Source organism: Vulpes vulpes, chromosome 7 (genome assembly GCF_048418805.1).
Source record: "Vulpes vulpes isolate BD-2025 chromosome 7, VulVul3, whole genome shotgun sequence".
NCBI lineage: Eukaryota > Metazoa > Chordata > Mammalia > Carnivora > Canidae > Vulpes > Vulpes vulpes.
This window is the reverse complement of record NC_132786.1, coordinates 120,510,695-120,571,642: the sequence shown is the minus strand read 5'-3', so window position 1 is coordinate 120,571,642 and position 60,948 is coordinate 120,510,695. Positions and strand designations below refer to the sequence as shown.

General features: G+C 42.0%; 2 protein-coding genes across 4 annotated transcripts; both read right to left on the bottom strand.

The window, feature by feature from the left end:
* Positions 1-2,820: 2,820 nt before the first annotated feature.
* CAV1 (caveolin 1) lies at positions 2,821-39,121 on the bottom strand. 2 transcript variants are annotated; one of them, XM_072764848.1, is made up of 3 exons: positions 38,781-39,121; positions 35,403-35,567; positions 2,821-5,044 (listed from the first exon to the last, which is right to left on the bottom strand). In XM_072764848.1, the coding sequence occupies exons 1-3, from the start codon at positions 38,808-38,810 to the stop codon at positions 4,703-4,705; spliced, it is 537 nt and encodes a 178-aa protein (XP_072620949.1). In that variant the 5' UTR covers positions 38,811-39,121; the 3' UTR covers positions 2,821-4,702. The 2 variants fall into 2 exon arrangements, with proteins under 2 accessions (XP_072620949.1, XP_072620948.1); XM_072764847.1 differs by lacking the exon at positions 38,781-39,121 and adding an exon at positions 36,774-37,021.
* Positions 39,122-52,184: 13,063 nt separating this feature from the next.
* Positions 52,185-60,126, bottom strand: CAV2 (caveolin 2). Of its 2 annotated transcripts, XM_072764849.1 has the most exons (3): positions 59,870-60,126; positions 59,263-59,450; positions 52,185-54,483 (listed from the first exon to the last, which is right to left on the bottom strand). In XM_072764849.1, the coding sequence occupies exons 1-3, from the start codon at positions 60,017-60,019 to the stop codon at positions 54,333-54,335; spliced, it is 489 nt and encodes a 162-aa protein (XP_072620950.1). In that variant the 5' UTR covers positions 60,020-60,126; the 3' UTR covers positions 52,185-54,332. The 2 variants fall into 2 exon arrangements, with proteins under 2 accessions (XP_072620950.1, XP_072620951.1); XM_072764850.1 differs by lacking the exon at positions 59,263-59,450 and having other exon boundaries at positions 52,191-54,483; positions 59,870-60,106.
* Positions 60,127-60,948: the final 822 nt, after the last annotated feature.

Genomic DNA, 60,948 nt, shown 5'->3' with positions numbered 1-60,948 from the left:
AGTTTCCTATTTCTGAATATTTATGTTGTTTCCAATATTCTCTAATATTGGCGATCAAATAATGAATGTTTATGGTGATGAACCTTGGTATATCTGTTATTTGTTTTTAAAATTTTATTTATTTGAGAAAGTGAAATTAAATAAATAAATAAAATTAAAATATAAAATTTATTTATTTATTTGAGAGAGAGAGAGAAGGAGAGAGAGAGCACAAGTGGGAGTAGGGTGGGGCAGGAGGGGCAGAGGGAGAGGGAGAAGCAGACTTCTTGCTGAGCAGGGAGCCTGCTGCAGGGCTTGACCCCAGGACCCTGGGATCATGACCTGAGCCAAAGGCAGACGCTTAACCAACTGAGCCACCCAGGTGCCTCCCCCGTATTTGTATTTAATAAGTGAAATTGTAGGATCAATCAAATATACATTTAATTGTTCTCCAAAAGGCTTGTATCAAAAAAAAAAAAAAAAAAAGGCTTGTATCAGTTGCATTCAACCACGCAGTGGATGACTGTGCTTGCTTCCCTGCATCCTCATCAACTTGGATATTATTTTTTTTATTCACATCAAACTCCCACAAAAATAGTATCTCATTGCTTTGATTTGTATTGTATCATTATTAATGAGTGTGTTTTCATATGATTGTTGAGCACTTCTTTTTGTGAATTATCTTTTCATTTCTTTGCCTATTTTTCTACCACTAGGTTCCTCTTTTTCTTGATTTATGAGGGTTCTCTATATTTCAGTGAACTATAATGCTTTACTATATTATATATATATATATAATTTGTGTTATATTACAGTATTTTTCTCTGCCTCTCCCCTTTCCTCTCAGTTTTATAAATATGGATTTTAATTTAGAACTAGAATATCAGTACCTAGATCAGAGATGGTATGAGTCAATTATTCAGGTGGACTTCTACTCTTAAGTTAGTGTGTATTATTATTTAAATAACACCTACTGAAAGTGTGAAGTATGAAGCTGCTTATTCCCAATATGGAATAAAAGTTGTCTGAAGCCATGTAGTTATTTGTATGTTCAGAAATGGAACTGTTTCATGTGTGTGGCTGAACCAAAATATAGATAAGTAAAGTCTTGATTTTGTTAATATCTATTCATTTAGAAATTCAAACAATAAAATCAAAAGAAAGATAATCCTTCTTTAAAGTCACTTCATGAGTTTTGTTTGAATTGGGTGTGTAACTTTGGCCAGGATTTCATATGCTGCCATAGTTAAGACGTGTTTCTACTCCATGTACTGGAAATGGCTTTATTGGGCAAATACAAATGTCAGGTTGGGTTACTAAATATGTTGTCTCAGTGCTTTCTTGAGAGCCCAACAGAGAAAGAGAGAGAGAGAGAGAGAGAGAGAGAGAGAGAGAGAGACTCTGTAAACTTCGTGAAAGAAATTTCAGAGAGATATTAGAAGAGGATCCCCTTTACAAAATTTCGTTTGGAAGCTGTGATAGTTAGTCTTTTGTGTCCACTTAATTAGGCTACGAGGTGCCCAGATATTTGGTCAAATATTATTTTGGGCATTCTTGTGCGGGTGTTTTTTGATGAATCTCACTTATATTGGTAGACCAAGTAAAGCAGACTGCGCTCCCCAATGTAGGTGTGCCTTATCCAATCAGTTGAAGAGGCTGAATGAACTGATCCTTCTTTGCATAAGAGAGAATTCCTCCTGTTTGACTGCCTTCAAACTGAGACATTGTTTTTTTTTGTTTTGTTTTTTTTTGTTTTTTTTTTTTTTAGTACCTTTGGACTGGAACTAAAACATCAAGCTTTTCCTGGGTCTTGAGCTTGCCAGCTTTCAGGCAGGATTTACACCATTGTCTCTCTTGGGTCTCCATTTTGTTGACTCACCTTGCATATCTTGAGAATTGTTAGACTCCATAAATCATGTGAACCACTTTTTTTTCACTTTCTTAAAATAAATCTCTTTATCTATATGCATATGTCTTTATACATCTATGTATAGATAGGTGTATTTATATGTATTTATACACATATAAATACATAAATACATATGTATTTATACATCTATGTATATTTATATATATATACCAATATGTTTGTGAATATGGAGAATCAATTTATTTCTGATTGGTTTTGCTTCTCTGAAGAACTCTAATACAGAAGCTCTGAATGTAAACTTAGTCAAGGCCAAAAATAAACTGTGACTGAAATATGCCTCTTAAAAAAAAAATCCCAGTTAAGGCATGGCAAATTTCAAGGCACTAGCCCCTCAATTTGTCATTTACCAAATGAGAATATTAATATCTATCACACAAAGTCATTGGGGCTCAAATTAGATGACATATTGGGTGATTGAGGAGATGGGTTAAATAGATGATGAGGAGTGCCCTTGTGATGAGCACCGTGTGTTGCATGGAAGTGTTGAATCACTGTATCATGCACCTGAAACTAATATTATACTGTATATTAACTAACTGGAATTTAAATAAAAATTTTACAAAAATAAAGCATTTGGTAAACTGCTAAACGAATCATTCTTACTAATTATCTTTTTAAAATTTTATTTAAATTCAGTTTGCCAACACATAGTATAACACCCAGTGCTCATCTCCTCAGGTGCCCTCCTTTAATACCCGTCACCCTAATTATAACTTTTATCTGAAGTAACTCATGCATGATGATGGACTTAGAATAAAGATCCCACCTAAGTGACTTTGCAATAATTGACATACCTCCCACACACATACTATAAACATGTACACACACTACGTACATGCTCACCACACATAGACACAGACACTAACACATACATAACCGGTTTGGGGGGAAAACAATAAAGCTGACTGTTGAACTGTTAAACATTTTTATTGTGCAGGCTTGTAACCTTTACAGGACATGCAAGATAAAAAAGTGTAAAATATATCAGTAAGCATATAAAATTTCAGCAGTCTTTTGGACCAGCAATTGATTCGCATGAGGGACTAGAACAGACATGTCTTGGGATACACAGTTTACAGATTGAATCACAAAGCAATTTCCCAAGTGATTTTCCTCATATAAAGATAAAAATATCTTTACACTTAAAAAGTATGCAATATACTATATTTTCAGTTATGTACACTGTTTAAAAGTAAAACTATGTCCATGCCAGTGTCTGTTTTTAAATGCAAACTTAAACATAGGTAACAGGTTGATAATTAAAGTGTCAGAAAACTAGAAGAGATGAAAAATGAAATGAAGCAGAATTCCAAAAGGTGTATGAAAATAAAAATAAAAGCGTATAACTGAAGGTTAAAAATAATATCCCCAAGGTCAGACTCTTAATATGAGCAAGAGGAATAAAACGCTTTTAGATGTACCAGGCAGCTTTCTGTATGACTCAGGTTTACAGGTGAAATTCCTCAGCTTGAGTTCAGAAGAATTTGAATTTATTCCAGCAAAATTACCTCAATCTCTTATTACTGCCTCCTCCCCCATCTTCTTTCTGAGCAAAGTGATGCTTGGATTAGGCCCAAAGCTCCTGGCAGGGGGAGGGGCTGTGTGTCACAGCATAACAGACGGTTACAAGTGCTTTACTTTGAAGGGGGTCACATTTGCAACAACTCTGACAGTCTCACACAATGGCCTCCGTTTTCTGAGCCCTTCCCCGGAGGCCCACTGATCAGCTGAAAAGGGAACACAATGTTCAGCCACTAAACCACCCCAGTGATGGATTAGTTTGGAGTCAGGAAAGCGTGATTATTCTTGAAAATAAACGAAGCTGAATAGACATGCTGACCTCATTCAGCTGATGAGAGGCAGGGAAAGTTGGCTTCCACTCCTGCCAGCCCACAGAGGGCTCGGTCTCATTCGTCCACCTTAATTCGTTTCATGGGGTTGATGCAGACCATACTCGATATGGATAAAGATGCTGCGTGGCCAAGTGCAGACATGAACTTCATCCAGCTCGGTTTCTGAGAGTCAGAAACAAGCGTGGGGAATGGATGTTCTAATTTTGGTCATCATGGAGGCTGCTGACCTAATGAGAGTTGATGAGTTGGACCCTATTTGAAAAGGAAAATGTGAAGAACAGGAAGGCACTTAGGGCTCATTATCTATATAACAAATAATTCAGGCACGGAAAGAATCACGGGTTAAAGTTTCAAGAAGTGTAAGGCATTAGTTAGGTTGGAACATGTGAATGCAGATTACATTTTCGAACTTGATAAACATCATTAGATCCAATTGGATCGTTAAAGTGAATGGCAACAATCTACTAACGCTTTAGACGGTTGGGGGGAAGAGTTTGCTCAAAATCTGCCCACATACCTCTACACTTAATGGCCATGGCCCGGAGTTCTTTCCTTCCCATAAAATGATCAACGTTTTAGAAAAGGCACTTCAGGTTGTTTGTTCTTTTTTTTTTTTTTTTCCTCCTCAGTTCTTCATATTTCTCTCAAATTACCTTTCAACATTAGGTCTATATGTCAGCCAATAAGACAGTGGTCCACATGCAAATAAGAATGTAAGGAAAAATTCTTAAATGGGTTTAAATAGATGAAAAATAGGTGAAATAGCTCAGAAGAGACAAATGATAGTTATGAAAACTGAGTGATTTCTTTGTTCTGAACCATGAAAATTCATTCATATACTGTTGCTGTACCAGCAACTTGAAACTTGAAATTGGCACCAGGAAAATTAAAAGGAAAAAAAAAAAAAGAATCAGGTATACTGCTATCCTTAAAATGTCATTTATGTTTCTTTCTGCATGTTGATGCGGATATTGCTGAATATTTTGCCAACAGCCTCAAAGAACGGGTCACAGAAGGTGTGGACGTAGATGGAATAGACACGGCTGATGCACTGAATCTCAATCAGGAAACTCTTAATGCACGGCACAACTGCCCAGATGTGCAGGAAAGAGAGAATGGCAAAGTAAATGCCCCATATGAGTGCCATTGGGATGCCAAAGAGGGCAGACAGCAAGCGGTAAAACCAGTATTTTGTCACAGTGAAGGTGGTGAAGCTGGCCTTCCAGATGCCATCGAAACTGTGTGTTCCTTCTGGTTCTGCAATCACGTCTTCAAAATCAATCTGCAAGGAAGAAATGACAGAATGTGAGCTTACAATCGAAGAAAAGAGGAAAAAAGCACTACCAAGTGTTCATAAATATATATTATCTATCATGTAGACATTCTGCGTGGGCTGCTCAAAGGTACCCAGCAGCACCGGCATCATTGGAACTTGTTGGAAACAGGTTATCTGGGCCCCACTTGGGCCTTATTGCATCTCTGGGAGTGAAATCCAGGAGGATTTTTAGCATGTTCTCCAGATGTTTCTTTTAAAGTTCCTGCCTTGAAGCAAAACCTGGCGACATGGATAAGTATACAAGGTGCTCAGTCAAATGTAAGTGACCTGTCCTAAGCTAATTGAACTCCAATACATCAACACACACAGTGCTGAGGGGTAGTTAGTGTGTAGTTGATTGCCGGACACTCAATTGGTAGAATTTCTCTTGCAAATTAGATAACTATGAGCCGTGAGGACTCAAGAAGTCGTCGTGGGGTTGTGGGACTTCGGTAGAGCTTGGGGTATGATTTGGAGGGGAAGGGAGAAGGGCCCTTGGGAAGCTCCCAGAAACAAGGAAGGGTGACGCAATGAGTGTCACAGGCCGACAGACCTGTGCGGGCACAGCTGGAAAGATGGGCGGAGGCCGGTCTCAACTTTATTTTACACACAGTGGAGGGTCTACTGAGGATACTGGAGTGGGGCAATGCAGCCACAAGCAAGCAGTCATTTATCAAGATGAATTCGACAGCAGCCTATGGGCCAGGGAGAAGACTCGAGGCAGAGAGACTGTTCCTGTGTCCCATGTTTAAAATGGTAGGGCCCAAACTGGAATTGTGGCCAGGAAATGAACAATAAAAGAATGAATTTCAGGGATGTTAAGGAAGACTCCTCAGGATCTGGTTACTTCAAGGTTAGAGAGAGGGAAAACCTCAGATGAGCTTGGGGACTCTGATTTGCCAGCTAAGGAAAACCACGGTGACCTTACCGGCAAGAACAGTTAGAAGGGAAGCCGGTTAAAAACATGTCAAGGGAGAGCTTCACTTTTGAATTAAACAGAGCAAAGTCTTGAATAAAGACAGATGCAGATATCGGTGGTCCACGCCAGTGACTCCTGTAGCAGGCCCTTTTGGCGGCCACCGGGAAGTAATCAAATGAGTTTGGAATCATCGAGCACTTGACAGGAGCCAAGTGCTTCTACATGCATCGTCTCCCTGTGGTCTGGGGTTTCAAACCAACCTAGAAGGGGAGTTGTTATCCCTTTACAAAAGAAGATGCAGAGGTTCAGGGAGGTGAAGGGGACTTGCTAGTGGGAGGCAAACAGCGATGGTGGGACCAGGATGCAGACGTGACACCTTTCCCAGTAGCATTCTCTCCCACGGTACCTGTTACCCAAACCATGAATTCCTAGGCGCTTTTCTCTCTCTGGAAGGAACTATATGAACTCAACTGAAGCACAGGATTAAAGAAATTACTGCTGGAACGGTAGGACAGAGCCAGCTCGACTGCTTGGCAAAGGCAGCTATATGAAGGGATCTAATATAGTTTGAAATCCAAACAAGTTGATGACTGCCAGCAACATTAGCAAACCAGGTAAGCTCAGGATTAGGGAATGAGGACTTGGGGGACACTGTGGAGCTTCTCAGTTCCAAGATGCCACCTTTGATTCAACACAATAAAACTTCTTTTGGAAAAAGTACATGATGCTTATCAATAGTTAAAGTTTATTTTCTAGAACATTCTGTTTCTTGATCTGCTGTTCAATGCCTTAATAATGCAATATGTGAAAAATGGTATGTCTGCAATTATGCAAATGAAGTTAAACAGATTTATTGTCATTCCATTTTTTTTTTTTGCCTGTTTAGATCTAGACTCAGAGGTAAACATTTACTTGTGTATTTTAAAAGGTTGCGTGAAATATGTGGCAAGTCAGATCAATCCTTTAATGACATTTCTGTGCACTTTACTTAATTGTCTACTTCGGCGTTTTGTCCTGACACTATATTTTCCCAAAGCGATTAAGAATAAAAGCCTGTGGTTTTTCTTCATCCAATTGCAAGATCCCCAGTAGTTTTATTTTTTTCCAAAGATTTGGTGAGGTCAAAATTAATTTTGTAAAAAGATTTGGTGAAGCTGAATTTAATACACTAGAACAGACATCCTTAATATGGAGTCAAAAGATGAGCAGTTGTGGCCCATGAATGCCCTGAAATGGGAACATGTTTGGAGTGTACAATGTACTTATTAAAAAAAGGAAAGATAGTCTACTCTCAAAGGAGAGCAGAGAGCACCTTATTGGAGTAGGGTATTCCCCTGCGTGCCTTGAGATTCTTTTCTTAGGGAACGGATAGTTACTAACATTTGTTGACTGGCTATTAGGATCAGACACTGTTCTCCTTTAAGTCACATCAACTCTTAACATATTATTCCCAATTTGTAGGGGAAAATGCAAGGTTCAGAAATGTTAATAAATAGTCCAGGTAGCGGGATCCCTGGGTGGCTCAGCGGTTTGGTGCCTGCCTTCGGCCCAGGGCGTGATCCTGGAGACCCGGGATCGAGCCCCATGTTGGGCTCCTGGCATGGAGCCTGCTTCTCCCTCTGCCTGTGTCTCTGCCTCTGTGTGTGTGTGTCTTTCATGAGTAATAAAAAAAAAATCTAGATAGATAAGAGGTGGATTTGAAGTTTGAATCTGATCTGAAAGATACTCTTCAATCCTACATCACTTTAGAAAAATATTTTTCCTATTTTCTTCAAGATAGTTAGTTATACTATATCATAGATAAAAAGCACATTAACAAAAAAAGAGTTTGCTGAATTTTACTCTGCTGGTAACTGCAAGAATTCTCACATGGTCTCTGGGGACAATATTGTGATGAGGTTATACACATTGTACGTACAATTAGTCCTTAGTGAAGATCTATAGACAAATGAATGTGGGTAAGATTTCTTGATAATGACTTTTTTTTCCCTCAGCGTAACTATAAATGCATTATTTTGGGACATTTTTGGAAATTCTTAACTGCCAGTGAGCATGATTTATCTTCAGGTAAATTTAGAGTAGGTCTCCAGGGGCAGACAGCAACATGACAAAATTAACATGTTATGTAAATATATTTAGTTCATTAGTTGCTATTTTAGTCCTGAAAATTAAGGATGGCTAAAGATTACTAGAAGTATAGCCAAGCCAACTAGATACAGCTGAGAAAAAGAAAGTAAGGCAGGTTAAGGAAACAGATTGGAATCAGAAATAAAGCTTAGTTTCTCTCTCCTTCCATTTCTGCAACAGTAATAGTAATAGGTTATTGAGAGGAGTACATGAGATATTTCATGTAAAGTGCTTAACATGGGTATAGAGCATTACAATATAGTAAATGCTCAATAAATACATTAAAAAATTCTTTGCTGCTGGTGACTAAGCTTTTTAATTGACCATCATAATAGAAACTATCAACCACAAAGCCCCAATGGCTCAAAAGAACTAATTTCCATCTATAATGGTCTTCACCACAGCTCTCTGAGAAGCATGCCATTATTTCCATTTTTTTTAGATGAGGGTGGTGTGGGAGGTTAAGAAATTGCTCAAGGTCACATAAATGTTAAGTGGCAAGGCTGAAACTTGCTCAATTTCAAGTGCGAGCTCTTTTTTGCTTTGTATACCTGGGATTATAAGCCCCTATAATAGTCTTACTTGCTTAGTTCTGACCCAGATAGATATGCTTCCTAAAACGTTCACTTTTTGATTATTAAAGGAGTTACTGTTGAAAGTGTTTCCATTTCAAGTTAGGACATCTAGTAACTAGGATGTTTCGCATTTTTGGTACCGATTGTATTTTCTTGGCCCTGTACGGTATGTTCTTACAATCCTGGGCACCCAGCCAAGAACTCTCATTCTAACTGGCAGTTAAGGAAACTGAGGCACAGAAGGATTAAAATGGGCCAGACATTCTCAAGGTCCCAAGTGAATCAGTGGAAAAGCTGAAATTAGAACTCTAACTTCCTGATTCCCAGGCCTAGGCCTAGCCCTGTGCTCCACACTGTATCTCTAGAACTGACATCTTTCTCACCATATCCTTTTCTATCTACTCCATTCATATCTGTAGGTCTCCTATAAGTCTCTCATTACCTCCTCAGGTGTTGACTTAAAAACTATCTCTGTGTGAAGTTAGAAGACATGTCCTTTTTGCAGCATGAACATGAACATTTCTGTACATCTACTTAGGGTGAAGAAAACAGGAGGGAATATTATAAAAAAAAAAAACTTCAGTGCACATTTTGGTATGTATTCATAAAGCATTAGACCCAATAAAGTTCTGGTAGATTATCAGTCATTCCAAAAAGAGTCAGTTCAAAATTCCCCATCACCCAAAGTGCACTTTGGGTGCAGAGGTGCTTCCAAATTTTCAGAGATATTTAAAGCTAAAAGAATCCTTGAAGAAATGGAGCCCCATTTGAGAAGTCAATGGCCAAAGCTGTCAAATGACTAGATGAGGGATAGCTTCCCCCTAATGGCAGACACTGGATTGGAATTCAGGTTTAGGAACTCTCCTGGGCTCTTCTGCTACTGTGTGCTACACCTCCCCTGTCAGTCTAGCTGCTCCATTCCCATAGCCAGTGCAAAAGACAGAGAGGCTTGCATCAGGACTTGAACATCATCTTGCTCTCAAGAGGTCCCACAGGTCCACTGTTGAATGAATGATGGTGCCTCTCTCTGATGACTCCCAAGGTGCTCATTGTTCCCATCCATCATTCGTTGATTGATCCCTCATTAAAACTATCACTCTGCATCCTGTTTCTTCAGGGACTTATTCCTCTTACTCCTTACATGAGGGTGGATCTTGCCAGACTGGAACTTCATCTGCTCACTTAAATTTGGATCAGAAGAGGAATTAGAGGGAGACAGAACATAAAGACTCCTAACTCTGGGAAACGAACTAGGGGTGGTGGAAGGGGAGGAGGGCGGGGGGTGGGGGTGAATGGGTGACGGGTACTGAGGGGGGCACTTGACAGGATGAGCACTGGGTGTTATTCTGTATGTTGGTAAATTGAACACCAATAAAAAATAAATTTATTTAAAAAAAAGACAAAGACAAAAACGAAAACCAAGAGACGCAGGTGCCATTTATTTTCTTAAAATGAGATGCCTCAGATGAGGCTGACCCGCACCTCCAAGAACTGATTTTCTGTTCTGTAATCTATGGAATAAGTTGCCCTTCTGGCAAGAATCATTGTGCAGACCTCAAGATCAAAGGCATAAATGTGTTTCGGTGATATTTCTATGTCTTAATAGATGCTTTATAAGGAACCAACAGTTTATATTACTAGATTTTTATAAATGACATTAAATTCCTTTGTGCAGCATTGACTAATGATGCTATAATTTTGGAAAAAGAAGTCAACGGAAATCTAGCAGCGGATGTCAAGAGGAGCAATCTATCTTGTGTTTCGATAATACTTTGCTAATGTAATAAATCTAAGAAGGTTTCATCTTGTTAAAAGTATGTCACAGCAATATTTAAAATTTCTTTATCTGTACACAGGATTCATAAAATACAGGGTCATTTTTTGTCCTAAAATCTGGGCATTTTATTTCCGAGTAAGGAATTTTCAAGAAGGAAACTTTAAGTACTTTTAGGATTCCATAAGCACTGAAGCTTGCATATTCTGTTTCTGTGCAGAGATATCTTTTTAGACTGCTAGCGGAAATTGTGAATGTATTGGGTATATAGAATACATAATTAACAATGCACAAGATGTTTACTGGAGACTTGTATGTTGTCTGCCCAACATCCACAGAATCCTAATGTATTCAAGTAATAGCAGTAATCCTTTGATTGCACAGATAAGTTAGGGTAGTTTAGACCTGCTGTGGTAGGGTTAGTCTCCTCGGTGAGCGATTGATTTAAGGGAGACATTGTGGCCCAGTTCTGGATAAATGAAAGTCTGCTGGGCGAGACTTCCAGGAAACCTTTATCTTCCTTGTGAAAAGAGACAGAGGTGCTTGATGTGGCCCCTTTGCCCTTTTATCCTGCTTAGAATATGATGCGTTGCCTTGATGTAGGGAAGTCATCTTGTGACCATGAGGTGACATATATGTTTTAAAGATCAAGGGTATAAAAGATGCTGCTTTTGCCATTATCAACCTATAAAAACAATGGCAGTAGCTGTCCATCTCTAGACTTCTTACGTAACACATATATACACTTATTTTTAAGCCACAGCTATTCAGATTTGCAGTTACCTATAGCAGAAAGCATTCCTGTGCTATAGTTACTAATAGCTTTTTCTGTCGGTTGACATAGCAGAGTCAAATGTGTATCTTCACATTTAGAGATCTGAGTTCGATTTCTTTTTTCTTTTTTTAAGATTTTATTTATTTATTTATGAGAGACACAGAGAAAGGGAGGCAGAGACATAGGCAGAGGAAGAAGCAGGCTCCCTGCAGGGAGCCTGACGTGGGACTCGATCCCGGGACTCCAGGATCATGCCCTGGGCCAAAGGCAGGCGCTCGACCACTGAGCCACCCAGACGTCCCAGTGAGTTCAATTTCTACCTCAATGTATCTTTCTAGCACTACTAGACTCTATTCCCAGAATATGTTCCTAACTTGTATCAGAAAATGTTTGCTTTACACTAACTTTTAGTTTTAGTAAAGCATAAATAGGATGATAAATTAACCTATGAAAGAGACAGATTAACATGCTATTTTGTGATAAATATCATGGAAGATGGCTCTCAATGATTCCTTCTCTCCTACTTTCTGGTGCTCATGCCCCATGTAATACCCTCCCCTTGAGTGTGGGCTGGAGTTAGAGATTTGGTTGTAAATAATAAAACCTGGCAAGAGTGATGGGGTGTCACTTCCAAGATTATGTTACAAAAGAGTGTGGCATCTGTCTTGCTTCATTTCTGACTCTCTTGATTGCTGCCCTGCTAGAAGCCAGATGATGCCATGTTATGAGTTGCCCTATGGAGAGGTCTGTGTGGAAGGAACTGAGGGAAGACTCTGGCCAATAATCCATGAGAAACTGAGGTCTATAGTCCAACAGCTCAGGAGGAACTGAATCCTGCTAGCAGACGTGTCAATGAGCTTGGAAGGAGGTCCTTTCACAGTTGAGCCTTGAAGTGACTCCAGACCTGATACCAGGGCTGCAGCCTTGAGGGCCTTGAGCCAGAACCACTAAGCTAAGCCACAGTTGGATTCCTGACATGATCCAAGATAATAAATGTTTGTTGTTTTAGGCCACTGAATTTTGGGGTAATTTGTTATGCCACCCATGGGTAATTAAAACAATCCCAAAACAAACCACCTTTATTTTGATTATCATTTCTTTTTTTTTTCATTTCTTTCCATTTCATTTCTCTTTTCTATTAAATGCTAATAGAAATTGCAATTTCTAATCGCAATTAGAATTCTAATGCTTAAAGAAAATGATAATGCTTTCATTCTAATTCTTATACAATTCTAATGCTTATAGAAAATGCTTCATTCTAATGCTTATAGAAAATGATACATAGTGAATATACATAAATATCCTGGAATTTGGCCTTTGGGGCAAAATTCAGAAATGTATGAAGAGGAAAGAGTATTTTCAACTTTCTTCAATTTACACCAAACAGAATGTTTAAAAAGTTAGGCTATTTACGGTGCTATCATTCATTTACTTAAAGTGGCTTGGATTTATAACCAGATATGAACCAAAGACTAAGAGCCAGCTCCATATAGAAGGCTCATCACCAAATCTGAACTCTTACACTTAATACTTGTTGCGTGAACTAGCACAGGGGCCCCAATTCCTAGGGGTTCTCAGCAGGGTCCACGTGGCAAAGGAATCCACGGGGAGGCTGCTTGTTGAAATGCAAATACTCAGATCCCATTTCATTCTCAGATCAGATTCTTTGGGGCAGAGCCTGGGGGATCTGTATTTTTAACAAGATTTCTTCTCTTTTCTCCTACAAAAGACTAACCCAGAGTTCTGTTCACTTCTTTGGATCTAGTAACAGTTCCTTTTTGTCCAGGCTACTCTTTCCCCTCCACGCCTTGAAGCCCTTGTTTGCCTCTTTCTTCTCTCTGGAAGCTCCCCATATGCTGGATGGAATCTGGAAGTTGGTAGATAATGAATGGAAATTCTCTTTGAAATGCTTTTCCTAATTTAAACCTATAAATATGTATTATTGGACAAGGATGAATGACTTATTTATTATGAAAAACACACTAACTGGCCGTAGAAAACCTGATTTATTTTCATCATTCTAAACCCAGTAGAAACAGAAGTATATTTAAAAATACCAAATATATACTTCTGAAATCCTAATGTATGTATCAAACTCAATCATCCAGAAAGAAGATTTAGACTAATTGCAAGCTCCCTCCACTATTCTTACATATATTTCCAACATGATGAGCAGCCTTTGAAGTCAACAGAATACATGTGCATGAATGTGTGGGCATAGAGAGGGTTGAGAGCCAGTGCAATTAAATGTTACCAGAACACAGGAACTTTGCCTTAATGCCCACGAGATTTTTCAGGGACAAGGCAAATACTCATGTGTTTACTGGGCCAAAGTGGCACCACTGAGGGAAAGGGCTGCAGTGTTCTTGCAGCCCCAACTAAAAACAGGAGGCTTGGGTTGTGTTAATGCCTGGAATTACTTGGATTTCCAAATAATGTATGTCAATACACAGCCCTAAGGAAAATGTAAAACACTGATGTGATTTGGGCTGCCTTGGGGTGGCAGGGACGAGGCAATCTCACCTTGCACAAGAACCTAGGGTTGCCTCCTGGAGAGGAAGGGAGATGGCTGCATTACTAATCAGAGTTTCAAGCTGAAAGAGGGTAAAATGGGGGTATTTCCCTACATCTCTGAGAGGAGAGGGTTGGGGGGCAGGGGGAGGAATTCGTAGGAAATCTGTCCTTGATCTGGGCCTGTAGCTGGGACCCTTGAGTCTCTTTCTTTGGACTAACATTCCTCTTGTTGCTTTCCAGACTTCACAGAAGCCTCAGAATAATACTTCACACTAAGAGTGCCCTACTTCACTCATCTGCTTCTCTTTACAAACTTGTGAAATTATAGGTTATCTTCATAATAAGAATGGAAAATAGTCTTATTTTCCCACTAAAAACAGGTTACTTAACTAATAAATGACTGGACCAAACTAGGACTTAACAGAAATCTGGGTCTGTTGCACCCATCTTGGTAGCTTCCATAATACTTAGTAGTACTATGCACAAGTTAATTAGCAAATAAATAATTCTTCAATAAATATACTCTTTTAAAGGAGCTATACATGTCCATCGAAAAGATGTAGGCATATATATATAACATTTCACTAACGATTACATTATTTCCTATCAATTCATTGCCTGCTATCCTAAGTGCATTTTTAAAAAAAGATTTTATTTATTTATTCATGAGACACACACACATACACACACACACAGAGGCGGAGACACAGGCAGAGGGAGAAGCAGGCTCCACGCAGGGAGCCTGATGTAGGACTTGATCCTGGGTCTCCAGGATCAAGACCTGGGCTGAAGGCAGCGCTAAAATGCTGAGCCACCCGGGCTGCCCCTTAAATGCACTTTTATTTGTCACGTTTTTTTTTGTTGTTGTTGTTGTTTTGTTTTTTTTGGTGTGTCCCATTTTATTCAAAATGATGTTCTTATTCACCCTAGCCCTATAATGCCATGACCATTCTGATCAAAAGAAAGTGGAAGGTTGATTATCATTTAGGTGACTTGGGCACCACAGAAAGGGACAGTTCAAGCTCAGAAGTCTTTACCTTTAAGAAAAGATGGTTTAGAAAATATTAATTAAAAGGTGTTTTTGCTTGGTGGGGTTTTGCCCCAATGATCTGTATAACTACCATTGTTGTAAACCTGGCCTGAAAACAGTGGGAATGGGTGACGGGCACTGAGGGGGACACTTGACGGGATGAGTTGGTAAACTGAACACCAATAAAAATTAATTTATTAAAAAAATTTTAAAAAGTAATAAAAAAAAAGAAATCAGTGGGCATGCATGGTGAGGTGGGGTCTCAGAAAGGAAGCGGGGGTAGAAACAGAAGTGGTAACAGCTGGGAGCAGCCCTGCAGGGGGTCAGCAGTGCAGAATGGATAGGGTGAGGGAGTGACCTTGGTTTTTTGCCCCCCTGTGTTCCTGTCCTGTGTGTGTGTGTGTGTTTCCTCGGTGCAGGAAAGGGGGCCTACGAGCAATTTGTACTTTCGAATGCATTTAGGGGACTGTATTGACTTCCTTGGCAGGAGTGTAGGGAGATGTACAGAGAATGGCAGAGAGTTAGGGTAGTGGATACAGTTGGCCCTGAGCAACATGGCTTTGAACTGTGTGGGTTCAATTATACATGGATTTTTTTAATATATAAATACAGTACAGTACTGTAAATGTGTTTTCTGTTCCTCATGATTTTCTTAATAACATTGTCTTTTCTATAGCTTGCTTTGAGACTATAGTACATAATACATATAACAATCAAAATGTGTGTTAATCAACTATTCATGTTGTCAGGAAAGCTTCTGGTCAGCAGTAGGCTATTAGCAGTTAAGTTTTGGGGAAGTCACAATTAGACATGGACTTTTGACTGCGCAGGAGGTTGGGGCCATTAGTTCAAGGGTCAACCGTATATTCCGAGGCAGCAGACTTTTACAGAGGCCTTGGAACGCAATAATTTACGTTATGGAGCACTGTGGGCCTCCCTGGGTTCCCATCACAGGCTATATTTGAGGAGCTGCAAGGCAGGGATTATCTTCCCTGTTTTACAGGCCAGGAGGGCCTCGGGGAGGTTGTAACCACTGACTGACCAAATGCAGGACTTAGTCTCTCAGATCCTCATGGAGCTCCCCCTCTATCATACCATTCTCTTGGACTCCACATCAAAATGCTCGTTCTGTTTATGCAACCCTGCTCATTCAAATGGAGTCGCATAGATATTTCTGAATCCACATGCTCTGGTTGCTCTCCCTTGCCTGCACCGATGCTTCCCATCCGAACCAATGGAAAATGCCTCCCTGACTCAGCAAATAATGATCTTCACCAGGTCAAGCATGTGATCCAAGCCACAGGATGCGGCTGTCCCCCTGCTGTCAAACCTTCATGCTTAGCATTACCCTCACTCCCCAGCAACCAAGCTCCTCTATAGCCAGGACCCCTGGGTCATTTGATTGACCATTGGTTACCATGGTCCCCATTACCTTGTCATCCCACTCTGGTTTTTCCAGATTTACCATAACTTTATTTTGATTTGAGGGTAGGGTCCAGGTGGCTGTAGCCCTCCCCCACATTTTGATGCAAGTGGTCTGGAAACAAAAGCAGCCTTAGGCTTCATTCTCTGCTGGGGAAGAGACTGAAAATTCTGACACTTATTTCTAAGTGGGCATGAGAGTAGGTGAGTTACTGTGTTCTCGTTACTACTTTCGAGAGGCTGTGTTGTCCCCCGGTTGATGGCACAAGGGCTGGATTTGAATGTCAACCCCGCTATGTTACCTTCCATAAGCTACTAAGCTTCTCTGTCTTACTTTCTCATCTGTAAATTGGTGGTAAAATTTACACATAGTAAATTTACATAGTACTTATGCGTAGGATCATTCTGTGGACTAAATGACCTAACTCAAGCAAAATGTCAGGGACAGTGCCTGAGCAACGGCCACTGCTACGTGAGGAGCTTCTGGCCCAGGCGCCCCAACCAGGAGAAGAGGGGAACTATCTGGGATTTCAGGAACAGCGTTGGGAGATCGGAGGGCATACCCCGGAAAAGGAGAACCCCTTGGCATTCCTGAAATGTTTCAGGCAGGTGAATGCCTATTTTGCACGCTACCGTTGTGCAAACAAGAAGGATTATGTCATTTCTACCAAGTACATCAGCCTTCCGGAGTTTATTATAAACCTGAGGCACACAGCCCAACAAAATATGCCCTGGAGAAGAAGCTGCCCCAGCTGACTGGGCTCCTGGATTTGTCAGCAAGTGGCACCAACATGAAGTAATGGGACTCTCTTTGCTTCAGATGAATCCCTTTTTGCCTTCTTTTTCTTTTTTCATTCATTTGAAAGTAACCGGCAGGTTTCTCCATCTTTTGCTCTTCTTAGGAAAGAGTGGGAATTACCCTGGGGTTTGCATTACATTTTGAAAATTTAAATTTCCCTGTTTTGATGACAAAGATGCACATTCCTAGCTTACCTCCTGTTATGCATTGAATTGTGTCTGCCTCAAAAAGGTTAAAATCCGAATTCCCAGTACTTCCGAATGTGACCATATTTGGAGACAGGGGTCTTGCAGCTGTAATGAGGTTGAGGTCATACGGGAGTAGGCTGGGTCCCTCACCCAATATGGCTAGCATCCTTGTGAGGAGATGGTGATGAGAAGACACACAGGGAGAAGGCCGTGTGATTGACTGGGGTTATGCAGCTGCCAGTCAAGGAATGCCTACAGTTGCCAGCAAAGCACCAGAAACCAAGAAGAGACCAGAAGGGCTCCCATACAGGTTTCAGAGGGAGTGTGGCCCTGGAGACATCTTGATTCTGAGCATCTAGGCTCCAGAACCATGAGACTATAAAGTTGTATTGCTTGAAGCCACCCAGTTTGGGATACTTGTTGAGGTAGCCCTAGGAAATGACTACATGCCTCTTGGAAAAATAGCTAAAAACTGTTCTCCATGATGAGACGACTTTTGGGTTCCAGAGTGTTTTCATATTTCCTCAAGTAGGCTGTCCACCCTTTCTTTCGGGGGGATCCCAGGTGGAAATCTATAACCGCATTTGGTGTACCTGCAACCTGCTGGTTCTGAACCTTCTTCAGGAACCCAGGACCATCTCTTCAGTTCACATGGCCTCACATTTTTAGGATCACAAACAGTGTCTAGTTGCAGATGGCTCAGTACAAAGCAAGCTGCATATCTTTTGATTCCTTATTTAAATCTTCCGGCTTCTGGTATCGATTTGGTGGCACTTGTTAATGTTGAGTGTCACCAAATGAATGACACGGAGCAGTGAACAGTGGTAAAAATAGGCCATGCAAGGGCTCATGATAGGAGCCCTGAGACTGAAGCATTGAACTTGAACAGGAAGGAGTGACACGTTGGGGGCACTTAAGTGTGCCATCCTTGAGGAGAAGTAACTCCAGCCCTTGGAAGTGTTGGAAGTTCTCTTTCTTAATGGAGAAGTCCTGCCTTGTTTAATGCAAGGGAATCTTACTCCATCCAAATAGGCAATTACAAGGATTCATCCGGAGGCCTCACTTGCTCACAAAATTCTGTGTTTACACTTGGGAGTTTGTTATTCTTTTAAACTTCTGGGTGTGTCACGGGGCAAACATGAGTGATTACCACAGTAAAGAAAATAAAAGCTCTTTCCATTCTAACAGAGACACAAGAAGCGGAAATGTCTTCACCGTTTTCAAAGTACCCATTGGTCTGCACAGACATTTGTCTGAACCGGAGCTTTTTAAACGATCTTAACTGCTTTTCAGCTTCTACACTTCACTTCCTGATGGCAGAGGTTGTTTCCTACCATTCAGTCAAGTCAAACTAGGGTTACGAATAGCTTTCGTCTTACCTCACTGCTGGAATATTTTTCCCTCCAGTGCTGGGAGTTTGTTTATTAAACACATAGAAAGTGAACGAAATAAATCTCTGCAGGTCTGAACATTGCTAGGCCGGCGAGGAAAAGGATATAAACTAGAGTTCTTGTCAGGTCTAAGCAAGGATAATCACAGCCCATTATGTGGCTCCCAAGACACAGCCCCCAACCTCTACCATGGGGTTTCTCTATCTCAGCACCATTGGCGTTTGGGGCTGGATAATACTTTGCTTTTGGGGTGAGGATAAGGGTGCTGTCCTGTGCACTGTAAAGCAATTATCAGTATCCCTGTCCTCGACCCGTTAGATGCCAGTAGTACCCCCCAAATTGTGACAACTGAAGATAACTGCAGACGTTGCCAAATGTCCCCTGGGGTAGGGGAAAGGGGGCATAATTGAAAACCACTGCTCCAGAAAATCAGAATTTTGATGTGATGAGATAGGACCTGAACTTTAGAAATATTTATAGCCTAGAATGCTTGTATATTTATTCCGGGAACTTTTGGTTTATAGTACGGTGGCCTCGTGAGCTCATTCATTCACTTATTCATTCAATATGTATGAAGCACCTACTTTTTGAGGATGGAGGAAGCCAAACAAGGAAATAGAGCCAGAATAGAGTTGATGAGCTGGTTATGGGTCATTGAAAAGGGAGTGGTGCAAATGAAATAGAGATGGCCTCTGGCTGTTCAAGCTCACTCAGGAATCCTTACCAAGGAGAGGTGGCGTCCCTCTGTGGTGCACTACCTTAACTTTTAAGGAAAAGGAATTCATTTTCTTGCTCTTCCTCAAATCAATAATCATTTGAATGGACACTGGAATTATGAGTAATTTCATTCAGGACAAAGGCCCAAGCCCTTCCCGGCTTTAGGGCCTACCCGCCTGCTCTTGGTTTTTCTTGGAACACTCTTTCCATCACTGTTCACCTGGCTATATTGGCATTATTGGTCATGTGTTAACCTAAATGTTCTTTCTTCAAAGACTTCTGGTCTTTGAAGTCTTTTCTCACTTTGATGTTTTTATCAGCCTCTCCGACATTTATTTAATGGTGTGAGCTAGTGAGTGAGTGTTTGTGAGAGAGAGAAAGAGACACACACAGAGAGAAATATTTCTGCTACTAAACTATAAGCTCCCTGAAGTATACTAAGTTAATACTTGCTGAATTAATGAACGAATTGATGAATGCTGCCATTTGCGACGTTATATTTCTCTCTTTCTTCTATTTACAAGAGCACCAACCTGATAAAATCTCCTTTAGGAAAGAAGTTCTGAACGTCTTATTATCCTGTCCAAGGGTTATTAATTGCATTTATTGATTGCATTAATTTCTTCTAACCCAGCCACGGTAATTTTGGTAAATTAGTGATCAACGGTGACTAAATGACAGAGAAGTCAGATCAATTCAGTTTTTGCTTCTCATGAAATTTAGGTTCAGACCGACAGATGTAGACATAGCTCTGCTTAGGTTGCTGAGGAGTTCCTGAAGAACGTTCAGGTGGTCTGGAATACAAACAACTTCATGTTTACCTTCAGAATCATACAGCCTGGGTGCTAAGTGGTGGGATTAAAATCATACGAGGCCCTAAATTTGAAACTTTTTATGGGTCAGAGAGAAATAAACTGTAGCTTGGCTAATGGGAAAATCTGACTCAAAGTAACAGTGCTTCTGCTCTGTAGTTCTTAGTCATCTGATCTTATTGCTCACAGATGGGCTGTTAAAGGAGCTTCAGAAATGTGGCCACACGAACTTGGTGAATTTGACAACTGTCAGCACTCAGAAAGTCTGAGCAATTTTTATTTAGCTAGACCTTTTTAAGACCATTACTCTAACTGAAGTTGCAAGGAATGATGCCCTCTGTTGTGTGAACTAAGAGGAATGAGCCGGTTACAAAAAAAAAAAAAAAAAAGATTACTGAAAGTTTGTAACCTACTTTGGAACCCATTTTCTGATCTAAGAACAGTAACAGCCCAATTTTGAGGCAAGGGCAATAAAAGGGAAGACCACAGAGTTCTGAGAACAAATGAGAAGGGGAAATGAACTCCAGCTCTTGGTCTCTTTATTCTCAAATATTTATTTGTGGTATATTTGCTTTCAACATGCCCTCTGTCGATAGCTCAGTATTTCTTTTTCTTTCTTTTTTTTTTTTGTTTTTGTTTTTTGTTTTTTGATAGCTCAGTATTTCAAAGATGATTTAGCTAAACCCCACAGCCTGAATATTAAGACTGAGGATGACAGTTGGTAAAATCTACAAAGGTAATGAAAGTAGTATGGATGAGAAGTCTTCCACCAATTCTCTCTGAACGGACTTCAGGCACCTTACAGGCTCCCACTCTTTTGTGAATACTGGTCAACTAGATCACAGGATTTTAGAATGAGAGCAATTTAGGGACCATCTAGCCTCTTCTTCATTGCTATAGGTGAAGAAACTGCTGTCCATAGGGTCCAAGTGACATTTCCAAGGCCCAAGGTAACACTTGTGGTCAGGGTCCAAGAGAGGGCTAGAATTCAGATTTCTTCTGAGGCTCAGTTTCCCCATCTGCTCTGAAGAGTGATTGGCATCACTAAAGCACTTCTTAGTGACTTGAAATCTCTTCTCTGTGTCAGGCACTGGAGAAATGAAGGAGAGCTGCCTGTCCCTAGGTCCACTGAAGCCTCCTGTGGCCTCTGCACCATTAGAAAAACCAGTGCATGTTGTTAGCTCCATTGTTAGTATGCCTGAGCCATGAACCCAGGTAGAAAAAGGGACATAGGGATGACACTCTAACCGGATGATCTTCTTCTTGAGGAGAATAGAAAAACCAAGCCAAAGAAAGGGGAAAGAACAGGCCTGGATTATGTAAGTGCCATGAGATTTATTCCACATACAATGTCTGTCTTTTGCAATTGCTACAATAGAGTTCCAAAAGGTTTTTTTTTTTTTTGTAATTTGAGAGACAATATCATATTCCAATAACAATGCGAAGGATTCCCCAAAAATGAGGACCTAAAGAAGTAATAGTTTCCCCCACTGTGGTCCTATGGTCCTGAAAGTTTTCTCTTGGCATATGTTTTTAAGAAATTCTAACTGAGAGTCTGAAACAGATTCAGTTCCAGCTTTACATTAGCCTCACCTGGGGAACTTTCAAAAACAAAACAAAACAAAACAAAACAAAACAACAAAACAAAACAGTACGTAGGCCTGGACCCCATCATAGATCAGTTCAACTAGAATTTCTAGGGACGGGATAGACACAACAGTATTTTTAAAATGTTCCCCGGGTGATCTATAGCTTGGTAAGGGTTAAAGTCACAAAACAGCCACCCTTTGCAGGAGCCATACTCTCTCTCATGAGTTTAAATCACAATAGGGGTTTATACAAGCTGAGAAACTGTATGAATATGCAACGTGTAGGAGGGAGTGGATGGGCAGGCTTGCCATAAAGATAATGTTTCATACTGACCTTTTGGTACATACAATGCATGCATTTTGCAGTGTTCTACTTTCAGCTGTTTACCACTTGCATTCTCAACCACTGTTTAAAACCACGCCGTCAAAAATAAATAAATAAATAAATAAATAAATAAATAAATAAATAAATAAATAAATAATAAATAAAATAAAACCATGCTGTCCTAACTCCTCTTTGCCCCCAAACAAACCAGGTATCCTGCTGCAGTAGAGGAAAGTGTTCCTACGTATGCCAGTGCTTAATTGTGAGGCGGTACGCCCATGTTGTTATACACCTAACTGTAATCGTAGAGGTGGAGGGATTTGAGAATTAACATAGACAGGTAAGGGATTTTGCACACAATTATCGTAGACACATTCCTGGGGTTAACCACTCTTATTACGTGGATTTTCTTCTTCTAGGATACATTTAAAAAAAAAAAAGTGTAAAACCCTTCCTTCTTTCTCTTTTCCCAAATGGTGACTGTGTTTGAGCGGGATTTTTCCTGTAAGTCTCTTAATAACCTGGCATACCTGAAGGCAACTCTCATCCCAGGTTTCCTTCCAGCTCTTCTAACGAACTGTCCAGACAAAGCAGTCCCTCCTCAGCCATACCTGGGGGCTTCTCTTCATCCCTTATGTCTTTACTTTTGCTCTTCCTTAGGATCTTTCTAGCATCTCTACTTCCCTCATAAGGTCAACATAGGAACCCATTCTTAATAAGTGTGACAAAGAGCAAATGAGGTAGAGAATCTTGTAGGTGACATTTCTTCTGATTGCAGTGTCCTTTTGATTCCATCCATTACACTTCCTTTAAACTATCGTTACCTTATTGGGGTGGTTATTATTTATGAACAACTGGTGGACTTAGTTTGCATCCCCTATTGCTCGAGGGAAATGGAGCACGGTGGATTCATTTAAGGGCACACTTATAATAGTGATTATCACTGTGGAGATCTTGGTCCCTTGGGAACTGTGGAATTACGAGCATATCCGTTATACTCACCAAGCGTCTTGGTTTTCCACACCCCAAGCTCCCAGAAATGACAACCCTTTTCTGATATTTTCTTATTTTCCATAAATTTACCTATTTGTTTTCTTCTTAATATCTATGTTTGTTATTTCTAGTCATTTAACATTATCTCACTTTGTATATAGGTCTTTATTTTTATGGGTTATTGGTATTGTCAAAGTCACTTTGATGTTATTTTTATCACAGATGTTAACAAAGTCATTGTAAATGGTGTCATTTATAGGTTGTGGGTCCTTTTAACTTGTTTATTCCTGTCACTGGTAAAATATTAAATGTGCTAGGCCTGTGGTCCTGGCTGTGTGGTAGATACTAGTCACATCTAAAATTCTCATTACACATCATCATCCTTTTTTAGTGGTTATTTCCTAGTCTTTAACTGAATAATGATCCTGATCTCCTATACTTAGCTTGTTGATAGGGAAACTATTTGCAGTCAAATTGAGAAGTCTTACTTATATACATGTTACAGTAAATCCACAAGAGTTGAGAGAGAGAATCATATCTGGAGAAGAAGCTAACATTTGTTTCACTTGGTACAGACATCAACAATGAAATGAATGATGTCTATTTTTTTTTTCTAGAGACATCTATGTCTTTTATCTGTTTTTTTTTTTTTTCTTCTGAGAAGGGATCTGAGATCTATGAAAGACCACTTCTGAGGTACAAAGAAACTTCTATGCTGTTGGGATAGTAGATATTAATGGTCACCATTTCCCAGCTAGTAACATCTCAAAGCTCTGGGTACTTAACATCTAGAAATAATAAAGCCAAAGAGAAGGAAAAAGAAGCTTGGGTTTCTCAAAGCTGTTGTCTCCTTCAGGTGTGCAAAGTTTGGATTTTTCTTCAAGGCTGTCTCCTGACCTAGTCATACCTCTGATGTTTGCCATTGTCCAGAGGCATATAGGTAGTCTGACAGGGAGTCCTTCCACCTCTCTCTTTGCAAGGAATTTCTCATGTGGCCTGAGATCCACCTGTCAGTCTTCACATTTCTGCCCCAGTGGGCAATGCCAAGCAGCAGTGATGGGATCTCTTGGCATTCTGGGAATTTGCTTGCCCTGCCTGCCAGATACTTAGGAGATGAGCCTTATCCTCCAGGCCCCAGACGGCCATCCAGGTGCCATAGCCTGCTTACTGAAGGCTCAGAAGAGAAGCATCTATGTTCTCCTCAAACAAGAGATAAATATAAAACTCTTCATAGTAAATAGATGCACAGAACATGTTTTCTCTTTACCTTGGTAAATAGAGTATTTCTGGATTTCTTTTTATTTGGATATGCTTTTTCTTAGAAGGTTTAAAATGTGGTTGCTAGGGACACCTGGGTGGCTCAGTGGTTGAGCATCTGCCTTTGGCTCAGGGTGTCCTGGGATCGAATCTACATCAGGCTCTTCACGGGAAGCCTGCTTCTCCCTCTGCCTAAGTCTCTGCCTTTCTCTCTCTGTGTGTCTCTTGAATAAATAAACAAAATCTTAAAAAAAAAATGTGGCTGCCATAAGGAAAATGGGCAAAGAAAGACATTCAATGATGTAATCCTATTGTCTTTTCATTCACAGGAGACATTCAGTTACTTAAAGAAGAATTTCAGATTTTTCAGCAGATTCAATTTGACATCCATTTCTTTTCTTTTCTTTCTTTTTCTTTCTTTCTTTCTTTCTTTCTTTCTTTCTTTCTTTCTTTCTTTCTTTCTTTTTCTTTTTTTCTTCTTTTTTTTTTTGACATCCATTTCTAATGGCAGACTTAGTGAGGCACCCTGAGATAGGTACTGGGCAGCCACGGTTCTGGGGCCATCAGGGTGACACTGTCCTACTCTGAAGGACTCAGGCATGCAATGGGAAGGAAAAGTGGGGAGGGGCCTGGGGACAGAGAAGTGGAAGACTTAGATGGCTGTGATATATGCCAAAATAGAGATTAAAAAATGAGGTGGGAGTGAAAAGAAGAGACGGCCAGTTCCTGTGAGGGTGGTCAGCAAGGGCTAACAGAAGCCCCCATGTCTCAGGTGAGCCCTGGCGGATGGCTGCAGTTCTGAGAGGCAGGCAGTAGGACTCATGACGTGCTCTGCGCCTGGTATGGGGCAGGTGCTTCCTAAGTATGTGTTGAATGGCCTTCCTAAGGGAGCACATTATTAGAGAATGATTCTCATTCTCACCTCTATAGCAAGAGTAATGTGGGGGTTTGCTCAAAATAGTTTGGGGAATTGGTGGTTATTAACTATTTTAAACAAAAAACTTTCTCTCCTTACTAAAAAGCATGATGCTCAGGATCAAGTGAGGGATAGATCTGTGGGCCTAACCAAAATAATTGGTGGTGAGAGCCAATGGATGCAATTCCATTTCCTTGACATATTTTGGTAGACTCATTTCCAGCTATATATTATTACTGCTAATCATATAGAAAAGGCCAACAGTGAGTCATGATTGACGGAACATTTCAATTGTTCTTCTGAGAGATTAATGGTGCCTTGTAAAATGCCCTATTAAGTCTGTTCCTTACTTCTGGCATTTGTTTTTGAGAACAAATACATAATTACTGGGGAGGAAGTCTCAGAGAAACTACTTGCAGGATTAAAGAGGCATTTCTCCCACTAGCACAAAACCAAGGTTTTTCTCAATTGTTTTCTGTTTTCACAATGAATTACTGTAATGGCACAAATGTCTGGAAATCTAACAGGTAAAAGGAAAGCCTTAAATGAAGCTGTTAAATTCAAAGTGCCTGTCAGGACCTGCTTCCTTCTCTCACACTTGCTCCTCCCCACATACCCAGGCAGGGTTCGCCACACCCTAGACTCTTCCCTGGACCATCAGAGGGCTTTAAAGACTCATGTGACTCAGCACAAGCCAGCGTTGCAGTTTGTCTGGTTCTGGGCATGCGATGTACTTCTAATCACTGAGACCACTCCCCCACTTTGTACCCCGATTCTGGTCTTTGAGATTTGATCCTCCCTGGCTTATTGGGAACTCAGCCAGCATCCAGATCTCTTGAGGTCTGAGATTTTACATTAGTCTTCACGTTGGTCCTTCCCTCTCCCTCCCCAGCCTACCTGCCAGGATCTAGAGTCTGTCCTTAGAGCTATAAGCCTGTCATTCCCAACTCAGGGGACGTCTGGAATCCCCCTTGCTAAATGCTGCCCACCCACTCTAAGGACACAGCCATCTCTTTCTGCACGATGGTGACACCACTGTCTACTTGGATTATGATCTACTGCTGCAGAGAGAGAGAGGCGCTGGAGTGCAGTGGTTAAAAACCTGGGCTCTAGGGTCTCACTGTCTAGATTCAAACTGACTTAGCTATTTTTTACCTCCGTAGTTCCGAGTAAATGGCTAAGCCTGAGTTTCCTTATCTACAAAGTGAATGTGATGGTGATAATAATAGTTTCCACCTCAAAGGGTCAACAGAGGAGGACTCTGCCTCCGAGTGAGCCTGTAGGAATGTTGGAGGAAGCATCCCATCTTCTGTTTCACTCTCTCCTGCCCACCTGGCATTCTTTGGTTGGCCCCATTGCTTACAGTTAGCCCTCTCTATTAGCAATGGCCTCATGAGTTGGCTTCCTGGCCTAATAATGCCTCAGTGCATTGCTGTGGCCTATAAGGGGACAAATGCCTTGGCAGGGCACCAAAGCCTCTGCTGATCTGGGTCCTGCTTGTGTCCCTTGCTCTGGCCACACTGTCCTCAGACACGGTAGCATTGTGCAAAGAAATAGACGGGGGGATTCCGAAGTTGGCATGTGCAAAATGCTCAGTCCAGCCCAGAGGGGGTGGCAGGATAGGGAGAAGGGGCCTTGTGGTTTTTTCTTTCTTTGTGTTTCTTTTTTCTCTCAGACTTCCACTTTCTCTCTACTTGGGTCTAGATATCAGCATCTTTTCTGGTTACTCATTGTAAGTAAGAAAATGTAATTGTGTTTGAAATCCGCAACAAAAAGGACATGATCCAGTGCAGTCTCTAAACACAATTTGTCTTTTTATGTAGACTCTATCAATGCCCGTTTGTACTGTAGTGTCTTTGCTGGGCTCAGGAATTGAAAATTGAAATGCAATTCTTAAAAAATTCACTTTTAAATTGCTCTAAGTGCTATTAAGCACATACACATAGCATCAAAATTTAAGCCTCCTCCAAATTAAAAATGTCTGGCTCTTAATTACCTACACAGCTGACAATGACTAAAGGGGAAGCTTGGTTATGCCTTTAGGAATATGTATTTCCCCTGCCATGAAATAATGACAAGAAGACATCTTCTCAAGGTTCAATAAAGAAAACAAGATGTATTTTATATCTGAAACATCAACATAGTTCCCATGAGAGGCAGGAAATATGTATTCCTTGCAGGTGTAAATCTGTTCCACCAATTAATTCCCCTGGTAGTTGCACAGTACATGGATCATGCAGATTTCCTTTAAGACAAAATTAAAAACACTTCCCCCACCCTAAACAATGGTTCGTGTGAAAGCATGCCATTTTATGTTTCCTGGACTAACTGAAAAATAGTTAAAACTATTTTAAACATTTTAATCTTTGATGGAGGAGCTGACAACATATGTGATGGAAGGATGTCACTTTCATTAACCCTATGTTGTAAGGAAAGAAACCAAGATTTGAGGGTAGAGTAGGTTGGCCTGTGAGAGCGCCTCCTTCAAGTTATAGTGCGGCTTGATGGCTGTGATGAAGGGCAAGAGAGGGGTCATGCTGGAGAGTAGCGAGGAAACAAAGGCATGCCATGACTGGCGCGTGGAAATTATGCCCATTCTGCTAAAAATTAGTGTGTGTAGGGATTTCTCATGTATTTCCAGGTTACAGGAATCAGCTACAGACCATTGCCAATCCATCTGTGACCATATAATTTTTCTTCCATGCTAGGACACTTTTGAATATGGAAAGGGCACTATCGATAGTGCCCCTCATAGTTACTCAGGGCTGATCAGTATTACCTTGTCTGTATGGGACAACCTACTCCCGGTGGCCCTGCAAGGCTAAGCTTATGCTTGGCTCTAAGCCCAAGTGGCCTCACAGGGTGGAGAACCATTGAACAAAGTTGGTTTGGGAGCCCTTCATGGTGTTTCGGAACTCTCTGACCGAGTTCAAACTGGCCTGACCTTCAAATATTCTTCTGACAAGGACAATGTCTAGAGTTATGTAGTGTTACTCTACAGTCCTCTATTTTCTTAGGATAGAACTACCCAGAGTGTATGTCTGTAAGCCACCCTTTCTAAATCTGACTTCACAATGTAATTATATAGGGAACTTTGAAAAATATAGATCCTTAGGCTCCAGCCCTACATATTCTAATTTAATAGATCTGTGTAGTAAGCTCAAGCACCTGTGTTTTCAAAAATTCCTCGGTGATTCAGATGCCTAGCCACACTTGAAAGCCCTCTTGGGTTTGTAAAGAGTCTGTGGGGTTTTTAAAGAGCTGCAAATTTCAAGTTTTCAATACAAATGTTGGAAGTTGAGAGCCAATACAGGAAGAGAGAATATGAAAGAAGAACAGAAATATTTCCCACAATTTAATCATATTTCGTGTAGGACCAGAACAGAGGCAAATTGCTTAAAAATATATATATGTTTCTTATTTTGCCCATGCCTTGATTACTGGCTCAGGAACAATTAGAGACATTATAGATGAGTCATTTTTTGAACTAAGCCCTGATGGTTATAAAGTTTTAGCAGACAGTGGAATTTGGTAAAAGAATTCCAACAAAAGTTTGCAAAGGAAACTGTATAAAGAGAAGCAAGGAAATAGCTATAAACTCCGCGTGAGTAGTGCTCATATCTAGTTACATACGGTAGCCACCAGCACGGTGCATAATAATTATTTATTGAAAGGTGGATGACTTTCAGAGGGAGTGCTATCATGTGAGAATGACTCTCATTCTTTTCTTTATAGTTAGATAAATTGAAGCATAGAAACAAAATAGCTTGCCCAAAATATTTTTAGGGCTGGAGTTTATTAGCTTTTATGAGCTGAAGAAGTTCGATCCCTATTTATAAGCCTAATTCTTAGGGACTACCGAGGGAAAGAAACCTGTTGGCCTTGACATTCTTTACTCCTTCCTTGGGGTCCAGTCCCACACTAATGGGACTAGATGCTTTCTAGTTGAAAGAGATCATGAAAGCAATAGGCCATTATGTTGAAACCCAAACTGATCCGATTACTCTGTGCATGCCTTTCTTTGACTATTAAAAGAAGAGGAATTTTGTGTCTGTGCATGTTTAAGAATGATTACATTCAAGTTTTAGAGGAGAAAGTTACAAAATTCACAAAAATATTTTTTCTTATCTTGGCACAATACTTTCCCACTCTATCAGGGTATATGTCAGGCATTTGTCTAGGGGCTGAGGGTTTCTTTTTTTTAGGAACTTCTTTTAAAAGAAGTATACTATGCAAATCTCTTTCTCCATGGCCTTAGGGTACCGTAAAGGACATAATATACAAGGTCCAGAGTGTAGAAGAAGAGACAGCGTGTGCTTCTTGGCATAAACCATCTTTGTGGGGATCCCTGGGTTGCTTAGCGGTTTAGCGCCTGCCTTGGGCCCAGGGTGTGATCCTGGGGTCTTGGGATCGAGTCCCACATCAGGCTCCTTGCATGGAGCCTGCTTTCCCTCTGCCTGTCTCTCTCTCTCTCTCTCTCTGTATTTCTCATGAATAAAAAAATAAAATCTTAAAAAAAAAATCTTTGTATGAAAACAGCAGTCTTTCCCATTCCCCACACAAACCAAGCCAGAAGGATCATGAAAGGGCCCAGAACCCCACAGGTCAGTGCACACAGCCCCATTCTTGTAGGGGCAAATTCTCTGTGGGTATTTCCTCATAGAGAACTTATGTTGAAAAGTAGGGCAAACTGAAAAGCAGCTTCATTCAGAATATGAAAAAGTCTGTTATTTTATGGACTTGAGTGGGCAGGACCATAAGCAGGTGGTTTTTCAAATTACTGGACTTTCCAGATGCTGCTTACTATTGCAGCTGTTCTCACTGTAAGCCCTTTTAAAATGGAGCCAACACTGCTATTAATTGGAAGAATAAGCCACATCATGAGCTTTTTCATAATTCAAAGGTATTTTTCATAATTCAAATTATTTTTTGATGACAGGAGATGGAGAAGAAAGAAGAGACTTTGTTTTAAGAATCACTTAAAATGTATATCATTGTTGAAAGTGTTTTCGGATGCTTAAGAATAAATAATATCCCTCATTTTAGTACTGTTTTTTGCTCAGCGATGTGAGAAAATTTCCCGCCAAAAATGACCATCCTGCTCCTTTACAAGCAGGGGATTCTGAAATCCGTGCATGATCTCATTTGTGGCAAAATATCCGTCACCACTCACCATCGTGTGGAGCTGTCTCCTAAACAAACAGACAAACGAAACCAATACCAATTCCAACGGAAGAGAATATTAACAGGGTGCTGAGGACTTTGAGACAATCTGATCTTTTAAATCTTAGGCTTTGATTATATGTATATCAAATAAATATGGAATTTGTAATTGCCATTATAGATCAATCAATCACTTTAGGATGCCTTCCAGGTGAAAAAGATTAAGAAGACGTTGGGATGTCATTTTGAAATCAGAACCGATCTGATTACCATGTGTATGACTTTTTTTTTTGGCTGCCAAAGAAAATTTTGTGTTTGAGCATATTTAAGAATGAGTATATTCAAGTTTTATGATGGAAAGTTACAAATGTATATTTTTATTTTCAAACAGAAGTCTTCTCTCAGATGTTCTGATTCTTCTCAGGACTAATCTCAGAATCATCTCAATTCATTTCTTCCCTCATAGCAATAGTCTACATGAATCACATAATCTTGTCCATTCTTCCCTTTATCATACATTTCAAAATATCTGTTTTGCACAGTGACCGTCTGAAAACATGGATAAAATTTTGAGCTTTTATGGCCCTTAAATTTCTTTCAAGGGATTGGAAGTTGGGCTGGGAGCCATTATGTTCTCTTCCAATTCTAAAATTCTGTCATTTTATGCTTCTCTGATTTTGTCCCCAGTGCCACTGCTCACTGTCCTTCTTTTTCATGTCTAGACCACAGTGCAATTACGTCTTCACTGTTCTCTGCTCAACCAGACTGGCTACCTTTCATTACATCCTGTAGCTTAGCCAGTCATCTTTGAGAAAGCCCACCCTCATCTTGTCATACTCAAGCCTGAAGTCTTGCCTTCTCACTGTTGAGATGATAAAGTCCAAACTTATCATGAGTGCTGGATAAAGGCCTCTGCCAAGTGGCCATGATCAGCCTGTTCACCTTTATGACCTACCACTCCGCCACGTGAATTCTCTGCTTTCAATCAAAATGGGCTACGAAACCTTCCATCATGCCCGGTATGAGACATTCCCATCTCCATGCCTTGCTTATTTTGAAGCCCTCCTGTGCTTTTCTCAGCTGTTTGCATTCTGTTTGTCCTTCATGATCCAACTCAGACTGTACTCCTTCATGCCCTTCTCTATTAAACTATCTAGAATCCATCTTCCTTCCCCGACCCCATTGTCCTATCCACAGTAGGATCTCCCTAACACTACCAATACCATTCACTTAAAAAAAAAAAAAAAAAACTTCATTGAAGAATGACTGACAAATATAATTGTATGTATTCAAGGTGTACAATGTTGGACGCCTGGGTGGCTCAGTGGATGCGTGTCTGCCTTCAGCTCAGGTCGTGGCCCCGGGGTCCTGGGATCGACTCCTTTATCGATCCCTGCAGGGAGCCTGCTTGTCCCTCTGCCTGTGTCTCTGCCTCTCTCTGTGTATCTTTCATGAATAAATAAAATCTTAAAACGAAAACAAAACCGAAAAACCCCGAAGTGTACAATGTGATGACCTGATGTACACCTACATTGTTTGATTACCAAGATCAACATAATATCATTCACTTTTTAAAAACCTTTTTATTATTCAATATTCAGTACTCCTTACTTTTTTTTCTTTTTTTATTCCCCCCCACTCTCCCTAAATCTGCTTACTTTTGATTTATTTTATGTTTGATCTATTACCAAAATGATAATGAGAAGGTTCACAGTAGAGACCACATAAAACAGCATGTCAATTAAAAAAGAAAGTGAAAATACAAAACCAAGAGTGGGAGAGGGTAGTAATGCATATTAATGAAACTTAAAATCTAACTATAAGTTTCCTAGTAGTCAAAGCAAAAAAGGATCCATTAGTGACTTAGTATTGTGTTGTAGTGTATTTTTTAAAACTTTTTTATCCGTATGCATCTTGTCTCTCTAACTCTAACCCTTGTGATTGCTACAACTTATTTTAGGAATTATCCTTTGTAGTATGTCGTGCAGTGTATAGTCTAGCATATGGTGAGTTTAAGAAATTAATTTATTGGTGGCTAATACGATGTCAGAATCATAAATCTGATGTTTTATTTATATGGAAATTCCAGTTAAGTACATAGTAAACATACAAATGAAAATGTGTATGTAAACATACAAATGAAAATGTAACACAAATATATTTTTGTGTTATACAAAAATAAATGTGTATTTATTTTTACAAATAAAAAGAAGACATAGAAATTTCAGAGGGAGAATGAAGGGTCTGAAGTTGTCATCGCTTTAATCAGAGGAAATTTTAAAAAGCATTCATAGCCTACTATTTTGGGATAAATGTCTATACGGATGTAATATAGTACAGCAGACCTTTAGGTAAGGTAGGAGACCGAACTTATTGGAATTAAGTTGTTTAGACTAATCTGCTGACTTTTCTTTCTCTCCCTAAGTAGCCGTTTTATGAGACTGAAAGGATACTGCGCAGATACACCATGCTGCGCCTCACACTGTACATCAGGGTTTCATTTCTTCTCCATCTAGAGTTCTTTTTCTAAACTTGGTATAAGAGCCTTTTTAAAATGTAAAGAACTAGTCTGGCGCTGTCCAAAAGCAATTTCCAGGATGATGGAAATGTTATAAGCCTGTGCTGTCCAGTTTGGGAGCCAGTAACCTCATGTGTTGAGAACTCAGGATGTGGCTAGTGTTCCTAAAGAACTGAATTTTAATTATAATAATGTTAACTACTTGAAATTTAAATGGAAACAGCCACAACTGGCTAGTGATTATAGAATTGGCAAAGGGAGCTCTTACAGAGCTGCTTGCTTTTACACAGAACTTTCCATACCTGATTTGGTACCTCGATCACTGTTTCTTTATTATCACCTGACATTTTAAGCTACCATGCATTAACAGTAAAACTTTGGATGTTTTTGTTATTTTAAGAAGTCTATGTTGTCAAAAGTAAAATTTAGGAAAATTTATTCACTGCCGTGTAACATGGAGAGGGTCATACTTGTTTCTGTCATCATGTTTGTGCTGGGACTCATAGAAAAGCATTTTTTTTTTTTTTTTTTTTTTTTTTTTTAGAAAAGCACTTCTAAAACAGGAGTCTCTGCAGGTTATAGGCCACCCTTCCTGGGCTACTGGCAGATGGCACTCTTTGGACAGAAATTGGACTTGTAGCCTGGGCCTCTCTCTGCAGGAAGTCCTGCAAAGTCCTTTCTCAACTAGGCCTCTGAGTAAATGGGCCTACCAAATTCTTCCCAAGGTGGATTTTTCTGTCTGTCTTGTTTTGCTCATAGGAGCAAATGGGAGGGGTTTGCTTTCTCTAGGCCAGCAGGAGCTTGCTGTAACTCTTCCTTTTAATTTTTTTTTTTTAATATGAGGATCCCCACACTTGCTCTTTGAAATGCTATTCTGTTAACTGCTATTTCCTCTAAGCCTGTTATGCCTTTTTTCCATCTGCGTTGAAGTCTCTTTTCCCAGTGGGGCCTTTCTTTCTCAGCTTAGTCATGCTATGTGTGGAGACCCACATGCACACTGCTGGCCTCTCTGACTCATCCTGGGAGGCTTGCTTGCTCCAGGAACCCCACTCACACTGCGGTGGAACAACAGGGAGGCTCCAATGAAGCCAGCCCTTTCTGAAATCTGCCTCTTTTCCTGGCATCTCTTCTTCTTGTCCAAAGCTACATGAGAAGGAGAAAAAGCAAAAATGTCTTTCCCTCTCTTTAAGGTGACCCTTTTTAGTAAATCGTTTTTAGCAATTCTAATTTCAAGTTTATAAGCTACTTTTTTTTTTATTGCTGCTGCTTTTAAATATTTCATAATCTGGCTAGTAGAAAAACCTACTAATGCTCCAATTTTCCTTTTTCCTCTACCAGCAAGCCAAGAGAGTCAATTCTGACAGTTACATTTTCCTTCCAGTTACAGGTTAAATTGTTTCCCTTTTTGAAATAAATTATTCATAAATGTGTATAGTCTCTGAACTATGGCTCCTCCCAGTCTCAGATAGGAGACTGGGTAGGTAGAAATTGCTCATCTGCCCCATTGGCTGTTCTGGAGTTGTGCAGAGCTGGGTCTTCCCGCTATAATCTTCCAGGCCAGGATTTTCCTCGGCCCTCCCCACTCCTCAAAGAAAACCCTCTGCCAAGAATGGCTCAGGCCCATGATTTCCCAATCCAGATGGATTCGGACAATAAATTTCTCTGACTTGATTTGCTAAGAGGGTCAAAGTTGAATAATATAATGATAATCAAAAATTAATCACTGACTCAAATCTAAGTTTGGCCAATAGCTCATTCAGATGCCTTATTTTTATTATTTTTTAAAAATCACCAAACACATTCTGAAAATACAAAAAGGAACTCCAGCCTGAGTGTCTCATTAACTCGGGGAAGCCTGACCCAGGCAGCCACTAAAGAAGTGACTTTATATACCTAGCTAGGGGTGTCTATGGGAGAAATCCAGAAGCACTCTTTATTTTTGGTTGTGGAAATTAGCTTGGCCCTGCACGAGTACCACTTTTTTCCCCCCCAGTTAAGATGCTCTCTCTCCATATATGTGATATATAATATATATCCGTTGTCCTCAATCTGAAGCAGTTTTACCTCCCTTATGATAGTTAAGAAAATAACTTTAGGTTTCCTTGATTTGAGCTGGGACAACCTGCCCACTCGGTATCCCATAGGTCATCGAGCCACAAAGAACTTACACAGTGACCTTACTTGCTTTAATTCTAGGTGCAATAGGGCGCCCCCCTTCGCTGGAGTTTAAGCCTGGGAACAGGCGAGAGGTGCCCCGCAGGGCCAAGCGCCTCACTCGCCCACGGAGCGCGGGCCAACCTGTCGCGGAGATCTGGAGGTGTGTTGGCCGGGGGAGAAGTGGGGTTCAGGGAGGAGGGCAGTTGGGGAGATTCCAGCCGAACTAGCCGGCGGGGGTGATGCGGGAGGGCAGGGTGGGGGGGCTGCGGGGGCCCCGCGCCCTCAAGCCCAGGAGGCAGCGCGCGGGCCCAGGTAGCGCAGGATGCTCGGAGCGCCCCGGGGCGGGCGGGGCCGCCTCCCCTACCTTGACCACGTCGTCGTTGAGATGCTTGGGGTCGCGGTTGACCAGGTCGATTTCCTTGGTGTGCGCGTCGTACACCTGCTTCTCGCCCATCTCCTCCGCCATGGCCTTGTTGTTGGGCTTGTAGATGTTGCCCTGCTCCCGGATGGGAACGGTGTAGAGGTGCCCCTGCGCGGGGTGGGGAGGGGGACGGCGGGGTGCGGGGGGGCGGAGATGGGAAGAAGATGTCAAAAAAGGCAATGCCAAAGAAAGGCAAGAAATGTCGAAAAGGAAGACGAGCGGTGCGGCGGCCCTGGAGGTCGCCCGCCAACTGGCCGCTCGGGCGCCGCCGGCGCTTAAGAGGATGGAGGCGAGGACACCACACCCCTCGGTGCCCGCGGGGAGCCCCGGCCCCGCCGCCCGCCGCCCGCCGCCAGGGGTCAGCGCGCACCCGGCGCCGCCCGCCCGCCCCGCGCGCCCCGCGCGCCCCCCAGCGACCGCGGGGACCCGTCCCCGGCTGCGGGCGCCCCTCCCCACGCTGCCCCCGTAAGCTCTCGGGCTTCCCCCTCGGGCCCGGCCGCAACCCCGGGCCCCCCGGAGGGTCCCCCTTCCTGCCGCTTTCGGGGCGCCCCTCCCGACACCTGCGGGCTCACCGCATCTCCGCGCCCCCGCCCCCGCGGGGCTCCGCGTCCCGTAAGCGCCCGTGTCGGGAGCAGCAACCCCGCCCCCTGCAAACCGCCCGGGACGGCGACGGCGACCTCGCACCTGCCCGGCGCCCCGACCTCCCCCGACCTCCCGCAGGTCCCTCCTAGGCCCCGGCGGGGCGCGGCGCGGAGGGCGAGTTTGGGGAGCGGGATCCCCGCGCGTACTGGGGGGGCCGGGACGGGAGGGGAGGGGAGGGGAGGGGAGGGGAGGGCAGGTCCCCGCTCTGCAAACACCCCCGCCGGGCGCCGGTGCTGGAAGGGTTCTTGAGGCGGCCCAAGGGCTCCGGGCGGTGCCAGCCGGTCCAGGCGCCCTGCGGAGCCGCGGGGACCGTCCCCGCACCGCGGGGGGATGGCGGCGCACCCCGGGTCCCCGCCCGCAGCCTCCCAGCGCGCAGGGGCTGGGCCGGGCGGGTCGCGACCTCAGGCAGCGCCCCGGGCCCGCCCAGGACCCGGGGGCGCGCTCTCGGTCCCCATCTCAGGACCCCGGGGCGCCCCCGCCCCCACTCTCAGCCCCCCCGGTTCAGGGCCCGCCGGCCCCCCTTTCCGAAGAGCAGCCTGGACGACATTCCTGCCCCCTCTTGAGCTCCCCGCCCAGGCCCGTTCCTCGGAGGTGCCCGCGCCGGGGAGCGCGGTGGGGAGGGGAGGGGTGGGGTGGGGAGGGGTGGGGTGGGGGCGCCCCGGGGGCTCCTACCTCGGAGTCCACGTATTTGCCCCCAGACATGCTGGCCGGTGGCTGGTGAAGCCTCCGAGGTGTCCCTGGGCTGTTATTCAAGGGAACCGAGGAAGGAAGATCTTGTATTGTGCAGGGGGGGGGGGGGGGGGGGGGCGGGGAGGCGCAGGCGGGGGGCGGCGGCTGGGAGGGAGCCTGCTGGCCGCGGGCCCGGGGCTTGCCGCGAGCGCCCGGCCGGGACCTGCGCGCCGGGTCCGGGCACATCCCGGGGCTCGGCGGCGCGGGGCGGGGAGCGCGCGGGGAGCGCCCCGGGGGGGTGGCCTGGGGCCGGGGCGCACGTCCCCGGGGGCTCGCGGCGGCGTCCTGCGGGGGCGCGGGGCTGGCGCGGGGCATCGCGCTCCTCCCCGCGGAGAAGCCGCCTCCCGCCTCCCCCCCCCCATCCCCCATCCCGGCCCGGCCCAGCTCTCCCCCACTTTCACCGGGAGGAAAGGGACCGCAAAGGGCCCAGCACGTTTGGGCACGATGCGCCCCCGACGGCGAGCAGGCACACTTGCGCGCGCGGGGCAGGTGCCACGCGCCGGCTCCCACCTGGCGGCCCGGACAGACGGACACGCAGAACTCAAGTTTCCCCGCCGCTTCCGAAAGCCACCCCCCACCCTGCCCCCCAACCCTCGGAAGCAAAGGAGAATGGCAGGCTTCGCCCATTTTTCTGGAACTTTCTGGAAATTCATGCCCACACGTTGTGCCACATTTCCAAAAGGCGTAAAAATATTTACAGTTGTAGGGATATTTAGTGGGAGCTTCAAGTTTGTCATGGAGGACTTTTTCTTTGCACTTTTTTTTTTCTAATTTTTTTTTTTTTTTCTAATGCACTTGCCCGTGCGTTAGAGGAGACCTGGTTCTTCTAGGAACCGATGTGAAGTTTAACAAATCGTTAGCAATTATTTGCACATGTTTCCTCTATTCCTGAATGTGCGGCTGCTAATCTTTTTATAAAGCGTACGTACGCCTAGGATGAATGGAACAATAAGCAGTAGTTTTACATCTGGGCTATGGAGAAGTCAAGAAATCCACTGTCTTTTGGCCTGTGGCTCCATATGCAATCAGAGGTAAAATGAGAGGCCGTTTAGCGCCGCCTTCAGCCCAGGGCCTGACCCTGGAGACCCAGGATCAAGTCCTGCATCAGGCTCCTGCATGGAGCCTGCTTCTCCCTCTGCCTGCGTCTCTGCCTCTCTCTCTCTCTGTGTCTCTCATAAATAAATAAAATCTTTAAAAAAAATATAAAGTAATAATTAAAAAAAGTAAAATTAGAAAAATAATTTTAAAAATTTTTAAAAAGTAAAATGAGGACTTGAAATAAAAAAAATCTGACAATCTATCTGAAGGGGCACAGGTTACAGGAAACATTTTGGCGATCTGTCCATAAGGGCGGAGACACAAAAGGAGGAGGAGGAGAACGGGCAATAGAGGATGGAACCTTGGAGTTGATTATCTAATTAGAATATATGGAAATGTAAAAGAACTATAAAGGACAGGCTATTGTTGGTAGTAAAAAGCAATACAATTTTTAAATTCTTTTTTTTTTAGATTTATTTATTTATGATAGACATAGAGAGAGAGAGAGAGAGAGAGGCAGAGACACAGGCAGAGGGAGAAGCAGGCCCCATGCAGGAAGCCCCACGTGGGACTCGATCCAGAGGTTCCAGGACCAGGCCCTGGACTGAAGGCGGCGCTAAACCACTGAGCCACCCGGGCTGCCCCAATTTTTAATTTTTTAATTTTTTTCAATTTTTTTTTTTTTAAAGATCAGTTTCAATTATATGGCAGGGGAAATGTGACAAACGTTGGCATTACTTATGCCGGCTAGTCATTATTAGAACTCTAAAGATCTTCTAACAATTGGGCTTTAAAATTTTTATTTCTGCCAAAACCCACTTGTAGATTCTTTGAACATACTGTGTGTGAAGAAGCATGACATGCTAGCCAAGAGTGGTGTCAGGGTCACCGGGTTGTGCGGTGCCCGCTTACCTCTGAGACTGCTGGAGGACTGCTATTCATCTAGCTCTTCCTTCATGAGCGTTGGTTACAAAGCAGTTGTGGTTATGGCCAATGGAAAAATGTGGAAACCGTTTCCCATCTATTGTTGTTCAGTCTTCAGCTGTGATGAGTAATCTTGACTGTGAAAAAAGTCAACAGGAACAGGGAGAGAGTGTGTCCTGCATTCCAGCAAGGAATGGGCTTTCCGGGGCGGCCTGTGAGTAGATGCTTAACGAGCGCTCAACCCAGGCAGGTCCATGGCGAAGCCAAATCAACAGCAGCGCCCGGAATCATAATGATCAGTGAAGCGTTGTCAATGCCAAAATGAATTCCTAATGAGAGGAAAAACCACAAACTCTTCATTAACCTGCCTCAACAAGAAGTTAGACCCAAAAAGAAACAGATTGTATTCTGGTTATAATAGCTGAATTGAAGAATTGGCTGCACCTTCATAAGAAATAAAGATGAATAATGTTGTTAGCGTAGGTATAAGATCTGAAATGGATAGATGATATAATGAATAAAATAGTTTTTCTTCGATACCCCTAAAGATAACTTTAGGCTTGGAGGCAAGTTAATAAATGTCTCCAAATCATTTACTAAAAAATGACCACATGGCGACTTATTTGCCCCCCCCCCCTTTATTTTTTTAAAGAAGCAACCTTAAAGGGCAGCTCAGGCTTTATAGGTTACTAAAAATATAGAGCTAAAAGGGACACCATTCATCCAAATCAGTTGTCTTAGAGATGTGGAGATTGAAGTCTAAATACATAAAAATGAAAAAAAAAAAAGAAATACATAAAAATGATTTGTTCTTAAAGAGTTTTGTGGGGGTAAGGAGCATTTTAAAGTTAATAAATAACTAGAGTACCTGTTAGTAGTTTCTGGGACATAGGATTCTTAAGTAACCTGGTGAGATCTACTCACAGTAAAATTGTGAAGTTAGTTGCCTTTTGTTTTTTGTTTTTATTTATTTATTTATTTATTTATTTATTTATTTATTTATTTATTTTGCCTTTTGTGTTCTCTTATCTTCTGCAGCCCCTGCTCCCCAACCTCTCAGGTCCCCACCACCCCAGGTCCTCTTACGTATGCTAAACTGGCTTCAGCTGATTTCCACTCTAGGATTAGAAGTCCAAGGTTTGACTGCTTACAATGATACTGGTGGTTTTAAGAAGCAGGAACCTTTCCAGTGTTTATCAACACTGAAGAGCCCAAGACTGCCCAAATATGACTTTGTCAGTGAGTTCAGAAAAGAGATTACAGTTATCCCTAGGTGTGATATAGAAAGAATAACAACCAGGGTGACAGAGCACCCAGCTGGCGTTCCCAACTTGGGTCACAGCTCTGGAGCCTTGGAGTCCCGCTGGCTAGTGAGTTGCTAGCTCATTGGGAGGTTGGGGGCCTTAAGGAGAAAGTCAGAAGGGGAAGAGGGAACATTTCAGAGGGTGTCTATTTACATGCATAAATATGAACATTTTTACAAACTCTGTGTTCAGCTGAACATTTATCCTGTTTTTCAGCATCACCACCTCACACGCCTTCTACTGAATTCCATTCAGGCCTTCTTCCCATACCTGCTTTAGCTTCTTCCATCCTTCCATTTATATATGGAAAAAATTAGCTTTCTAGATGAAAATCTGGCTAATCCTTTGATCCCTTTCCATCCCTTTTCTGGCTTGAAGTGGTCCCCTGGACTCTTCCTTGTTGTGGGCCTTTCCATTTTGAGTATTTTAAATATTTTTTTCTATTTATTTTCTTAAAAAAGAACAAACAACTATTTGTACATTCAAAAATCTTCCTGAACAGATGAGAAAACATTTTTTTTCATCCAGTTGTTTTAAAAAATTAACTTCACTCCACTTATTTGTAAAACAGAACACATGTTGACATCTACCCAATAGCGGTGCCATGAACATTTAATGAGGTGATGCATTTAAAGCACAGAAGATACTGCGTAAATCTTAACAGATGCTAGGGGTAGGGACAAATTTCAGCCTACAGGTTCAGAATTGAAATAAATATATTTAAAGTATTTTTATTGTGACATAGCTTAACCATCCAAGACACAGCAAATTGTATAATCAAATATCATTTTGCCATATTTGCTTCAGATTTTTTAAAAGTAGAAAACATGGGTACTACTGAAATCCCTTGTGAGATGTAACTCTCTCTTTTTTTGTAACAGAGCTTAATTTCTTTCACACCCCCCCCATACCTTCAGGTGGCAGAAACTTCTCTGCCATTTTGCTGGGATTGCACCTACATCCCAAGGGCTTCTGAATTGCTACGGAATCTCAGGGTGGGTCTGGGGAGGAGCCTCTTCCTTCGCTGTGCATCTTGGATCTGCTGATACGTACATCATCATCCTGTCTATCTTCAATCATTGGTCCATTCAGGGTGTTGCTACTCTATCCTTCATGTTCATTCAAAATGCTCTTTAGGCCCAGAGACACTTTTTGCTACTTCTGTGTTTTTTTTGTTTTTGCTTTTTTTTAATTGGGGCTCTGTTTACATCTAATAAATTTGAATGGGCAGGCCTGATGTAGCAGCCTGGAGCCACCCATGGTGAAGGTGCTGTAGAGAAGAAATGCCCTGCCGGGGTACAGAGAAACTCTAGGGGTTGCTATCTCCACAGGCCCTACTCAGAAACAGGAGGCACAACTATCTCAGTAATTATATCCTCTTAATTTATCTGAGCCTCGGCTAAAGACACACATATGTCAAAAATCTTTTTGCTTATTTTCCCAATTTCCTTCCCCTTGCACAGAAAGCCATGCTTGCATATCACCCAACAATTTTTTTGTGACCTGAATTCCCCCAGGCATTCACCAGGGGTTTTGGAATCAAGAAAAGCCTTATTATCTCTGCTTTTCTGCTGTAAGGATCCTTCCCTAGGCTTAGAGGTGGGTGGGGTAGGGGAGTGCTCCAGGGGCTTCTAGAAAAGAACTAAGTTAACGTATCAGAAGTGTCATCATTAAGTTTTCTTTTCTTCCTTCAACCAAATCCTGCCAAGATTTTGCCAGAAACATCTGATAAGCTCTATCTGGTATTTCTGAATTATAACAAACCCTTAGATCCAAATTTTAAATATTTAATATTTCATTGATAGCCATTATTTACATTTATTTATATTTCATTGATAGCCTTGTGTTAAGGCTTTTATCCTTCTACTTAACTCAAAATATTGATAGTGGAATAATATATCTGGCCTTTAGCTATCATGTCAGTTTACTTTCCAATTTTCTTATCAAATGCTTTGTTATCCAAGACCAAACCAATCTGACTGGTTATTTAATATGATTGAAATAAGATTAATTCTTGGGAAAGCTTTTGGATAGCAAATCCTGTGTAGAAAAGTACAATTCTTCTCGGTGTCCTAACTAAAATTGGCAAAGGTGTAGTTGTACACACTGAATCAGTGTGGATGAGGCTTTCTGGTTATGTCTGAGTGATATCACAATAGCTAATTAAAAGTGAAAGATGATGTGAAACAACACTTTTTTGTCATCATAATATCCAGTGCATATTTTAAAACTGAATTTTAGGGTGTATCAATCAATGAGTGCTACAATCATTTGGCATAAATAAACTACTACAAAACTCAGTAGCTCAAGAACAACCGTTTGTTCACACAAACCTATGGGTTGGGTGGGCTGGGGCTCAGTTGATGTAGGCTAGGGCCACGGGGGCAGCTCTGCTTTTCACTGTAAGTCTGTGCTGGCTCTGTTCCATATCTCTGTGCTCCTTAGACCCGCAAGCTATTGGGGAAGATTCTTCTCATGATCCAAGAAGTAGCAGATACAAAAAAGGAAGAGGAAAAATATGCCATAGGCTCCTGGAAGCCTAGACCTGGAAATGACACTGCCCCATTCTGTAGGGCAAGGTAAGTCACGTGACCTAGGCAAAAGTCAAGGGTTGGGAAGTGAATTTCATCAATGAGGCCAGGGCAGGGTGTGAATACAGGAAGGCGTGAATATCCCAAATCTACATTCAGTGTATTCATCGTTAGGGACTGGTTTTTGGTTTCAGTTTTCCATGTTTTAATCGAGTTTATGAGATATACCCTTTTGTTGTCTTTTAGTTCTCATAAAGCTATACATAGTATATTAAAAAACCTTCCCAATAAGTAATTGATAACAAAAAAAAATCTCTTAATCTTAAATGCCAACTTCTGTATGAAGTTTTTTTTTTTAAAGATTTTATTTATTTATTCATGGGAGAGAGAGAGAGGCATAGACACAGGCAGAGGGAGAAGCAGGCTCCATGCAGGGAGCCCGATGTGGGACTCGATCCCGGGACTCCAGGATCAGCCCTGGGCCCAAGGCAGGTGGCGTTAAACCACTGAGCCACCCGGGCTGCCCTGTATGATGATTCTTACATATGATGCTTGACAGAGGACGTCAGTGAGAGGGGCCTAGACAGGTCATAAGATGTGCTCTCCTGCCTTAGCACAGAATGTGATTTTCCAGACAGTTAACAATTTATCTCACTTTCAAAACACTAGGCCATCATCTTGTTATCAATGGCATCACCATTATTATTATTTTGAATTATTGTTTTGGATTTTATTGTTCTGATACAATTTTTGGTTTTCTTTGAAAATGTAGCAAAATATTGTCTCTAAAAGTAGGTGTTCAAAACTTATTTCCTTACATTTTCTTTTACTTATAAAATATTTTCTTTGAGATACTTTTTTATAAATAATATTAAAAGCAGGGCAGCCTGGATGGCTCAGCGGTTTAGCACCCCCTTCGGCCCAGGGTGTGATCCTGGAGACCCAGGATCGAGTCCCATGTCGGGCTCCCTGCATGGAGCCTGCTTCTCCCTCTGCCTGTGTCTCTGCCTCTCTCTCTTCTGTGTCTCTCATGAATAAATAAATAAAATCTTAAAAAAATATATAAAAGCAAAATCACAAAACAGTCTGGTTTGTCATCTTAAAAGTAAATTTAAATATTGAGAAAATGCTAAATGATAAGCAAATACAAATCACATTGAGTTCTTTTTTAATTTGTGCTTGGATCCATGAAGATTTCCAGGTTCAATTTATCATCTCATTATAATGACATAAGAAATCAAACTATCTGCTATGAAATTAGGTTATCTACCTATTTTGACTATTTTAATAACTGGATTATAATAGCCTTAACAAAATAACGGATCCAGCATTATTTATTTATTTAAAGATTTGGTCTAGCATTCTTTCTTTCAAAGATTTCTTTATTTGAGAGAGATAGGGGAGGGGTGGGGCAGAGGGAGAGAAAATCCCACACGGATTTTGGGGGGCTGAATCTGATCGTCTCCTGACCATGAGATGAAATCAAGAGTTGGATGCTTAACCGACTGGATCACCCAGGTGCCCCTGGCCTAGCATTCTTTAAAAAGAGAAAATCTTAGTCCAAACTTAGAGCCAAATAGTAATATAACTAGGGATAATGCATTCAGAAAGCACGAACTGAAAGTAAATAAATGTTTGGCTCATCTTGTCATCTAGATAGATTTATATCAATAATAAAAATAATAATCACAGTTTTATCTAATCCAACATTGAAAATATTAAATGTGAGAATTGGGCATAGCAATTTTTAGAAAAATTGGGATCAAGTGATGAACCAGATTACTACATTTCATCTAATTGAGAGAAGTAGAATGTTTAGATATGCGGATAATGACTACATTTCCTCCTATTCAAGCAAAACAAAATTATGGCCACCCTTTAGAAGTATGGAAACTCCATAGTCATTCAAAGTATAACTTAGAAAAAAACAAAACAAAACAAAGTATAACTTAGAAAACCTAATAAGATAAAATATAATACGATATGATATAATGTTATGTAGCATATCTGCAATATTTACCATTTTATAATATACTAGTAGAGTGATTTTTTTACTAGGAGTGTTTTAATAGCATATTAGAATAAAAATAAACGGTGTATTAGAGCATCACATCTTTTATTTTAACAAATAATTTAAAAACTCCATTTTAATTATAATGAAATGATAAAGGATAAAATAACATTATCCCCTGAACACCAGCAAAAGTTATAAGGAGATACAGACTTCCATATTTTTCCTAAGTTAATGTAAATATTTGGGAGGAGCCCTCCACAAAAGCTCTTTGTTTTGTAACCAACCCGCCTGGCTTTAAGTCAGAGCTCCATTATATAACAACGGAAACTCTCTTTCCTTTTGGCCCTTTCCCTAGTAAATAAACTATTTACCAGGAGCTGCTTTTACCTGGGGGAGATTTATCCCTTTGAGGCGATGATGCTCAGTCCTAGAGCATTTGACTCTTTAAAAGGTGTATCTAAGTTGATACTGACCGTTCATTCAGTGGTTTGGACTTTACAGAGAACTCTACTTTCTTATAATCATATGATGAGTTTGTTTTTTCACTAATTTTGGAGAAAATCTGTGATTGCAACATTAGCTTTCCTACGCACTAGAGGATGGGCTTCATTCTGCACTACTGGTTGTGCCTTCAATTCAGCTTACTTCAGAGGAAATGTGAAAGTTTTAAAAGTAGGTCTGGGGGATTATAGCTGTGAAACAGGTCATAGAATCCTTCCAGAGGGCCAAATATCCAGAGGTCAGTTTCTTCTTTTCTCTGTCTGCAGCTGCTTCATTGTCATTTCTTTCCATGTCTTACTCAAGCTCTACTAGGGCCTTATTACTCAAAGTGCGGTCCAGGGAGCCAAGGCATCAGCATCTCCTGAGAGCTTGTTAGAATTCAGAATTTCAGGCCCAGTTCCTGATTTACTGAACCCAAATCTGGACTTTAACAGGATCTCCAGGTTATTCGCGTGCACATCTACACTTTGAGAAGCTGGGACCTAGGAGAACCCTGAAAATGCACATTCTCTAAAAGCATTTTAAGGGGCAGGAGTTATGCCATCAAATACTACTTTCCAATGTAAGAACTATAAATGAGAACTCCCCCTCCGTCCCTCCCCAGCCCCCAACGCGCCTGCGCGCGCACACAATTACTTGCCAAAAGAGTCTTTACACGATGGGAAGAACAGTAGGAACTGAAGCCTGGATGACTTAACAGGGAATCCCAACTCCACAAGAGGAAGTAACAAACATACTATTAAAGAAATATTTGTAAACAAATGGAAGGAACCTTCATTTAAGGGGGAACCCTCCAGGCTAAGTTGGCCAAGTTGCTTGCAGGGAACTGGCAGTTCTTTTCATTTCTATAAACTGAAGGCTTCTTGGAATGTGAAATCAAGAATTACAAAATGGGTGGCAGCCAAGATTTTTTTTTTTTTTTTTTTTTTTTTTGGTATGAAAGGTCCTGAGCTATATTAAACTATCCCATTAGCCACACCCAAGTAGTATTGGTGGGTAGGAAGAGTTGAAGCACCACTCTCCTGTTAACTTTATAAGAAGATAAAGGGGTTTCTTAGGGACTACTTGAAAGTCACCCAAACCCATCTTGCACCATGAAATGTTTCATGCTGGGCAGACCTCACTGCAGATTTTAAGGCTGGAGAAATATTCTCTTCAAACTCTGAATATTTCTTCAACTCTAAGCATCATAAAATCGTGAAAATCTTAAAATGAATCCCTAGTTCAATATGCAGCATTGAACCTGTCTGCATTTAATCTATCCCAGATAAATGAACGTTCATCATTTCCAAAGTTCTTCCAGGAAAAATATTTCACAACCTTCTCTTTACTGTTTCCCTTTGTTTGAATATATTTATGATCACAATCTTATGGTGTGTATCTATCCTAATTATAAGAGAATTCCACTTAGGCTTTCTCTCCAAAAAAATAGTTTTATTTTTTAATTTTTATTTTTTTTAAAGATTTATTATTTATTCATGAGAGACACAGAGAGAGGCAGAGACACAGGCAGAGGGAGAAGCAGGCTCCATGCAGGGACCCCAATGTGGGATTCGATCCCAGGACCCTGGGATCATGCCCTGGGCCGAAGGCAGATGCTCAACTGCTGAGCTACCCAGGCGTCCCAATTACTATTTTTACATGTGAGTGAAGAATCTGGAGGAGAAATGAGTGTGGGGATCACGATACTTGTTATCACTATAGAAAAATGTTTATTACATTTTTACGTGTGTACAATGGAATACTTTATTGTCATTCTACAATAGCACCTAATACTGTAGTAAAAATTACAAATATATTTATAACTTTTTACTAATATACACACAGACATACAAACGCTATCACACACTGCTATTGCAATTTTTAAGTTGTACAAACCTATTGAAAAGCAGTATGACAATATACAACCCTACCATTAATATGATTGTATACTTCAATCTAGTTTTTTCTGCTTTCAAAAATTTATCATGAGCAAATTACCTTATAAGAGGAAAAACATTTATATATGGCTTTCCCTGGGATTTCCAAGACTAAACACTTGCTAATGAGACTGGATGTACAAACTGACAAGAAATTTCCAACCAAGTGAGAAAAGATACAAAATGTGGCTTCTGTTTAGAAAAATGCATGCTTGGTGTATATAGAAATCATCACTGTAATTATTAATATTTTACGTGTCAAGCCGTCAAGTATTGAGGAGAAATGTCATCATTGCGCTTTTGATCCATGTGAGGACTTGTTAGAGATAGTGAAATTTTATGAAATTTACAGAAGATAGGAATAATAACTGATATCTGAAAAATATTCTTTCTCATTTAAGCTATAGTGTAGAGCCTAGAGCACAGACGTAAAGGGAAAGAAAGGGTCTGCTCAGGAGAGCAGGGTATAAGGCTGGGGGAGGGCTCAGGGGTCAGAAGGAGACAGAGTGAGGAGGGTACAGGGCACTCAGTTACCAGCTTGGGGGGAACTCTTATCACGGAGGACTTGGAACTGACTCCATTGATCAGAGAAAGGAAAAAAAAAAGGGTGCATCTCAGGGCAGGAAAGGTGACATGACTAAGTGATGAATGAAAAGGAAGAATTTGGCTAGAAGGGAGAACAAATCATTAGAACAGCTATGCACACATGCTAGAAATAGCAAATCATCTCTGTAGTGATTAAGAGCCTAGACTCTGGTGTCAGATTCTCTTGGCTCAATTCCTCACTCCCACTGAGATCTTGGGAAAATCCCTCAACTGCAGGGCATCAATTTACTCCTCTGAAAAATGGGGATGATGATAAAATCCATATCATGGGATTAAAGGGCAGATTAAATAAATGCCTAGCAGGTAATAAATGCTTAACAAATATAAATGTTAGTGTTTGTACCAGAGATCAGAATTGTCCTGCTGATACAAGGCATGAAGGATTCCAACCAGTTTCCCCCTCCGTTAAAGAAGCATGTTAATCCTTGCTACTTGCCTCCCTGGGAAATTGTGTGTTTATCCCTCAACTTTCCAAACGACTTCTTGTTTCACTTGTCCCAGTTAGCTGAGCCAGCAGTTGGCTGGAACTGGTATCCCATTCAGCTAGAGAAGCAGGTCCTGCTTACTGCCCTTCCCTCCCCTTTTGTTACTGGCAGGTGCTTGATGACAAGCTACTCGGAGGCAGGGAAAGAAAAGAATGCTCCAAAGATGACCTTTTGCTCTGATCTCTTCCTGATGCGTTTATGTCTGGGAGAAATATTTGCCCTTGCTTACGTGCTGTTTCCCACTCTGAGTCATGTCTCTTCCTCTCTCTCATCATTTTCCACCCCTACCTTTTCCTATAATGGCAAAAACCACTTCTCCAAACGTGCAGCCAAGCTGAGTGACCTAACACGTCCAAGTGCAGGCGGATAGGTGTCTCTGTCCTATTTTTGGATAATTGTTGAAGTGGTGTCCTCTGATTTCTCTGACTGCTTGCTGCGTGGTCTTCTTTCTTTGCCACAGATAATGTGGCAACAGTCAACAGCACAGAGAGGCAAGGTGAGAGAGAGACCGATGGTCAGAGGTTGTAATTCAGTTTTTGCTTTACCTTTTGCTTTTCAGCATTATCTTTAGGGTACAAGGTAGTAGCAGAGCCCTCAAGTCCCCTTCCACGGTCCTTTACATTCAATCAGACATAAGTAGCATTTCTTTATGGAAAAAAGAAAAGTCTTTAGGTGACATCAAGTTTCTCTATGCTCGTTCATTTTCCATTGTCCCCTTCACTAGAGGTTTGGGGCAGGAATGTCCAAAAGCAAAGCCATGATTGTGTCTTTGAAGCCTCCTATTTTCCCTTTTTCTGTCCCAACTTCCTCCTTGGCACTCTCACGTGGAGCTCAGCTCAAAGCCCTCTCACAGGTCCCTTTTGTGGTTTCCAGTATCCCCTTCTCAGATCCTTCATTCACATAAAGTAACGGATGACTGCTCAGCTGATAGATGGAAGCTTTACCCTACGCAGGGGCATCTTTTACTTAACACAAGCATCAGGGGGTAAGGTGCCATGGTGGCAGTTCAGACATAGTGCAAAGCAAAAGGCTGAGGAGCAGATACAAAAATGTCTGAAAAATATAGCAAAGGGCCCCTTTTGTTCATTTTGCCATTTGGGGTTGAACAGGGAGAGGAAACGGGGATGATTAAATTATGGAAGGCTGACTTGTTTTTACTCCTAAAAATTGTTGCCTGAATATTTAGTATATCTTTATCCTCACCTTCCTCCTTTAATACTTTTCTTTTGTCCACACACACACACACACACACACGTATATATATAAATACCTTGAAGGAAAGAAATATACCAAATCCTGGTTTATGATAAATTACGTCAATGGTAGTAATTTTTCACTGCAGTACTACCTACATTTTTTTTTTTTTTTTAGTTTCTTAATGTGCAGCCTTTTTAACATTCTTTAAGGTCTTGTTATCTTAAATAAACATTCTAAAATGACAATGCTGTGCGCTAAAGAAACTGAGCCATTATTTATATGATTTCTCTACTGTGCTATTTGTCCTGGGATTCAAATGAGACGATGCACGGGACTGGGTTTTCTAAAATGTAAAACCCCGTTAAAGAATCTTTTTGTATTATACATTTCAAAATGGGGAATAGGATAGTGAAAGAAATAGCCATTTTTATTTTATTTTTTTTAAAGATCTAATTTATTTATTCACGAGAGACGCAGAGAGAGGTGGAGACACAGGCAAGGAGCCCGATGCGGGACTCAATCCTGTACCCTGGGGATCAAGCCCTGAGCCAAAGGCAGACGCTCAACTGCTGAGCCACCCAGGCCTCCCAAAATAGCAATATTTTTTAAAATACCAGAAACTGTGTTTCCCAATGAGCTTCTAAGTACTAGTATTTCCTACCCCTGAGATGTGAAAATACATTTCAGATAAGAGAATTGAGAGTAAAGCATTTCCCCAAAGGATGAAATACACCTAATATATTTTAATATACATTTTTGTTTTCCCAACTTGATGGTTCATGAGTGACAAAATGGCGAGAAAGGAAATCTATCTTACTAGAATCAGTATGTTTCAAACCTCTCTTGCAAATAAAGAAAATTTTGTATCTGCTCCTGTTGAAATGTGATTCCCAGCCCAGCTCTGCAGTCATTCCTAGTTTTCTTCAGTTATTTATTCTCATAGTCATTCATCCAGAAAATATTCACTGAGCTCACCAAGTGCTGGGCCACCTCAGGAAACAGAGACCAAGTCATGTTTTTGGTTCTCGAAGATCTATCTAGCAGTCTAGAGGGGCTTCATGGGGTGAGTTTTCCATGTGGGAAGTGAGAATAGGGTCTGCACAAGATTTTATCTGAAGACACAGAAGAGGCACTTGATGTGGAGGAGTTTTAGAAGCGGGGGTGGGACAGGCCTTGAGGAGAGGAGTGATGTTGGCACAGGGACAGAGGAGAGAGTCGGGCACACAAGAGCTGCTTGGCACTTCAGTAAGGGCTACAGTAGGCGGGGCCGAAGATAGCAGCGGGGTGATAGTGAAGGCCTGGTATACATAGCTTAAGACCTTGGATTTTGGTCTAAGAGCAATCACATACATTTGATAGTTTTATGCAGGAGAGCGTCATGGGAGTTTTGATAAGATCACTTTATTTTTCGAAAAGGAAGATGGATTGGAGAAGATCGTATCGAAGGCTGGAAGTGAGGCCCACTAGGAGGCTGTGGCAACGGGCTAGGCAAAAGATGAAGGTGGCAATGATTATGGTGACAGAGCAGTGATTTTGGTAGAAACATGTCCAAATAAAATACGTTTTAATTAGAAAATAGAAATTAGCAAAATAATTTTGCTAATTTTCTCTGAAAATACCACATTATTTTCAGAGAAAAATGTAACAACAATAAAGACTCAGAATTGTTAAAGATCTAGGAATCCCTGTCATGGAGCATCAAAGCCACATACTCATCTTCACAATCGACTGAAGATTAAAAAGTCAATGTGGGGCACCTGGGTGGCTCAGTGGTTGAGTGTTTGCCTTTGGCTCAGAGTGGGACCCCGGAGTCCCGGGATTGAGTCCGCATTGGGCTCCCCACAGGGAGCTTGCTTCTCCCTCTGCCTGTGTCTCTGCCTCCTTCTCTGTGTCTCTCATAAATAAATAAAATCTTTAAAAAAGTGAATGTATTCATTATTGTATTTATAGCACATCAGCCCGCTAATTGATAGAAATTTGTGATTTTTAAAAATTCCTGGTCTGAACAGCTAGATTGTTTTTGCATATACATAGGTAAGTCTTCATCCTACTAAAGTCACAGAAAGCAATGAGATAGGAAGCTCCTGAGATCCTTTAATTTCCTTCCTTAGAGATAAGAAAACTGAGACCCTGAGATTAAACCCCTTGCAGGTGACACACCTCAGTAATGGCAGTGCTGAAACTGGATTCCGGATGCCTAATCTGGAGGGCGGGTCCTTTTCACTCTAATAGCTTCCCAAGAAAGACATCTAAATAAATTAATGGGAAGTGGATGACTGTTGAAAAGAGGAGATTTTTAGGTTCTTCAAAAATATAAAAAACGTTTTAGAAAGCCAAACACCTGCTTTATTATTAGAGGTTGGTCATTTTTCCAGATTAACTGACGAGAAAATCCGTGCCAATATCAGCAACTACTCTTAACATACTCACTTTCCAAAAATAATTTTGTACTCTAGTCTGGCTTCGTGGTACCACTATCCAAGTACATGTGATTTATGTTGTTTTACTTTCTTATTTAAAAAATTGAAAACAGAAATATCAGTTTATTTAGGATTAGCAAGAGACGTCCATTTCATGAGGAAGATGAAGTATGATGACTTTGTGAACAATTCATTGTGTATACTATTCATCAAGTGATAGAAAAATTTATAGGGAACCTGTTTAAGTGCTGGGAAAACAAATAATTAAATTACTAATTCCATAATTTTTCACAAATACATTCCTGAATAAGCAGCAACTCATGTATTTTTTTTCCTGTTATGGGTTTTTAATGCCTTATAAAAAGGTTCTTTACTGATCAGTTTTATATCTAATGTAATAAAAACAATGAACACATTTTATGAGTTTTTAGAAAGTTTATTACTGATACTTATTATCTATTTGTCCCACCCCCAAATAAAAGAACCAACATATTTGCACTTGAAACCTGGATCCACTTGATAAAAAATTTCAATCTTTGAAATAAAATAGTTAATGGCAAATCTCAATAAAAATTCATTTTGACAATAATCAATGCTATTCAGAAATAAGGAAATCATATGTCTTACTTGTTAAAACTTAATGGGTTTTGTTATATGCCTGTGTGTATATATTTTGCTTTAAAACTTATCAATAGCTATTGGAAAAGATATGATTTAAGCTTATGATTTATTTAAAAGCAGATTTTAGTAAGCAAATACTTTTGGCCAATCAACATATCCAAATATTTTATAAAACACTTTAAATACAACTATGTAGTTGTACAGTTTATCGTATAACTATAAAATCACAAGACTGATTGACTTTTTTAACATAATAAAATCTATGTAGTCAAATGAGTGGTAATGTTTTAAGGTAATGATCATGGGACTCTTTTCTAAGGATGCTACAGAGGCACTTTTGAAGTCACTTTTGTAGCTATTTTCAAGAGGATAGGAGTTTCATAGTTTAATCATTCATTTACTTTGGACCCCAATAGTATTCCAGTTCAGACATCCTTTATATTTACCAGTACTGGCAATTTGGAAAAGTAAAACTAATCTTCATTGAATGAAGATTTGTCATCTATGAAGATGTTCAAAGGAATGTTAATTCAGGTTCTGATAATAATTCTGAAATTTGTGCATTTACACACTTTTAAGATGTGTAAATTATAGTAACCACGTATATCATAGACATCTTCTGTATATGCCTCTCATTTTGGAATAATGAGATTTTTAAAACAACAGTGACTCATAACATTGAAATAGGACACTATAGTTCAAAAATGATAAGAACAATTTTATACTGTGCAACAAAACCCATATCAGACATCTTGGAAGGGTATATCTGTTAGTTTTAACGTGTGTGTGTGTGTGTGTGTGTGTGTGTCTGTAGCTCAATAGAATGGGCCCAACAAATTGACAACTTTCCTGTAAGTCTCTCTCCATGAATCACTGCAGTTGAAATAGTGCTTAAGTGTCAGAAATAGCTTTTATGTAAAATGTTATTAAATAGCACCAGTATTACTTGAAGGTAAAGTGAGACATTGACAGGAACGCAGAATACAAGTTTAATTTCTAACTACAAGAGAGAAAGCATCTCCCAGATGAAATACCAGTTAGATTTGGATTATTTTTAAGGTCACAGCCAGGAAAGCATCACTCATGAAACATTTCAGGATTTTGCTTGGAAAAGTTAGAGAAAAGCCCTGTATATTGCTCTTTTACATTCTATTCCCAAAGAAGAGATATATGCTTACGTAATCAAGACAGTGCAGTCTCACCAATGAAGTTCCCCATGAAAGATACATTTACTCATTTTATATATTAGTTCAACAAGATAACAAATATAATAAAAGTCCTTAAAAGCAATCTGATTAGAGCAACATTTACATTAAGTACAAAATATACAGTAAAATGAAACATCTTATTAAATAGACCTGTAGGTTAACAATACCTTACTTAAAGGTACACATGTTCATGACTCTATTTTCACATTTATTTGTCCTGTATTTGATAGCTCCTATTACCACTGCATGCTTTTGTCACTGTAATTTCTAGGATCTTTGTATATTGTTCCTGTAAGTATTCCCATGACTTTATCTGCAAAGGTAATTTAAAAAGCATTGCTTTCAGAGTAAAAAAAAAAAAAAAATAAGAAATTCCATATTTTTTACAAGCAGTTGTGCACAAAACTATTATAGTGTTTGGGAAACGTCCCTCGATCTTTATAAATTCATCGTTATAAAATATGTACTTTTGTACTTGCCTTTAAAATTAAGTGTTGCCAACCTACTGTATTATTCTGGCTCTAAAGTTAGATACGAAATCCTTGACTATTAATTAGAAGAGCATTATTTGAGAAGATCTGCCAATCAACATTTCCAAATGTGGTTGCCCATCTTAAAAATGTTTTCTTAATTAGAACAGTTGGGAATGCTTAGAACAGAACAGTAGTGCTTTTGCATTATAACAACAAAGAAGTATTACAGTATCCAGCTCTCCAGCCCTGGGGTCCAAGTGTTCAGTCGTGACTCACTTGCAAGCTGACAGAAGAGAAGCTGCGTCCTACACTTGAACACAACGGGGCAATGACAGCATCTGTTACACTCTTCCATATGGTCTGCACCGAAGGCAGGACCATGAGGCAGGTCTTCACGAAAGGCATTATAATCCTGGAATGGAGGAAGAGATTTGTGTAGGCATTATTGGTTTTACCAAATAAGGCCACTGACTCTTGCACGTGCATGGAAAGATATAATAATGGCCAAATTTACCTAAATTTGGCTGTACATTTGAAACAAGTAAATAAACAGTGACCCTCCAAGTGATGAGATGTGCAGAGACATGTTGCTTAAAAAAATAAACAAGCATGTAGATGCTAAACACTAGTAGTCTTTCGGTAGGTGGCATGCTACCTAAAAGAGTAAAGCAAACAAGAAATAAAACACTAAATGTATCTGCCCCTAAACATTAAACCTGCTTAATTCTTCATATTTTTCCTGAGGTTTTACTTCCAGTTGCCTCATTCCACTTCCCTATCCCTTGGGCGAGGCTGGCTTGGATACTCCTTTTCTTTGGCTTCTAAAGTACAAAATTTCCTAATCCTCAAATTTACCAAAGGGGATCATAAATAGAGGGCTACATTTCTGTCTTTCCTACTAGAATGGAGGCTCTTTGAGTGAGGACACCCTTGAACTTTATCAAAGATTTGAGCTGAACCGAATTTAGCATTCCGTCATGCTTAATATTACTAATTTTTCATAGTTATTATATACACTGTGTGGTAGAGCTGTGTGGTAGGATTAAAAGAACCCTGCAATTATGTCAGAACTCTTAGGCAAAACAAAACATAAAAACCTAGACTATACTGAAATTATTTTTTCCTTATGTCTTTTCTTAGGATAATTTGCAAATGTTCATATTCCTCAGGCTGATTAATTTTCTCTATAATCTTCTGAATAATGCTCTCTGTTGTGGAAGTGATATTCGAGCACAAAAGTATCTCTGAATTCCCAGGAATTGTTGGTAGCCTCAATGGAATTTTTTATTATTATCTGGATGGGCACAAGGAGGTAAGGTTGATTTTCCTGGTTTACTATTAAAATGGGACTTAAGTAAAGGTCTGCTGTGCTTAGCCGAAAGGGAAGAGAAGATCTGTCCGATTGATTGAGATATTTTTAGAATACTGAATTATTCATATCGACTGTATACACATTTATATTCATCTCATATCTTGTTCCAAGTGCTAAAGACTAAAAGAAATTTTTAAAGAAAATTAATTACGGGGTGTTTCAGAGCTAAACAGTTGAATGGAAAGCTGAGTGATGACAACTTTTGACTCCTTATCCCATTATGTTTCTCACTTGATGTATGGCCTTGGGTGTATCACTACAAATTAAGGTAGAACAGGAGCTCTGACAGACTGGCTATAAGGATTAACACTTACTGAGCACCCCTGAAACGTCTATATGATGCTGTCATTATAATGTACATATGATGCCGTCACGCGTAAGTAGAACAACGTGAAATCAGAATAAATAGCGAAAAGAAAATAATCTCAAATTGCATGTACTATACAACTAAAGTTTACATCAGAAGGCTTCCTAACCAAATCTACTACATTAAGAATATAATACACTTTCTCCTCTTCCTTAGGCTAAGACATTTTCTATCACATAGCTCCTTAGATCTCCATGTTCTAAAAGGGAATTTAAGCACAGGACAAAAGCGGACTTTCCAGTTCAGCAAAGTGCAGCTGCTTACATCTGAGACTTCAGTTGATAGGATATGGTAAACTCATTTTAGTTTTATTTTCTTTAAGTTGTTGTTCTCTCACTGTGGATCAGAGGGTCGGATGCTCTTCAAGCACTTCTTAAAGAAACCTGTTAATTTATAGAATGACACACTCCTCCATTGGATAACAAAGCCTTCGGAACAAGAGACTTTTACTTAGCTTTGCATTAAGTATAGTGTCACGTAGGTTACACGGTCACAGCAATTTGCTATGTTAAAAAGCACTGGATGTTACACTCTATGTTGGCAAATTGAATTTAAATAAGCTTTTTTTAAAAAAAAAAAAAAAGTAAAAATCTCTTCTTGAAGAGAAATTGCTACTATCATATTTCTGCAAGTTGGACCATCTATTTGAATCGCATCCCAGTAAAAACAAGGGTTAAGGGAGCTCCAACCGCATTTCTTTGATATGATTCCCTTCGGATCAATGATCTGCTGTTGCCAAATGGTGGCTATCTCCTTCTGAATGCGGTATGGTGTCAAACCGATCCACTGGTCCCTCATGGCCTCTACTTCTGACCTAGGATCCAACATCACCAGATTGATTTCTGGGTGTTTGTTGTTGTTATTTGTTTGTTGAAGTAATCCTAAATCAGATCCATTGTGATAATGTCATGTGGCTTGAATATCTATTACTAAATACTTTCATAGCTTTCATAGTACTTTAGTACTATGTACCCCTACTAATGTTTAGTACTAAGTACATAGTACTTTAGTACATAGTACCAACGTCTTGGTACTAAACAACCCCTGCCCCCTGCCAAAAGGAAAAAGAAAGAAGGGGAGTGAAACAGTGCAGGAGAAAGGCTTATTCAAATAGGTTGGTTCTTTTATAAGGCCTTTCTTTCCTTGATCTGGTCTCATCATGTTATGGGAATGTAATCCATTAATGATAAATCTATTTTATCAAGATATAAACTAACTTTTAAGCATTTTTTTTTGGTTTGAAGTTACTTATCTACTTACAATCACAGCTGCCTGATGATGAATGGATGATTGTTAAATATTAATGTCCCGCATGAATGTAATTTGAAAAACAAGCTGAGGTTAAATAATACATTTTATGTAGCTGAAAAAAGAAATGGTTTGATGATTCACCACTGGAAGCACTGCGCACACAAAAACACCTTCCGTTTTCAGAAGAGCCAGGTGAAGAGAAGCATCATTTGGTAATTGTAGCTTTACTTAGGTCTTCCACTATTTAGAACACGAAAACCATTTTGTTTTCAATTCCTCAGTGGGTGCTCTAGGAAAGCCCAGCTTTGTTGATCATACACATGGCACTCTGTACTTCTAAACAGCTTAATAGCCAACAGTTTACAATATGCTATGTGGTCACTCAGTTTTTCACATTTTTGAAAGAGGTTAGATGACTGGTTTTGGTTAATTAGGAATCCAAAATTTTATGTGCTGGCTTAGGTGTCTTTTAAAAAAATCCATGTGCCTAATGTCAGAATACGAGCTAACCATACATCTGGCCTCAGTGAATCTGCTTGTGTATAAAGGCAAAGATTTTCATTCCTCTGGCAGTCTTTTGGCACTTTCAACATATTTTAGTTGTTTTCCATCTTTAGTGATCAAATTAAATTGATGTTCTTTGTCCTTATTTGGTGAATTTTTATTTATCCACTTTTTATAAAGATTTATTTATTTATGTGTGTGTGTGAGAGAGAGAGAGAGAGAGGGAGAGGGAGAGGGAGACAGTGTGTGAGTAGGGGGAGGGCTAGAGGGAGAGGGAGAGAAAGAATCCTTAAGCTGACCACGCTGAGCCTGATCAGGATTCCATTTCCTGACCCTGAGATCATGACCCAAGGTGAAATCAAGTCAGTGGCTTAACCAACTGAGCCACCCAAGTGCCCAGAATTTTTTTTTTTTTAATTTAAAAGACTTTTTAGACTCCTTTTTCTCTATGAGGACTTCCCAGTGACCCCCTCCATCTTCCTCAATGGGTTTGACAGAGTTTTCCTCAGCATCTACTCCTGTTACGTAGCCAGCTGCCCTGGTATGCTGAGGGAACTGAAGCAGACCCTACATCTTACTCATCCTTGGCCCAGCGCCCAGCGCCCAGCGCCCAGCACAAACGAAGCACTCAATACATTTATCTGGTTGAGCTAACTAGCTAGTTAAGTAACTAAAGCAAATTGATTTACAAGGCAAAGGGGAACTGAGAATAATTTTGTAGCTTCTAGCAATGAACACAATACCTGTTAGGGTGTGAGGGTGTGGCAATACCATGTAAAGTGATTAAGAAAGACAAGGAGGCATTTAGGATTATACATTTTGCCAGGACTGCCCTAAGCACAAGCTTGACAACTGTTGCAACACTGGGGGATGATCAGAATGTTCCATCTCTCAGGACCAAGTGAATACCTTTTACAACAACAGCAACACAACTTCTTGGTAGATGTAACACTTTCCTTTAAAATTTTTTTTAATGCTTGAAAGGTTCTCCAAAGTTTTATGATGCATTTTGAGTGTAAATAAGGTCACTCAAAATATCCTATTAATGCCCAGTAGGTTTCTATACTTGTTTTCCCTTTAAGTTGATGCCACTCCCCATGTTGTCTCATGGGTGAAAAAAAGTAATTTGGAGCCCTTCTCATTTCCTTATCCTGCAGCTTGGGCGTTCATTCGTTTCTGTGGGGGATTCCTCACCTTAATGGCACACACAGGGCCTCTCCTCTGCTGTCATCCTTGCCATTTGCTAGTGGCAGGGCTGGGGCTGCCCCTCCATCCATCGCAGGCCTAACCGGGCCTGACATCCCTGCTCTATTATCCTGTCACTGGCGTCCTGCTAGGGGATCACGTTCGTTTTCGCCCAAGCACAGGTGGTGACCGAATAGAAGGTGATGAAGACCTGAGTGCCTTGCCCGGAACCACGGGCACAAGTCCTAACCCGCAGCCTGTGCGGCGGGAGCAGGCCCCCAGGTCACCACCTGCACCGTCAGCTGGGCCTTAGGAACACCCGAAGGAAGGTCACTTCTGTTTAAGCTCCTCGGCCAACCTAGGCCCCTGGGGAAGGCCCTACCTGGCCCCCGTTCCCGCCCGGGCGCCCGCTCTTCTCGCAGCAGGCCTGGGGGGGACGGGGTGCAGGGGGCAGGGGGCGAGGCACGACCCCACGGCCCAGCAGGCCGGCGCCCCGGGGTGCCCCTTCTCACCAGATGTGCAGGCAGCTGAGGGTGGCGAAGAGAACCCCTGCCGCGAAGGCCATGGGCATCGCCAGGAGGAACGTCAGGAACTTGTAGATCACGTACTTGCTGACCTCAAACAGGGCATGGCTGCAAATCCACACCTTGTCGCACGAGTGCGCAGACGCGGGCTCCGCAATCACGTCCTCGAAGCCCACCTGCAGGGGCCAGACCCGGGGTCACGGACCTCTGCCGCCGCGCCCCGGGGAGGGGAGGGGGGCAGGAGGGGGGCAGGAGGGGGGCAGGAGGGGCCGCGGTGACCCCGGGGGGGGGGAGGGGAGGGGGGCAGGAGGGGCCGCGGTGGCCCGGGGGGGGGGGGAGGGAAGGGGGGCAGGAGGGGCCGTGGTGACGGGGGGGAGGAGAGGGGGGGCAGGAGGGGCCGCGGTGCCCCGGGGGGGAGGGGAGGGGGCAGGAGGGGAGGCAGGAGGGGCCCGCGGTGACCCCGGGGTGGGCAGGAGGGGCCGCGGCGCCCCCATCTCCGGGGCGGGCGGGGCACATCGGGGCCGCCAGCGCCCCCACCCCGGCCCCCCCCCCCGCGAGGTGCGAGGCCCCGCGCCCCAGGCCGCCCCGGGCTCACCTGGAGGTGCGAGTTGAGGCGGCGGGGGTCGCGGTCGGAGCCCGAGTCCGCCAGCTGCTCCAGGTCGCCGAAGTCCACGGCGCTGTGGCGGCTGTAGGCGTCGTCGTCCATGCAGAGCTGGACGTCGGCCTTCTCGGTCTCCAGCCCCATCGCGGCGCTCGGGGCGCGGCGGCCGCTGCAGCCCGGCCCGGGCCCCCCTTCCCGCCCCGCCCCGTCCCGTCCCGCCCCGCCTCGCCTCGCCTTCCGCGGGCCCCGCGGCTCCCGGGGCGGGGGGGCCTGGGGGGAGGGGGGACCAGAGGGAGCGGACGGACCCGAGCCCCGCCCCACCCCGCCCCCAGCCCCGCCCCGCCTTCCTCCGGGCCCGCCGGCTCCTGGGGGGGACGGACCCGAGCCCCGCCCCGCCTCGCCTCGCCTTCCTCGGGCCCCGCGGCTGCGGCTCCCGGGGGGCGGGGACGGACTCTGGCCCCGCCCACGCCCCGCCCACGCCCCGCCTTCCTCTGCGCCCGCCGGCTCCTGGAGGGGCCAAGGCCACGCCCCCGCCTCGCCCCCGCCACGCCCCCTCCGCGCCTGCCGGCTTCTAGAGGGGCCAAGGCCACGCCCCTGCCACGCCCCCGACACGCCCCCTCCGCGCCCGCCGCTCCTGGGGGGCCCGAGCCCCGCCCCGCCCGGGAGGTGGCTCCCGCCCCGAGTCCCGCCGCCACTTTTCAGCCGGGTCGCAGCCCGCCTCCGGCTGGGAAGCGTCCAACAGGCACATTCGGGCCCCGGGGACCCCGGGTCCCCGCCACGGCGGGGCTGCAGAGCCCCTGGGTCCCGGCTGATGCCTGGAACCGCGACCCTTAGCAGCTGCGCGACGCCCAGGGCTGACGCGCTCCTTGCAGGGAAGCGCCCAGGTGCTTAGGAGCGCGGGTCTAGAGCCCCAGGTTTGTCTCCACCTCGCGGCTCTACCCTCCACCGTGTGCCCGGGACCCAGCTGCCTCCTTGTAAAATGGGAGCAAGTGGGCGCGGGGCGCCTGGGTGGCCCAGGTCAGGATGCCCGAGTTCTGGGATCAGCCCCTCGTGGGGCTCCCTGCTCCGCAGAG

Coding starts and splice junctions, on each gene's coding strand:
- CAV1 (XM_072764847.1), bottom strand. CDS start 37,016: ATGTGCCCGGACCCGGCGCGCAGGTCCCGGCCGGGCGCTCGCGGCAAG. Junction 35,568..36,773: donor GCAAATACGTGGACTCCGAG/GTAGGAGCCCCC, acceptor CACCCCGCGCAG/GGGCACCTCTACACCGTTCC. Junction 5,045..35,402: donor TCAACGACGACGTGGTCAAG/GTAGGGGAGGCG, acceptor TCTTCCTTGCAG/ATTGATTTTGAAGACGTGAT.
- CAV2 (XM_072764849.1), bottom strand. CDS start 60,019: ATGGGGCTGGAGACCGAGAAGGCCGACGTCCAGCTCTGCATGGACGAC. Junction 59,451..59,869: donor GCCTCAACTCGCACCTCCAG/GTGAGCCCGGGG, acceptor TGGCCCCTGCAG/GTGGGCTTCGAGGACGTGAT. Junction 54,484..59,262: donor CTCAGCTGCCTGCACATCTG/GTGAGAAGGGGC, acceptor CCTCCATTCCAG/GATTATAATGCCTTTCGTGA.